This window comes from Cherax quadricarinatus, chromosome 54 (assembly GCF_038502225.1).
Source record: "Cherax quadricarinatus isolate ZL_2023a chromosome 54, ASM3850222v1, whole genome shotgun sequence".
NCBI classification, from domain to species: domain Eukaryota; kingdom Metazoa; phylum Arthropoda; class Malacostraca; order Decapoda; family Parastacidae; genus Cherax; species Cherax quadricarinatus.
Window position 1 is genome coordinate 4208957 of NC_091345.1, and position 72089 is coordinate 4281045.

Here is a 72089-nt window from a genome sequence, read left to right on the forward strand (position 1 = left end):
CTTGTGTGATACCAGAGTGAGGTAGCACCTGTCTTGTGTGATACCAGAGTGAAGTAGCACCTGTCTTGTGTGATACCAGAGTGAGGTAGCACCTCGCTTGTGTGATATCAGAGTGAGGTAGCACCTGTCTTGTGTGATACCAGAGTGAGGTAGCACCTCGCTTGTGTGATACCAGAGTGAGGTAGCACCTGTCTTGTGTGATACCAGAGTGAGGTAGCACCTGTCTTGTGTGATACCAGAGTGAGGTAGCACCTCACTTGTGTGATACCAGAGTGAGGTAGCACCTGTCTTGTGTGATACCAGAGTGAGGTAGCACCTGTCTTGTGTGATACCAGAGTGAGGTAGCACCTGTCTTGTGTGATACCAGAGTGAGGTAGCACCTGTCTTGTGTGATACCAGAGTGAGGTAGCACATCACTTGTGTGGTACCAGAGTGAGGTAGCACCTCACTTGTGAGATACCAGAGTGAGGTAGCACCTCACTTGTGAGATACCAGAGTGAGGTAGCACCTCACTTGTGAGATACCAGAGTGAGGTAACACCTCACTTGTGAGATACCAGAGTGAGGTAGCACCTCACTTGTGAGATACCAGAGTGAGGTAGCACCTCACTTGTGAGATACCAGAGTGAGGTAGCACCTCACTTGTGAGATACCAGAGTGAGGTAGCACCTCACTTGTGAGATACCAGAGTGAGGTAGCACATCACTTGTGAGATACCAGAGTGAGGTAGCACCTCACTTGTGAGATACCAGAGTGAGGTAGCACCTCACTTGTGAGATACCAGAGTGAGGTAGCACCTCACTTGTGAGATACCAGAGTGAGGTAGCACCTCACTTGTGAGATACCAGAGTGAGGTAGCACCTCACTTGTGAGATACCAGAGTGAGGTAGCACCTCACTTGTGAGATACCAGAGTGAGGTAGCACCTCACTTGTGAGATACCAGAGTGAGGTAGCACCTCACTTGTGAGATACCAGAGTGAGGTAGCACCTCACTTGTGAGATACCAGAGTGAGGTAGCACCTCACTTGTGAGATACCAGAGTGAGGTAGCACCTCACTTGTGAGATACCAGAGTGAGGTAGCACCTCACTTGTGAGATACCAGAGTGAGGTAGCACCTCACTTGTGAGATACCAGAGTGAGGTAGCACCTCACTTGTGAGATACCAGAGTGAGGTAGCACCTCACTTGTGAGATACCAGAGTGAGGTAGCACCTCACTTGTGAGATACCAGAGTGAGGTAGCACCTCACTTGTGAGATACCAGAGTGAGGTAGCACCTCACTTGTGAGATACCAGAGTGAGGTAGCACCTCACTTGTGAGATACCAGAGTGAGGTAGCACCTCACTTGTGAGATACCAGAGTGAGGTAGCACCTCACTTGTGAGATACCAGAGTGAGGTAGCACCTCACTTGTGAGATACCAGAGTGAGGTAGCACCTCACTTGTGAGATACCAGAGTGAGGTAGCACCTCACTTGTGAGATACCAGAGTGAGGTAGCACCTCACTTGTGAGATACCAGAGTGAGGTAGCACCTCACTTGTGAGATACCAGAGTGAGGTAGCACCTCACTTGTGAGATACCAGAGTGAGGTAGCACCTCACTTATCACAATATCAATGTGCTTCTCTTGCCTCTCCTTCCTATTCCTCAGAATATTTATACAAGTACATGAAGGTGTTCATGCTTTCAACCTACTTTTTCACTGTGGTTTTTTTTTATATATATTTGCTGTCACCCGTTTCATTGTGATTTTATGAAAGTTTGGTACTTTGCTGACAGGGAACAGTGTCCAAATATCTTTTATTTTCAACTCTCTTAAGTCTGCAGGGAAAAATAAAAGGATATTTGTGACTTTTTTTTATTAATAGCAAATAACAACATTAACTTTATAATAATAACAATAACAAATAAATAACCTATTGCAAGCTTAACAAAGCTAATAAAAACTGAATAAAGTTCAAATAAATAACAGTGTATCAGGAATAAGTTGTTTAACAGACAATATTATGAAGTTGGTTCAATAGTTAAGAAAGCCACTGCGGCATCAGCCTGCACAAGCACCAGGTGGCAGGAGTCAGGTAACTCAAACAACGAACACCGAAGGATACTTAACACCTTAAAAAGTAACTTGTTCCATATATTGTAAGTTTTTAATGTAACAGTGCAGCGAACACCAGATATAATGAACTTTAGCTGAAAGTACTTTAATGTAATAGGAATTTGTCGAGATTACTTAATTAAAATGCTGAGTACTGATGTATCTAAAATAAAGAGTACTTAATGTAATGTAATTATTTATATTAATATAATTAAAATATTTGCAAAGTACTCAATGTAACTGATGCTTAAATAACACCTAATCATTGTATTATTATTTTAGATAAGATATAAAATGTATATATTGTGGAGGAGCCATTTAAACCACTTGCTGTTGCTGCTGAACCAAACAGCCCAGCTGCTGCTTAAAGAACCAGATCAAATACTAATAAAACCATTCAGACCAACTGTTGTTGAAACCAATTACACCAGCTGTTGTTGAAGACAACAATACCAGCTGCTAGTGCAACCAACCAGAACAGATGCAAGTGAAACCAAGGGGACCAGCTGCAAGTGAAATCAAGGGGACCATCTGCTGATGAAACGAAGGAGACCAGATGCTGGTGAAATCAAAGGAACCAGCTGCAAGTAAAACACTGTTTCCTTAACTGTATCTGGCAAAATGTACTATATGCACTGAAAAGCTATAAAATTAATGTATATGCACTGAAAAGCTATATTCATTTTTTTACGTACTTGACATCAGGAAAACAAATGCTGCCTTAAATATTTTGAACCCAGAATAAATCACTGGTGATAGATATATACCACAGGATGGATCACTCGTCACTAATTATCTGTCACAGAACAGGTAATTAGTGACCCACAGCTGTCATACAAAAGATCACAGTCTACAGATATCTATCACAGATTAGATCGCAAGTCACTGATATCTATGACGTATGAAAAGAGAAATGTTTCTTGTAAAGACAGTACTAATATTAAGTGTCAGAATGCTGATATCTTCGAAACAGCGTGCTAGTGAAAGGCCAAGATCCCAGGATCTGCACGCTTCTGGAGGATCCAGATCCGGACTCCCAAACTAGAGCCCAGATCTGAATACCGTTGTGTAACCCAGATCTGAATACCCCTGTGGAACCCAGATCTGAATACCCCTGTGGAACCCAGATCTGAATACCCCTGTGGAACCCAGATCTGAATACCCATGTGGAACCCAGATCTGAATACCCCTGTGGAACCCAGATCTGAATACTCCTGTGGAACCCACATCTGAATACCTCTGTGGAACCCAGATCTGGATAATAATCAATAGCTTCAGTGAAGTGGTCAAGAAGTCAAGTCAGAAACTCTAACTGTAGTACCAAGTGGGTACACATTCATCGTATAAATTATATTAAAATTCTTAATAGTGTACGTGCAAACCTGTGTCTATTATGGCCCCGGTCATGTCTTTTTGTTTGCTTGAAAGCTAAAGCAGTTATTTCATCAGGCAGAGTTCATAACTACCTTCATATTCTCGATAATCGTGGCTTCTTTACAATAACAAATCAGAAATACATTTTTTTTTTCTTATTCTTTGCTTTTATATTACGTTAATAAATAGGTAAAAAAAAATTTTTTAAATTTTCATCGCATTTTTCTGCTAGGCTGGAACCAATTACCACACATTACATATAATTATAACTTCGAATAATGCGACTACTTCACAGGATTTGCACTAATCGAGACCAAGCTGTATTTCATCTTATGAATAGCTTACCTATGACAGTGATGAGAAAGACTTGTTACGGTTGATAAATTAGACACATGTCCAACACCTGGGTATCTTTATTGAGGAAACGTTTCGCCCCACAGTGGCTTCATCAGTCCTATACAAAAAAAAAATGGCGAAGATCAGAAGTTTGTTTAGGACTGATGAAGTCACTGTGTGGTGAAACGTTTCCTCAATAAATATACCCATGTTTCTAATTTATCAACTTGTCAGTTCTCTGAGTCATTTATCTATATGCTTGTTCCAACGCCTAGTGAATTAATATATAAGGAAAGTTGTAATGTCTTGATGTTTGGGCAATGTTTGGGTACATCATGTCTTAGAATCAGTAGTCGGGAAAGTGCCTTTTGAATTTCTTAATAAAAATGCATTGCGTTTAGTAAAAAAAAAAGGAAAAGATTCTTATTAAAAATTGTACAGATTTATAGAACATGAATTTAAGAACGTTGAACGTTGTATGGTATGTGTGTGGGTGAGCACTGAGGAGACTTGCTGGCGGGCGGGTAGAGGTGAGTAGATCTAGAGACACTCGCACATGTCTGAAGGGCAAAATGATGGATGACCAAGACAGTTCTGGTGGCAGAACACGTCTGCATCCTTTTTTTCGGCCAGTCTTCCAACTGCTTTACACTCAGACCTGTAAGAAAGGCGTAAGGTTTAATTTATACTTAATTAAGATTTGCATACGCCAAGAGAAGGGTTTACGCAATAAAAATTAAACCAATACTGCTGGAACGACCCTTTACCCTCAGGAAGGGGAAATCCTGCGTCATAAACTACTGGAGTTTTACGACAAGGTGACAGAAGTAAGACAGGAGAGAGAGGGGTGGGTATAGACTGCATTTTCTTGGACTGCAAGAAGGCTTTTGACAAAGTTTTGCACAAGAGATTAGAGCAAAAGCTAGAGGAGCAGGCAGGACTAACAGGAAAGGCATTGTATTGTTTCAGAGAATATCTGACAACAAGGAAACAACGAGTGAAGGTACGTGACGAGGTGTCAGAGTGGGCACCTGTGACGAGCAGAGTTCCAAAAGGGTTAGTCCTAGGGCCGGTGCTGTTTTTGGTCTATGTGAATGACCTGAGGGAAGGGATAGATTCAGAAATGTCCCTGTTTGCAGATGATGTGAAGCTAATGCGAAGAATTTTAGTTGATGACGATCACGTGGGACTACAAAGGGATCTGGACAGGCTGCCAGCCTGGTCCAACAACTGGCTCATGGAGATTAACCCCACCAAATGCAACGTCATGAAGATTTGGGGAAGTAAAAGAAGACCACAGACAGAGTATAGGCTAAGGGGGCAAAGACTGAAAACCTCACTCAAGGAAAATGATCTTGAGGTGAGTATAATGCCGAGCACATCTCCTGAGGCCCACATCAACCAAATAACTGCTGCAACATACAGGCGCCTGGCAAACCTAAGAATAGCGTTTCAACACTTGAGTAAGGAATCATTTAAAACTCTGTACAGCGTGTATGTCAGGCCCATATTGGAGTATGCAGCACTAGTATGGAACCCACACCCAAGTGCAAAGGTTTGCAACAAGACAAGTCCCGGAGCTAAGGGGTATGTTCTATGAGGAAAGATTAAGGGAAATCAATCTGACGAGACTGCAGGACAGGAGAGATAGGGGAAATATGATAACGACATATAAAATACTGAGAGGCATTGACAGGGTGGATAGGGACAGGATGTTTCAGAGATGAGATACAGCAACATGAAACTGCAACTGAAAGTTAAAAACTCAGATGAATCATAGGGATGTTAGGAAGTACTTCTTCGGTCACAGAGTTGTCAGGAAGTGGAATAATCTAGAGATTGATGTAGTGGAGTCAGGATGCATACATAGCTTTAAGACTAGATACAACAAAGCTCATGGATCAGGAATGACTATACAAGGATAATAAGAGAAACAGAACGTCAGTTGGAGACTGGCATATCCGCAAAGGCCAATCAGAGCCTAAAATATAACACAGTCACATAAGAAAGAAGGTATCTGTAAAAGACCAAGTAATAATTTTGAAGAGGGAGGGAATATTTTCTACATACTGGCATTTATTGGGCGGAAATCATGGACCAAAAAAGTAATGAAACTATAAAAGTTACACATCAAAATCCATGTGGCCTGAAGGCATATTTCCATGGATAATGAAAGGAGTGAAAAACTGTAAATTGTATAAACCTAATTACATACAGCATGTTCCAGGAGAGATAAATCAACTGGAGAACTCAAAAACTGCAAACGTAATTCTGGTATACAAACACGCGGACAGACAAGAAGAACTGAATAATAGGCCAGTAGCACAAAAAATATATTAACCAAAGTACTGGAAAAGACAATCAGATAAATAATGACTGAGTGTTATAGGTCTTTTTTTTTTTTTAAAGAAAATCAGCATAGATTTAGGAAATTTAAATCACCCTGATCACCCTGAAATGTGTACCTCTTCAGTACAGGAAAGACTGTGCTATAACTTAAATTGCCAGGCATACCATCTAAAGGGGACAAAAAGATACAAAACATCCAGGCCATGGGAAAACCTGGGTAGCCACAGCCACTCAAGAGGGAGAGGTTTTTTAGTGCCAGGAAGGAAAAAAAACTGGCAGGAAATGGCAGAAATCGTACACCAAATCCAGTCATTCCTGGAGTGGAACCACAGTCGATGGCCTCCACTCCAAACCAACAGATACAGATACTAATGCCGGAAAAAAAATCCCCCCCCAGTACCAACAATACCACCAGTCCGATAACATTCTTCTTTGCAAATATACAGGGTCTAAAGCCAGCAACAAACAACAAAATACCTTTCATCCGTGGACTGCTTGCAGAGGCAAAGGCAATGTTCGCGGCTTTCACTGAGACCCACATAAAGGATCACTTGGACAACGAAATATGGATCCCAGGTTACAACCTATACAGATGTGACAGAGTGAACAGGCAAAAGGGGGGGGGTTGGCCTGTACATTGCAGAGTCACTTGTTTGCACAGAACTGCTTAATGCCTCAAATGACGTAGTGGAAGTTTTAGCAGTAAAGGTCGAGAACCAAAACCTAGTCATTGTGGTAGTCTACAAGCCTCCGGATGCAACATCCCAGCAATTCCAGGAACAGCTGTTAAAAATTGACCACTGTCTGGAAAATCTTCCAGCTCCTGCACCCAACATCTTGCTCCTGGGGGATTTCAACTTAAGGCACCTAAAATGGAGGAATATAGCAAATAATATTGTTGCAGTAATAACACCAGGAGGCAGCTCTGATGAAAACTCACATTCACACGAGCTTTTAAATCTCTGCACAAAATTCAATTTAAACCAGCAAATAATAGAGCCTACTAGACTGGAGAATACACTAGACCTCATCTTCACTAACAATGATGATCTGATAAGAAATGTCACCATATCAAAAACAATATACTCAGATCACAACATAATTGAGGTTCAGACATGTATGCGTGGAGCCCCAGACCGACAAAATGAGACTAGTCACGAGGGAGCATTCACCAAATTCAACTTCAATAACAAAAACATAAAGTGGGACCAAGTAAACCAAGTCCTAACCGATATAAGCTGGGAAGATATACTAAGCAACACAGACCCAAACTTATGCCTAGAACAGATTAACTCGGTGGCACTCGATGTATGCACAAGGCTTATTCCTCTAAGAAAAAGGAGGAGTAGATGTAAAATAGAAAGAGACAGGCGCTCCCTTTACAGGCGACGGAAAAGAATAACAGAGCGGCTAAAAGAGGTCAATATATCTGAAATGCGCAGGGTGACACTGGTCAGAGAAATAGCAAGCATCGAACTTAAGCTAAAAGAATCCTTTAGGAGTCAGGAATCGCGGGAAGAACTAAAAGCCATAAATGAAATCGAAAGAAACCCAAAGTATTTCTTCTCCTATGCCAAATCAAAATCGAGAACAACGTCCAGTATTGGGCCCCTACTTAAACAAGATGGGTCCTACACAGATGACAGCAAGGAAATGAGTGAGCTACTCAAGTCCCAATATGACTCAGTTTTTAGCAAGCCGCTAACCAGACTGAGAGTCGAAGATCAAAATGAATTTTTTATGAGAGAGCCACAAAATTTGATTAACACAAGCCTATCCGATGTTATCCTGACGCCAAATGACTTCGAACAGGCGATAAATGACATGCCCATGCACTCTGCCCCAGGGCCAGACTCATGGAACTCTGTGTTCATCAAGAACTGCAAGAAGCCCCTATCACGAGCCTTTTCCATCCTATGGAGAGGGAGCATGGACACGGGGGTCGTCCCTCAGTTACTAAAAACAACAGACATAGCCCCACTCCACAAAGGGGGCAGTAAAGCAACAGCAAAGAACTACAGACCAATAGCACTAACATCCCATATCATAAAAATCTTTGAAAGGGTCCTAAGAAGCAAGATCACCACCCATCTAGAAACCCATCAGTTACACAACCCAGGGCAACATGGGTTTAGAACAGGTCGCTCCTGTCTGTATCAACTACTGGATCACTACGACAAGGTCCTAAATGCACTAGAAGACAAAAAGAATGCAGATGTAATATATACAGACTTTGCAAAAGCTTTCGACAAGTGTGACCATGGCGTAATAGCGCACAAAATGCGCGCTAAAGGAATAACAGGAAAAGTCGGTCGATGGATCTATAATTTCCTCACTAACAGAACACAGAGAGTAGTCGTCAACAGAGTAAAGTCCGAGGCAGCTACGGTGAAAAGCTCTGTTCCACAAGGCACAGTACTAGCTCCCATCTTGTTCCTCATCCTCATATCCGACATAGACAAGGATGTCAGCCACAGCACCGTGTCTACCTTTGCAGATGACACCCGAATCTGCATGACAGTGTCTTCCATTGCAGACACTGCAAGGCTCCAGGCGGACATCAACCAAATCTTTCAGTGGGCTGCAGAAAACAATATGAAGTTCAACGATGAGAAATTTCAATTACTCAGATATGGTAAACATGAGGAAATTAAATCTTCATCAGAGTACAAAACAAATTCTGGCCACAAAATAGAGCGAAACACCAACGTCAAAGACCTGGGAGTGATTATGTCGGAGGATCTCAACTTCAAGGACCATAACATTGTATCAATCGCATCTGCTAGAAAAATGACAGGATGGATAATGAGAACCTTCAAAACTAGGGAGGCCAAGCCCATGATGACACTCTTCAGGTCACTTGTTCTATCTAGGCTGGAATATTGCTGCACTCTAACAGCACCTTTCAAGGCAGGTGAAATTGCCGACCTAGAAAATGTACAGAGAACTTTCACGGCGCGCATAACGGAGATAAAACACCTCAATTACTGGGAGCGCTTGAGGTTTCTAAACCTGTATTCCCTGGAACGCAGGAGGGAGAGATACATGATTATATACACCTGGAAAATCCTAGAGGGACTAGTACCGAACTTGCACACGAAAATCACTCACTACGAAAGCAAAAGACTTGGCAGACGATGCACCATCCCCCCAATGAAAAGCAGGGGTGTCACTAGCACGTTAAGAGACCATACAATAAGTGTCAGGGGCCCGAGACTGTTCAACTGCCTCCCAGCACACATAAGGGGGATTACCAACAGACCCCTGGCAGTCTTCAAGCTGGCACTGGACAAGCACCTAAAGTCAGTTCCTGATCAGCCGGGCTGTGGCTCGTACGTTGGTTTGCGTGCAGCCAGCAGCAACAGCCTGGTTGATCAGGCGCTGATCCACCAGGAGGCCTGGTCACAGACCGGGCCGCGGGGGCGTTGACCCCCGAAACTCTCTCCAGGTAAACTCCAGGTAATACCCAAGGTAAATCATGCCTAACTAACTTACTAGAGTTCTGGAAATAAATGGTATAAAATACCGACACAATGGAAATATAAACACATATGCAGTATAATGTGATCCTTTATTGACTACGTTTCGCCCACACAGTGGGCTTTTTCAAGTCACAAACAGATCTGTTTGTGACTTGAAAAAGCCCACTGTGTGGGCGAAACGTAGTCAATAAAGGATCACATTATACTGCATATGTGTTTATATTTCCTTTTACTAGAGTTCTAAAACACAATAAGGGAAATGAAACCAGAAAGACAAGTATGGATTCATTGCATATTCTTAAACGGTAAGAAAGCATTTAACAATGGTCCCTTCAAGACACTGATTCACAAATTAGATGAACAAGCAGTTCTACAATGGATCATGAATCAAGAAATACTTAACAGACTACATAGAGGGTGATGGTAAGGACATATTTTTCAGGGTGGCAAAGTGTTGCGAGTACTGTAGCGTTCAGTTTAAGAACTTTTACTAATTTTAACTATATGAAAATAACCTAGCAGAGCAGAGAGAACGCAACATAAAAATATTGGTCAACTGAAGCTGTTTCACTAAAAAAATAATTCTTCACTTAATTTTTTTAATTCTGAAATAATTTTAGTTTACCCCATCGATGGTGAGGCTAATTTTCAGTTTTCTCACATTATATTTTGTATTTATATCTCAGTAATAGCTGACACATGAACACCCATCTAATTTACCATTGCTTATTGGCACAAGCAATGGTTAGTCATGGTGCCAGGGGCCAGTAGACCCCTAGGATAGGCCTACTGGCACATCCTATCAGGTCCAACCCACACCCACTCAAATACTTGTTTAACCTATTTTCCAAGCAACAAAAAGGTTTAGCTTCAGGGACGCTACTCGGGAGTTTGTTCCACTCATCCACAACTCTGTTACCTAACCCATATCCTCTCTAAATCTAAGTTTTTCCAACTTGAACCTACTGCTGCGAGTCCCGTCTTGGTTAGATATTTTTAACACGTTATTTACACCCCCCTTTATGCATTCCTGTTTTCCACTTATACAGCACAATTATATCTCCCCCTAAGGAGTAATGATTCAGCTGGAAACTTTGCCTACAACTGGGCACATAACCAGGTAATCCGGACAGATATATAATTTCCTGTGTTGGCTCAGTTGCCTACAAATTATTCAGATGGCTAGTAGGTATATTGAGCCCTGCTCGGTGGGAGATAAACATTGTGCTTTCAGTCCACAGCAGGATTCGAACCTGCAAACTCAGCATCAGAGTACGCAGTACTCCCGATAAGTATGGGCGCCTGGCCCAAGTTAGAGGTCACTTCCCCATACCCCGGAGCACCAGGCTTGTTAGATAGAAGTGAGTGGAGGCAAATGGTTTTTATGACTTGATATGATGTTGGAGTGTGAGCAAAGTAACATTCATGAAGGGATTCAGGGAAACCGGGTAACAGGACTTAAGTCCTGGAAGGAAGAGGATTTGTTGCAGTTTTTTAACTCTAGTCTCGGCACGTCTCTGGCAAAACAGTGATGGAGTGAGTGATGATGAATATGCTTCTTCTTTTTTCGTGTCACCTTGGCTCGGTGGGAGAGGGCAGATGTGTTTGTAAAAAATACATTAAAATTAACGAAAATTGAACTTACACGCAGTAACAAAAGTCGTAATTGCACCTGGGTGGGTAGTGAAGGCAGGTTTGCATACACCACGTATCAAAGCCAGCTATATTCTTGTATTTCTTACGTGGAAGACACAGCTGAGCCCTGCGAACACAGTGTAAGTTAGCAAAGAAAACACACATACAAAAAAAAAATAAATAAATAAATAAAAATGAAAACTTATGAAAGACAAAAGCTGGATTTTTTTGTCGTCATATATATATATATATATATATATATATATATATATATATATATATATATATATATATATATATATATATATATATATATATAATGCAAAACAACTACGGGGGGAGTTGAATGATAGCTCAAGGCCTTTCGTGTTGCAGTCAACAGATCATCAGGAGGTTGCAGTATTGCAGAAAAGAGGAGGAGATCAAAGCAAATACGATCAAAGGTATATGTGTGTGGGAATATTATTTTTGTGATGTGTGTTAAGGGTATAGTAACGCAGTTTTGTGATGCATAATACAGGTTGTTAAAATTTTTATTTTCTTAGAATCAAGTTTATTTAACCTTCCTTGAGGATCAAACATTGTGTTTATTAAACTCAGAATTGGCCACCAGTTGAACTTTTTTTTTCTAGTTTACGAGAGATTCTGGCCCTAGGTTGGGTTTATTTCAATATTTTTTTTTATTAAGGCCAATGTGTTGCCTCTAGACCAGTTTACCCCAAGAGGTCACACCACTTTATATTTCTCTCCTTTAAGTTAATTTAGAATTGCAGATAACTTTTGAAAAAAATAATCTCCAGTTGGAGTGGAAGACATTGTCAATTTCTCCACGAGCGGTGGACAATATAAAAAAAATATATGTTGAATAGCAATGACCTAAACTATTAGCCTCGCCTCACCTGATAACAAGAGGAGTGAGACCATTTTTATCAGGCTTAGCATTCACGTCTCTGTTCATTCCTGGGAAGCTTCCCCTGAAATAGAGCGCCCAGGGGTTGTCTACCACGTTGTTGTTGGCTGGTGCACCAATGGGGGTATTTGAGTGTATGTACACATCAGCACAGTTGATGAAGGTTTCTTGTGGTCCCTTGCCCTGAGCCGCTTCACCAGTTGCATTGTCAAAGCCCCAAGTATTTCCTGAAAGATGTAATGAAATGGAAAATCTCGTAGTTTGCAATGTGATAATGTTCAGATTAACACAGGCAAGTATTTCATTAACTTATATTTAAAAAAAGAAAATGCATGAAGTTTAGAAAAATTCCCTTTTGTTTGAAATTAAACATTCTGATTGGTATAGAAAAATGTGAAAACAAAATCATCTATAGGACAAAGAACACCTATTAGAAAGTTTATCTCTCGTGAGAAGCAAAACTACGATATCGCAGAAATATTTACCTTTTCGACAAGTACCACATTGCAAAAAAAAAGTTAAATTAAAAGTTAAGTAGTTGCATGTTAATCAACTTTTCCCTTTGTATTCAAGTAAGAGAGGAAGCTGAGACGTAAGTAACCAGGGTATTTTATTTATGCTCCAAATAAAACACGGTATAATTAAAAAAATCTCAGATGTCAGTAAGTCTGGAAAAGTTTCCCTTTTCAAAGCCATGGAGTAAAGACTAACATAGCTTGTAAAATTTATATTGTATTTTAAAGCAAAATCAGATACGTATGGCAATATGTAAAACATAAAACTGGCATGTAACAGGACATCCATATTCGCAATACACAAAAAGGCAGTGAAAATACATCGTTATTAAATCAAAAAAAAAAAAAAAATCCGTACAACCCACACTCTTCAGCCAAATAAAATTTATCAATTTCTCCATTATTGCGAACTTTGGGATAAACGAACAAAATACGAGGGGTCGGGATTTGATAATACTTTTTTTCACTAAAGATACATAGTGGTATAGAAACTATAAGTGATAAATGAACCAAGCCATATTACCTGCTTGAAACAATTGGCAACAATACAAGCAAAGATATTTTGTTGTTCGACAGCTTATAATAATTCAGGACCGATCGACACTTTGTCAAACTTTTATTTACAATCTCTGGATTTGTTGTGAATTATTCCAGCCAATGTACTGTGACTTATTAGTCATATTCAGTATTATTATTCTCTCTTTAAAGTTTACAATGTTTTTTTGTCATAGTTGAATCTTTTTTAGCCGTGAAATCTTCAATATATTCTCGTCTGTTCGTGGATGTGTCTCCATATTTAACGATTCTTGGGAATATTTTAGTTTTATTTAATTCTTTCGACTATTGGCAGTGATATTTTAGTGATTGGTAAATTCTTAAACCATGCAAATTGTTTAGTCTCTATATCTCACATCCTGGGTCCTACATCTATTTCAAATAACATTAGCTAGTCTTTAGGCCTCTTAGTACGTCGAATAGGCAATTCTGGCAGAAAGGTTATAGCTACTTTATTTGTCATTCTTTCAGAAAATTTTTGTGTTGTCCAATAAAATAATGGGATTTGTAATGTTTTTGACAACGCTATTATTGATTACAGACATGGTAGGCTCTAGAACATTTACTTGTGGGATTCTGTTCAAATCATTCAAATTATGGTTCTAATAAGTTTCTACCCAATTTAAGATGACTCTTTTCCTGTTCTTCAGCCATTCTTTAATATCCATTATTTTGCCTGTATCTCCATACACTTGGAATATCTGGGAAAATCTTCTACACGTGTGGCACTGGAGTGCCTTCATGTGTATTGTTGGACACATTTTATAGAAATGTTAAGTAAATTTGTTAGATAATATTTGCTTCTTATAGATCCATTTCGTGATGTCATGAGGAGACTGTTGACTGTGAACTGGGTGATTACAGCTTCCATTAAATTTCTTGGTAATCTTGGAGATATATGTAAGATGATCGAACAGTGATTTTTTTTTTCTTTTTTTTTTTGCCTTGAAAATTAAAAGAAAGTGTGCAGTTTTACGGTTTTAAAACACTTTTTATAATGCGGCGATTTATTGGAAAGTATTTTAATGGCTTGAATAATTTATTTACTACTTACTACACAACTGTATATTGTACCGGCAGTGTTACACTATATTACAAACAGCAGTAAACTAATCTTCTTAAATAATTGGATTTTATCACTAGTAAGCCAGCGGTGGCATAAAAGCCACCGCTGGCTTGTATGCCACCGCTGAAAGGGACGACTGATGACAAAGATCCGTGTCATATATTCCTTAATGAATAAACCCCCAAAAAACATAAGCTAACCTGCAAAGTAGGTCCATTGAATAACACAGGCGCTGCAGGTGACGCCGTCAGGAAGCTTAACTTTCCAGGTGAACACACCAGCCTTGGGACTGTCTTCTGGAATGATGAACCTGAAGTCTGAAGTGCCTTCCAGGGGCAAGGGATACCTGAACAAGGGAAATATTACATCATAAAGAGAAAAAACATGACAAACATTTATCTGTGTTTATATTACAACTGGAAATGAACTTCCATGGGAAGGTTTACTTCTGAAGGTGACAACTTTTAAGGGAAACAATTAAGATGATTAATCTTAAAAAAACTTCGAGGAAACACCTTGATACCTGTGGAGAACTCTTGATAGAAAGGAATTGGAACTGTCTTCCTCCGGATCAAACATGATTACCTTCCCTGTCCCCCTGTACTGTATGAACTCATATGGTTGAGAGCTTCCCCAAAATAATAATAATAATAATAATAATAATAATCATAATAATAATTATTATTATGATTATGATTATTATTATGATTATTATTATGATTATTATTATGATTATTATTATTATTATTATTATTATTATTATGATTATTATTATTATTATTATTATTATTATTATTATTATTATTATTATAACTGGAAATTTTATTATTCCCATTTTACAGTTATTTTATTTAGGTTATTTTTTATTATTATTAACTACTTATCATTTTATAACTGTAAAGTAGTAGTCAACGAGATATAGCGAAGTTCATCCTGAATACATAAAAATTAACTATTATGTCAGTTGTCTTAGAGAAGAAAGGTTGCCGTAAGGAATGTTTTTCTTATCTTCCAATACCAATTTTTTTGGTTGTTTTTTACGTGACGATTTGCATGTTTCATAATACGATATTTATTTTGTTATAATTATCCTTAGATAAAGTTCCTAAAAGAGTAGCTTCCTGTTACATGATAATTATAATTTGTAAATTCCCGTAGCTACTCGGAGAGATGTCGACAGAAGGGCGTGCCTCAAGGAGGTACAGTGTTACTTATGTTGTGACCCAGGCAGTCACTATTTTACTTGCGTCCATTTAACGATGTAACAATATATTCACTGTCTCTGGCATCAGTGTTAAGAAGACGTAGAATTACCTTACATACTGTGGTCCGGAGTTCAAATCTCCGGTGCGTCTGGATAACATTAGGACGTGTTTCCTTAAGACACCTGCTGTCCATGTTCACCCATCAGTATAAAATGGGTACTTGGTGTGGGTCGCATCCTGGGATAAAACTGACCTAATTTGCCCGAAATGCTCTGCATAACAAGCTGCTTTCTATATAGTAGTATGTCATTGGTGTTAGCTAGGCCTGTATATTTTGTACATGTACTTGTAGAAATAAAGATATACTATTATTATTATTACTACTATTATTATTATTATTATTATTATTATTATTATTATTATTATTATTATTATTATTATAAGTGAGCCAGGGAGAGGGAGTGTCTACAAGCGTCAGACATCAAGAAAGAGGGTAATTTCCCTACTCCCCTACAGCAGAAACACTGTTTAAGCTTCAAGTTGTTCTATTCCTTACAATGCCCCTCTGTTGGGGAATCTGGGAATCAACAGGTTGTTAGGTAAGACACATATGTAACAGTTAGGTATCTTTATTTCGAAACGTTTCGCCTACACAGTAGGCTTCTTCAGTCGAGTACAGAAAAGTTGATAGAAGCAGAAGATACTTGAAGACGATGTAATCAGTCCATCACCCTTAAAGTTTTGAGGTGGTCAGTCCCTCAGTCTGGAGAAGAGCATTGTTCCGTTGACTGAAACAATATGAAGTTGAAGTGACAGGATGGAGCCTTTATATAGTGCCAGGAGGTGAGACGTAGGTTGCTTTGGGAGGGGAGGTCCCTCTCAAACCCAGCCGTTCTCACTAGTAGAGGTCGAAGTTGATGGTCTGTACCAAGATACCCTTGTGTTGTCTTACCTAACAATCTGTCGGTATTTTATACCATTTTAATGTTCAATCAACAGGTTGTAGAACATCATACATCTATAATGGTAGTTGTATTCTAGGCATTAAACAATTTATTAAACAGGTCATTAAACAATTCAGTATTATATTATCCATTCTGTGTAACAATATAATGCAACCCCCCCCCCAGCCTGCCCGTTCTTCCATAATTCTCTTACACAGTTCACACTTAATTGCTCTAATTGATATTTGCCTATTCCTTATCACGCCTATAACGGTGATCTTTTGTTTTAATTTAGAGGCCCCAAGTGGAGTTAATATTCCTCCAGGAAGGAAGAATTTGCTGATTAGTTGAGTGATATTGTGTGAAGAGCAAATGTATATTGTACACTAGGTTTATACCCTTGGTTTATACACTAGGCTTATACACAGCGTTTATACAGTAGGGCTATACACTAGTTTATATATTGCATTTATTCATTATGTTTATACAATAGTTGTCATCTGAATATTACTAGATAATGCTCTGTTCAGAGAGAAATATAGTCCATGTATAGAGAATGTTCTGTACTTAATGACTTTCTTCAGTAATTGTGGTGGAATTTGATTCCACCAGTTTCTCTACCATTCCACTGGGGGTGAGTGCTTAATCCCAGTATCATAATGACCGTTAGCACCCCTCACTTGGGATAATGTGGAGGCTGCCTGAACGACTCTCCCTCTCTAGAGAGGCCGTGAGAAACATCACGTTCCTTTACATATCTAAGTCGTCAGTGACTTGATAAAGCTGTGAGATCTTGACCACTCTGGTCTAGGACCTCGAAAGTCACAATGACTGACACTCTCACGTCTCTAGAGCACTCGAAGGGTGTTCATTTTTTTTCCGTCTCTGGTAATTTAGGGCTGACGCCAGGCATACGATCCGAAAAGTCAGGGGCGGGATTTCAGTCTCCGTTCGACCAGAGAGCTTGTAAGTGTTCAAGACGCCTGGCGAGGATGGTCCATGACGCTGAGATTACCCTTTAAATGTAATAGTGCGTCAGTGCCTAGTTTGCCGGATCATCGCATGGAGAAGACCCGGACCAGGGCCCGTCCTGGTGTACCTGTTGCTCCTAGTTAAGGTCGGCGGTGTTAGAGTATTGAAGGCTCATATCTAAGTGATTCTGTGGACCTTTGGACTTACACCGGATTCACACTCGAGAGTAGTGAAAGAGACCTTGTGACCTTATTCGTGCATGGTCTTGCCTGACTTTTTTAGAACCGCCACTGGCTGGTCAATTTTACAACCTTGTACAGCATAGATTGCAATCTATAAGCTCGTTCAAGCTAGGTAGGAAATAGTAGGTAGAGTGGCATGGGTTCCAGTTATTAGAAATCAGTCACAGAGTTAGTCTTGGAGCAAACGCGAGGCCTGCGCTTCACTTTAGACAGCGTACTGGATATTACAGCCTGGATAATGAACCAGGTGTCAGGTGTCATCGGATACATCAGATTGGTAAGTAACCAGTATGCTTAGCTGTAATACAGCCCTGTTGATGGGAAGAGTTCATATGTTTTAGAACTGGATAGCTGGGGTCTAAGTGAACTCGACTGACATGTGATTAATTAGTGTCAATTAAAGTAGAAATCCCTAATTATTTAAAACAATAATAATAAAAATGAATAATAATGCCAAACTCTTCCAATATTCTGTATGTCATTTAATTTGGGTTTCAAATTATTTTCCATGAAGGTGAAACGTCTCTTAATTCCCTATATAGTTGTTAATGTAACTCACTGGTCGAAACATTCCTGGGTGATGGCGGTAGAGGGATCATTGTGTGGACACAGCCGCACCTCCATACGTCCTTTGTGGTTTGTAGTCAACTCAACTTCTATGTTGATTACCTGCAACACATAGCTTTGTTAGGATGGCACAAACACACAAAATTAGGGAAGTACACACATGTGAATGACATGACAGAAGGGATAGATTCATAAATGTCCATATTTGCAGATGATATGAAGCTAATGAGAATTCAAGTGGATGAGGATCAGGTAGGACAACAAAGGGATCTAGACAGTGTGCAAGCCTGGTCCAACAACTGACTCCTGGAGTTTAACCCCGCCAAATGCAAAGTTATGAAGATCGGGGAAGGGCAAAGAAGACCGCAGACAGAGTATAGGCTAGGTGGCCAAAGACTGCAAACCTCACTCAAGGAAAAGGATGTTGGAGTGAGTATAACACCGAGCACATCCCCTGAGGCGCACATCAACCAAATAAAAGCAGCAACATATCGGCGCCTGGCAAACCTAAGAATAGCGTTTCGACGCCTGTACACCGTGTATGTCAGGCCCATACTAGAGTTTGCAGCACCAGTACGGAACCCACACCTGCAACCCCTCTACACATATGCTGCTATGTATGATAATCTATGTAACTGTATTTGTGTATACCTGAATAAACTATCTTACTTACTAACCTGGTCGAGCATGTCAAAAAATTAGATAAAGTACAAAGGTTTGAAACAATACTAGTCCCGGAGCTAAGGGATATGTCCTACGAGGAGAGGTTAAAAGAAATCAACCTGACAACACTGGAGGACAGGAGAGCTCGGGAGGACATGATAACGAAATATAAAACACTGAGAGGAATTGACAGGGTGGATAGGGTCAGTATGTTTCAGAGATGGGACACAGCAACAAGGAGACACAACTTAAAGTTGAAAACTCAGATGAGTCACAGGGATGTTAGGAAATATTTCTTCAGCTATAGAGTTGTCAGGAAGTGGAACAATCTGTAGAGTGATGTAGTGGAAGTAGGATTCATGCATAGTTTTAAGAAGAGGCACGATAAAGCTCATGGAGCAGGGAGAGAGTGGACCTAGTAGCGACCAGCGATGAGGCAGAACCAGGAGCTGTTACTCGAGCCCTGCAACCACAAATAGGTGAGTGCAAATGTATGAGTACACACACACAAACACAATCTTACCTGGCCAGACACGTAGTTCTTGGTATTGATACCATTACCGAAGATACCACGGTTCTCATGCGACCTGGGTGTCTTCTCCTGGTAGTTGTCGCCACATACACCACACCTGCCTCCGTTCTTATTGTAATGAACTGTGGTGGAGATTGTGAATTAGTTGTACTTATAATGCTGTCATTAGATAGTATTTAATTACACTTATAATGCTGTCATTAGATGGTATTTAATTACACTTATAATGCTGTCATTAGATAGTATTAATTACACTTATAATGCTGTCATTAGATCGTATTTAATTACACTTATAATGCTGTCATTAGATGGTATTTAATTACACTTATAATGCTGTCATTAGATGGTATTTAATTACACTTATAATGCTGTCATTTAATACTGTAACACAAATGTCTTCAACATCCACGTGACTCACAGGAACCATTGTAAATTATATTGTTTTAAAATCTTTGCGAAATTTCTTTTAATAATACATTAGAAACAGAGAGAATGAATTTGAGTTTGTGTGTGAACTCACCTATATGTGGTTTCAGGGGGTTGAATTTCAGCTCCTAGCCCCGCCTCTCTCCTGGCTGTGTGAGTCTTATCATACTAAAAAGCTATGGATTCTGCCTTTTCCATTTCGCTGTCTAGGTCTTTAAACTTTGTGATCACTAAAGCTAAAGAAGAATTTCCTAACATCTATGTGCCTCATCCGTGTCTTAACTTCCGGCTCTGCCCTTGTGTACCTGAGCTCCGTTTCCAACACACTCGCCCTTTCCACTCCGTCAATTCCTCTAAGTATTTCGTACGTCGTAGCTAAGTCACCTCTATTCCTTTCTGTCCTTTGGTATTGTCAAGTTTAACTCCTCTGATTTCTCATCATAACACGGCCTCTAGGTTTTTTTTTTCAGTCCTTTGCACTTTTTGTAGCTTCTTGAAGTATTTTATCAGATGTGGGTTCCATATTATCACTGCTTACTTCAAGCCATGCCTTATATATGCTCTCTACCTGGGGGTCGTTCCTGGGGTCAACGCCCCCGCGGCCCAGTCATTCACCAGGCCTCCCTGTGGATCAGGGCCTGATCAACCAGGCTGTTACTGTTGGCCGCACGCATCCAGCGCATTCATAAATTTGTCAGGTTCGCGTTTGTTTCCTTCCTTATAAGCATTCTTTGATCCATTACATTTAGTGTTTTCCCTGTTATTCTTGAATAATTCTCTATTTTTACCCCAGCCTCTTGAGGTACTGTATAGAACGCCTTACAGAGCAAAAAATGAACAGTCGGCTCAGCCCTCTCTCTCTCCTGCCTGTCTTTCGATAGCAGATTTCCGAGATAAGATTTCCCATCTCTAAAACCAAGTTGGTTGATGCTGATGAATCCACTCCTTGGTAGGTGTTCCACTGTTCTTTAGATAATGTTAACCGTAACCTTTATATTGTGTATATCAGTGCCACTGGCCTCTGATGTGTGTGTGTGTGTGTGTGTTTGAAGATATTTCCACATATATAGGCCGATGCCTCACACACACACATATTCACAACTAGTTTCGTTTTAAAGAGTATTGTTGTGTTAAGGTGAGTGCCAGACCAACACGCTAGCATCATCATTTACTAACACTTGTGGACTAGTGGAAACAGATACAATATCACATATGTTTCGTCTGTACTTCAGGATATGAAGCGCTTTTACATTTTTCCTTCGCGTAAAGAGCTGACGTTGTGTTACAACCGGTGAACGAATGACGGACAACAAAATACTGGCGCACCTGCCCGAAATTTGTTTGTTGTTTGCTAATAGTATAAATCTTGTTGAGACTGAAATTTACCAGATTTCATAAAGATTATTTTGGTGAATGGCTTTTAAATGGATATAAAAAGTACAAATCCGTGTCATCACTCACTTCTGCAATTCTTTGTCCTTTATTGTGTAGTTTTCATGTTTTTTAATTTATGTATCAGCATCATTAATAGTCTGGTGAACCACGAGACAGGATGTGTATCTTCAGTTTAGTGAACATTTGTCGTGTTTGATATATTACTATGAGAATCTGCCTTTGTTATAGTTATGGCTACAGTTTCTAGAACTGCAACTTCAACAGAGACATGCTTCGAAGGTGATGACTTCACTCTTGAGTTTCAAATGTCAATGTTTCTGGAAAGCCTCCAAAAGACTACTAATTCTCTATTGTCATAATGCTTGCCGACATAATTTGTGAAGATTTTTAGGACATGCTGGTTCATTGTAGGTTGAGGCCACACTACTGTAGTACAAAGAGAGCGACACTGTCAGCCACAATATACTGGTAGTCTTTTGAATCTGCTTTCCCAATGTCCTCATGTGTCGAGTTAAGAGTGATGTCTGGCACAGACCATAACATGACAATACTCTCTAAAATGAAACTGATTGTGAAAATGTGTGTGTGAGGCATCGGTCTATCTATGTGCAAACATCTGAACCTCAATGAGGAAAGGGGACAAACTCATGGATGATATAACTGACCAGAATAAGAGATAATTAGGTTCAACCAGAAGGAAAGAAAATCACTCGCTCAGTCTTACTGACTTACCGACGTAGCCTCCACAATAGAGTTCGTTGTCGTTGTAGTTCACGGGGTTCGGGTATCCGAACCTCCACATGGAGTTTCTGGCCGGAGGATCCATCAGACGCCCGTGGCCATACACGCCCACCTATGGTAAAACATTACTAGATGAATACATGCGTTGACTCATGCCACCAGCTGTATAAATATGTTCATGCAAGGCAACAGCTGTATAAGGTATTAGCATACAGGACCACTTGTACTAATATGTTAACACACAGGACCACTTGTACTGATGTGTTAACACACAGGACCACTTGTACTGATGTGTTAACACACAGGACCACTTGTACTGATGTGTTAACACACAGGACCACTTGTACTGATGTTAACACACAGGACCACTTGTGCTGATGTGTTAACACACAGGACCACTTGTGTTGATGTGTTAACACAAAGGACCACCTGTACTGGTGTGTTAACACACAGGACCACTTGTACTGATGTGTTAACACACAGGACCACCTGTACTGGTGTGTTAACACACAGGACCACCTGTACTGGTGTTAACACACAGGATCACCTGTACTGGTGTGTTAACACACAGGACCACTTGTGTTGATGTGTTAACACACAGGACCACCTGTACTGGTGTGTTAGTGCTTCTGTCTTTTCATGGATCAGCTTCTTGTGGGAATGAAAAAGCAGAGAAATGCATATACCAGACTGAATGGCCGATTCAGTTTCCATGTAGACAGATCACTGTCGCAGGTCAGTGAATTGGTTGTTGTATATGCAGCAGATCTTGCAACAGCAATCGCAAATGAATTCCACTTGTTCCCCATTTATATACAGAGAAAAGAAAACAGTTGCAAATATGCTCAAAGCCTAAATATATAACACTGTGACCAGGATCTTTCCGAATGTTTACATTGCTCCAAGGTTGTGTTTAGACATCTTGAAAATGAGCTAGTCATTAACACTTGTGTAATATTCTCCAAATAAGATACATTCGAAGACCCATAACTGAAATAAGAGATTCACAAACTAGACATCAACGTAAACTAAACAATTACTACATAAAACTGCAAAAACTGACGAGATCCTTTAACCACGTGAGGTCATTATATGAGTATAGTCGTACCCACTACGAAAGAAAATTGGATATTGGCGGTACTTACCACAAGAGCAGCGAGGCACAGCAAGGCTGTGGAGCGGACGTGAATCTTCATCCTAGTAGGGAAGAAAATGTTTTAATTTCAGTCGATATATATATATATATATATATATATATATATATATATATATATATATATATATATATATATATATATATATATATATATATATATATATATATATATATGCAATAAGATCACAGTAAACAGGTGATTTCAGAATATGCAAAACAACCACTCTGAAAGAATAGAGAAATTCCAAGCGCTTTCGTGACTACTCACATTATGCTTGATAATGTGAGTAGTCACGAAAGCGCTTGGAATTTCTCTATTCTTTCAGAGTGGTTGTTTTGCATATATATATATATATATATATATATATATATATATATATATATATATATATATATATATATATATATATATATGTATATGTATAATTATATATATACGTATATGTATAATTATATATATACGTATATGTATAATTATATATATACGTATATGTATAATTATATATATACGTATATGTATAATTATATATATACGTATATGTATAATTATATATATATATATATATATATGTATAATTATATATATATGTATATGTATAATTATATATATATGTATATGTATATATATATATGTATATGTATAATTTTATATATATATGTATATATATATATATATATATATATATATATATATATACATTTTTTTTAACAAGTCGACCGTCTCCCACCGAGGCAGGGTGACCCAAAAAAGAAAGAAAATCCCCAAAAAGAAAATACTTTCATCATCATTCAACACTTTCACCTCACTCACACATAATCACTGTTTTTGCAGAGGTGCTCAGAACACAATAGCTTATAAACATATACATATAAAGATACCGAATCTTATTTCGTGAGAAACCCGTCGTGTAGCTGTGTTCCTGGCCGTGTAACAACAGCAATACTGATAATCCCATATCAGCTCTATAAATATTGGAACGTTAAGCAGTCGCCAAAGGCATCAATGATACCCTTTTATTGAGATTATCCTGACACGAACACACATACAAATTTTATTCCATTTAATTAATTAATAGGTTAGTCGAGGTTAAGTTAGAGTTTCGTTTGTGTTGTCTTAGGTTACATACACCTGTACATATTTATATTTAACTAGAGATAAGAAATTACGATATGACTGAAAAACGCCTGCCAACGAAATGGCAGAGTAACCAAAAAGCCTTAAAATCTACACGGCATTCAATGGTGAAGCAAGAACGAATTGCTTCACGAGAAACCTCAGTGGTACAAGGTACTGGGTACTATACCTAACCCTTTATAAATTATTCTTTTGCATTCCTGTGAAATCTTCATTAAGTCTTAGTCCATTTGTGTGGAATGTATTGTAATAACCAACACAGTGTAACATCCACCCAACACTTAACACACTGTAATACCCAACACTGCAACACTCGTACTGCAACACAACTAGCCGCTGAAACAGCCAGACTTAACTGGCTAATGGAGCAGGAAGTTTAGGAAGGTTAAGGGTTTAATCTGGAATTTCTCTTTGACGTCGCAACACAGAAACTTGTTCACTCTGACTAGGGTAGTGTGTCACTATGTTAGTGCTTGCCGGAGCAGTAACTTGCCGGAGCAGTAACTTGCAGGAGCAGTAAATTGCAGGAGCGGTAACTTGGAGGTGTAGCAAAATGGAGGGGTAGTAACATGGAGAGGTAGTAATTTGGAGGGGTAGTAACATGAAGTTGTAACTTGGAAGGGGTAGTAACTTGGAGAGGTAGCAACTTGGAGGGGTGGTACTTGGAGGGGTAGTAACTTGGAGAGGCAATAACTTGAAGGAATAGTAGCTTGGAGAGGTAGTAACTTGGAGAGGTAGTAACTTGTAGAGGTAGTAACATGGAAGGGGTTGTAACTTGGAGAAGTAGCAACTTGGAGAGGTAGTAACTTGGAATGGGTATTAACTTGGACGGGTAGTAACTTGGAGAGGCAGTAACTTGGAGAGGTAGTAACTTGGAGGGGTAGTAACTTGGAGAGGTAGTAACTTGGAGGGGTAGTAACTTGGAGAGGTAGTAACTTGGAGAGGTAGTAATTTGGAGGGGTAGTAACTTGGAGGGGTAGTAACTTGGAGAGGTAGTAATTTGGAGGGGTAGTAACTTGGAAGGGGTAGTAATTGGAGAGGTAGTAAATAAACTGACTAGAGGTAGTAGCTAGACTGACTAGACTACGCCTCTATATTTCTCCTGCTAGACTGACTAGACTACGCCTCTATATTTCTCCTGCTAGACTGACTAGACTACGCCTCTATATTTCTCCTGCTAGACTGACTAGACTACGCTCTATATTTCTCTATACTTTCTCCTGCTAGACTGACTAGACTGCGCCTCTATATTTCTCCTGCTAGACTGACTAGACTGCTCCTCTATATTTCTCCTGCTAGACTGACTAGACTGCTCCTCTATATTTCTCCTGCTAGACTGACTAGACTGCTCCTCTATATTTCTCCTGCTAGACTGACTAGACTGCTCCTCTATATTTCTCCTGCTAGACTGACTAGACTGCTCCTCTATATTTCTCCTGCTAGACTGACTAGACTGCTCCTCTATATTTCTCCTGCTAGACTGACTAGACTGCTCCTCTATATTTCTCCTGCTAGACTGACTAGACTGCTCCTCTATATTTCTCCTGCTAGACTGACTAGACTGCTCCTCTATATTTCTCCTGCTAGACTGACTAGACTGCTCCTCTATATTTCTCCTGCTAGACTGACTAGACTACGCCTCTATATTTCTCCTGCTAGACTGACTAGACTGCTCTTCTATATTTCTCCTGCTAGACTGACTAGTCTACGTCCCTATTTCTCCTGCTAGACTGACTAGACTACGCCTCTATATTTCCCCTGCTAGACTGACTAGACTACGCCTCTATATTTCTCCTGCAAGACTGACTAGACTGCGTCTCTATTTCTCCTGCTAGACTGACTAGACTGCTCCTCTATATTTCTCCTGCCAGACTGACTAGACTGCTCCTCTATATTTCTCCTGCTAGACTGACTAGACTACGTCTCTATTTCTCCTGCTAGACTGACTAGACTACACCTCTATATTTCTCCTGCTAGGCTGACTAGACTACACCTCTATATTTCTCCTGCTAGACTGACTAGACTACGCCTCTATATTTCTCCTGCTAGACTGACTAGACTACGTCTCTATTTCTCCTGCCAGACTGACTAGACTACGCCTGTATATTTCTCTGTTAGACTGACTAGACTACCCCTCTATATTTCTCCTGCTAGACTGACTAGACTACGTCTCTATTTCTCCTGCTAGACTGACTAGACTACGCCTCTATATTTCTCCTGCTAGACTGACTAGACTACGTCTCTATTTCTCCTGCTAGACTGACTAGACTACGTCTTTATTTCTCCTGCTAGACTGACTAGACTACGCCTCTATATTTCTCCTGCTAGACTGACTAGACTACGCCTCTATATTTCTCCTGTCAGACTGACTAGACTACGCCTCTATATTTCTCCTGCCAGACTGACTAGACTACGCCTCTATATTTCTCCTGTCAGACTGACTAGACTACGCCTCTATATTTCTCCTGCTAGACTGACTAGACTACGCCTCTATATTTCTCCTGCTAGACTGACTAGACTACACCTCTATATTTCTCCTGCTAGACTGACTAGACTGCGTCTTTATTTCTCCTGCTAGACTGACTAGACTGCTCCTCTATATTTCTCCTGCCAGACTGACTAGACTGCTCCTCTATATTTCTCCTGCTAGACTGACTAGACTACGTCTCTATTTCTCCTGCTAGACTGACTAGACTACACCTCTATATTTCTCCTGCTAGGCTGACTAGACTACACCTCTATATTTCTCCTGCTAGACTGACTAGACTACGCCTCTATATTTCTCCTGCTAGACTGACTAGACTACGTCTCTATTTCTCCTGCCAGACTGACTAGACTACGCCTGTATATTTCTCTGTTAGACTGACTAGACTACGCCTCTATATTTCTCCTGCTAGACTGACTAGACTACGTCTCTATTTCTCCTGCTAGACTGACTAGACTACGCCTCTATATTTCTCCTGCTAGACTGACTAGACTACGTCTCTATTTCTCCTGCTAGACTGACTAGACTACGTCTTTATTTCTCCTGCTAGACTGACTAGACTACGCCTCTATATTTCTCCTGCTAGACTGACTAGACTACGCCTCTATATTTCTCCTGTCAGACTGACTAGACTACGCCTCTATATTTCTCCTGCCAGACTGACTAGACTACGCCTCTATATTTCTCCTGTCAGACTGACTAGACTACGCCTCTATATTTCTCCTGCTAGACTGACTAGACTACGCCTCTATATTTCTCCTGCTAGACTGACTAGACTACACCTCTATATTTCTCCTGCTAGACTGACTAGACTACGTCTCTATTTCTCCTGCTAGACTGACTAGACTACGCTCCTCTATATTTCTCCTGCAAGACTGACTAGACTGCTCCTCTATATTTCTCCTGCTAGACTGACTAGACTACGTCTCTATTTCTCCTGCTAGACTGACTAGACTACACCTCTATATTTCTCCTGCTAGGCTGACTAGACTACACCTCTATATATCTCCTGCTAGACTGACTAGACTACGCCTCTATATTTCTCCTGCTAGACTGACTAGACTACGTCTCTATTTCTCCTGCCAGACTGACTAGACTACGCCTGTATATTTCTCTGTTAGACTGACTAGACTACGCCTCTATATTTCTCCTGCTAGACTGACTAGACTACGTCTCTATTTCTCCTGCTAGACTGACTAGACTACGCCTCTATATTTCTCCTGCTAGACTGACTAGACTACGTCTCTATTTCTCCTGCTAGACTGACTAGACTACGTCTTTATTTCTCCTGCTAGACTGACTAGACTACGCCTCTATATTTCTCCTGCTAGACTGACTAGACTACGCCTCTATATTTCTCCTGTCAGACTGACTAGACTACGCCTCTATATTTCTCCTGCCAGACTGACTAGACTACGCCTCTATATTTCTCCTGTCAGACTGACTAGACTACGCCTCTATATTTCTCCTGCTAGACTGACTAGACTACGCCTCTATATTTCTCCTGCTAGACTGACTAGACTACACCTCTATATTTCTCCTGCTATGCTGACTAGACTACGCCTCTATATTTCTCCTGCTAGACTGACTAGACTACGCCTATATATTTTTTCTGCATCACAAATTTATACCAACTTTATCCCAGAATCCGCTTTTATCACCTTTCCCAACGTTCTCTGTCCCTGAGCCGCCTAACCCACTCGCCTAACCCACCCGAACCCATTCTCCATTCCAGCCACACCTTCCCAGGTATTGGTTGAACACTGGTGTGAGTAACCTGCCGGTCCAGTGCAGGGTAAATAACGTGCGGTGGGAGTCATGACCTCTACCAACCAGTCTGACTACTCCACTCCATGTCTAAAAATAACTTTTAATTTTTTTCTTACTTTACAGTCATCTGTCACTCAGTGTCCTATATAAAACATGTTATAATTCATTGATAATATATTTAACGACACAAGCATTCAAGGATATTTGTATATAGTAATTTTTAGAGGTAATTAAATGTATGTAACTGAGTGGTGTGCATCTGTCAGAATAATCCTAGTCGGCCAAATATGATGCTCAACTTACTTAAAAAATACATTTTCTAGGTAAGAAAGTTATCTTCTCGTACACTGATATACTCACATGAATGACCACTGTATGAAATGTTTCATTTTCAGTATTTTGTAACAGATTTTACATGTAATAATGCCGAGATGTTCAGACATTTTCAAGGTATGGAAGTAATCACAATAAAACTCGTGACTGCAAATATCTAAAACTATCACAGTGTAAATATGAAAAAAAAAACGAGAGCTCTGTCATGTACTTACATATCCTCAGAAAATATGTGAGTTTTATTTCCTATTTTCGCTGAGTTATTTTTTACATGTTCAAGGTACAAATTTCAAGTTGTATAAATTAATTGCAACCTTAAATGACACTCGTGCAGTCGATAAGCTTTATACCAAAATATCTTCCTCATATATCTTGCCACTGGATAAATTTCCACTACCAGTCCCTTGTTATACATTCCACGCTAATCTGTTTTCCCTCAATATACGACGATATTGGTTTAAAATAATTTAGCTCCTAATTCAAACAAGATTTTATTTACCATGGTATGTAAACAAATACCTGAAGAATGTTAGCCTATCAGCCTGTTATCCTAAAGTTACCTTAATGCAGATTTTTAATGCATTTGATTAAGACAATCTTGTACTTGTGTAATTCAAGCTAATTAGGTTAGGATAAGTTAGGATAGCTTAGGTTAGGTTACATTAAGTTTGGTTAGGTAGGTCCTCATAATGTCACTGTATATTTTTACGTTTTTTTTTTTTTAGCTAATTTATCAATAGGTGTTATTTAGATTAGGTTAAGTCAGACATTACTTAGCCAATTACAGAATCCAGTAATACCAATAAATCCTCTCTCTCAATCCCAAACATCATTAAACTGTTGTAAGGACAGTCAAATGGCAGACTAATGAAGGAACTTTAAACAGTAAAACTCTGACATAGTTGTCTGCCTCTCTCAGTGGATGCCCGTTTTTTATTCTTTTCTATTCGCTTTTATTTTATATTTGATTTTTTCTGTTGTTGTATTATAATTGGCTATTTTTTATGGAAAGAGGACAGTCTAACTTAACCTAACCTAACTTAACAAAACAAACTTAACCTACATGTTGGCTAACCTAACCAAATCTAACCTACCTGTAGCCTAGCCTAACCTACCTGTAACCTAACCTAAGCTAACCTAATCAAGAAATTTGTTGCAAACCGTGAGAAATCCACATAAGTGCTTATGGGAGTTAATAGAAAGGACTGCGAAAGAAAACAGCAGAAATTGTCATATTACGTCTCCCAGCGAACTAATACATCAGCAGCACCGCCACTCTAATACACCAGCATGACCCGAACCTCAGGTCCCAACGGTGTAGTGAACCTCACTGAAGGCTCAGCGGTTCCAGATGACAAGGGTACAGCAGCTGGAGCTCATCATAATAGATAATCCAGGGGATGGAGACTCCCTGTTCTATACGGCAGTCTGAGTGGCAATCCAACAAACTCTAACCCATGTTTTAGAACCGAAATTATGTGTGTGTGTTTCATGCCAGGAGTGGCCGGAGGAAGACGGGATAGGGAGAATCTTTTTTTTTACTATTCTTTCCTTAATTATCTGATAAACGTAGATAGTCCACCATAGCCTCAGTGCGGATTGAAATTTTTCTGCTATGGCCTTCCCATGTACTACTGCTACTACTATTACTACTACCATCATTAGGTGTTGTTTAGATGAACACCTGCTCTGCTTACACCTTCCAGTATTGGTGGAGTATATTCGGCGACGACCAACTCTGTGACCATATCGACAAGTTCAGCTGTAGTCCATAAGTTTCTCTGTATGATACGGCATAAATTGTTGGCAGCACTGAGAACTAAACAAGCCCTACTCTCTCCCTTCCCCTCCCCCATTACATCCCTCGACAACCCCTACTCTCCCTTCCCATCCCTCCTTCCATCAACAAGTACCACTCTCTCTACCCCTTCCCTTCCTCCCTTACTTCCCTAGACAAGCCCTACTCTCTCCCTTTCCCCCTTCTCTCGACAAGACCTACTCTCTCCCTTACTCCCCTCAACAAGCCCTACTCTCCCTTCCCTTTTCCCCCATATTTCCCTCGACAAGGGTCACTCTCTCCCTTCCCCTCCCCTTTACTTCCCTCTTCGATCCGTTGAATTATTCCCGCAATTCCTTGGTTCATTCGCCTCTTTCTTCCTACATTCCAGCTTGGCCACTTTTTATATATTCAAATGGCCCTCTCTCCTTGCCTTATCTCCCTTTTTCTTTATTGAAAGTGTTGAAGCAGCTAGAAGCTAAGAGTGGACATCTTTCCTCAGCTCTTTTAAAGTCCAGTATTATTTAAAGTATACTATCCCCTACAGCAGTAGGCTAACACTCAGGTGCCTATTTATTATTATGAAAACAGTGGCATTCCTTCCTTATACTCACACAACATTTTTCATTTTCCTCCGAGCTTCACTACCTCTCTCCACCTCACATCTGGACACCAGCTGGGGAAGATGCCCCTCCTTCCTCCTCGCTATACTAATCTTTCAACCCACCTATCTTGTTAAGAAGCATAGGAGACTAAAGTTGGCGTGTCCCCAACTCACAGCTGACGGTGTTCCTTGTGTGTGGGGCGTGTTAGAGAGGAGAGCTGAAATAGGTACCGCATATTGGGCGGCTAGCCGCCCTGCTCACTCTGTTGGTAGGATAGGATTAGGAAAAGTTGTTTAAGATTAAGCAGACAAAGTAGAGAGACGGAGTACCAGTGCACGCCAGATATACCGTAGCATCCTCGGGAAGTGTAACCACAGCAAGGCGGAGCAAGAACTTGCCCACCTCATTACTGGTCGTTCACCTTGTTCCTCAAGTACCTCCACAACCTCTCCTTCCCCACTACCATCTTCTTGTCTGACAGTCTACAACCTCTCCTCGTCACACTACCACCTTGTTGCCTGACAGTCTATAACCTCTCCTTCTCTCACGGCTAGTTAGACTCCACAACCTCGCTGTCAGTTTGTTTCAGTCTATTCAAGTTCTATGATCGGATGACGAGAATTAGACAGGAAAAGTGTTAGTAGACAGACTGCATGTTAACACGTCCAAAAGGCCGTAATTTCCGCGACTAATTCGCAAACCTAAAAAAATTATATATTAGAAAGGTAATTCATTGGATATAGCATTAACTGACGAAATGCAGACCACTAAGTCCGGCTAGTAAATTAACGGTCACTGCTGCCCTGGGGGCGACAGCTGCTCTAACCTTGTGTTACTAGACACCTCTGATTTGTTGCCCCCTGTTATAGAGCCGGCACCACTGATGGGATCATCTCAAGTCATACAACAGTACCTGGTGATTTTTTCCTGACTTAGAAAACGACAGCAATAATGGAAACACCAGGACTGGAAAAAGAAAGTAGTGGAGATCCTCAATGATGTTTTGGTATTGACATCAACGAAATCAAGTCAGTTGACCAAAAGAAATCGCTGGCCCACAGATAATTCCAACTTCACCCTGTTCCCTATTTGTATGTCTCATAATAAGAAAAAGACTTTAAAATGAGCTGATGCAGGTAACAGCTACCTTCATCAACCTTGGCCTAACCTTGTAAAATCCTGTGTAAAGAGAGAGAGAGAGAGATGTTTAACAGAAGCTAACATTGGTGATGTTTACACTAGGGTCACTCTGCTGTCTGGTACCTCCAGTGTTTTACCAGAGTAACTTCTGTGACCTGCCAATCCCTCCTTCCCACTGTACCTGAGAGGCGATGGATCAGTGTGAGATGACTAACCAGTGGGAGAGATGAACCAGTGTGAGATGATCCAGTGTGAGAGATTAGGAACTACATGTATGTCTGAGTATACTTTCTGAACACTCTGTAGCTTACAATTTTTTTTTTTTTGAGTGGGGAGGGGGGGGGGAGAAAGAAACATATCATGTGATGGCCGGTTAAGACAGACTCATCCACTCAAGAGTCTGTATTGACGTGAGAGTGCTTGGGAAAAATAGATAGCAGAGGAATTGCAAGTCTACAACGAAACTATCTGTTGAGAAGAACTGTTCACTTCTATCTAGTTTAAGGAGTAACATGTATTATTTATGTGTGTGTGTGGGGGGCGGGGACGTAGGTGAGAGGTTTGTAGGTGCTGGGAGAATTCAAGTTGTCTGGATGACTGAGTTGAATTTTCACCATTTTACTGCAAGAATATATACATTCCAAAACACACACACACACACACACACACACACACACACACACACACACACACACACACACACACACACACACACACACACACACACACACACACACACATACACACATACACACACACATATATACACACACACACACACACACACACACACACACACACACACACACACACACACACACACACACACACACACACACACACACACACACACACACACACACACACACACACGTACTCATATACAACAGGCCTAGTGTCTAATCGACATGTGCCTAGGACAAAATGGTAACTAACTAACACACAATTGGAAGTTGAAGACTCAGATGAATCAAAGGGATGTTAGGAAGTATTTCTTCAGTCATAGAGTAGTCAGGCCATGGAATAGCCTAGAAAGTGATGTGGTGGAGGCAGGAACCATACATAGTTTTAAGGCGAGGTATGATAGAGCTCATGGGGCAGGGAGAGAGAGGACCTAGTAGCAATCAGCGAAGAGGCGGGGCCAGGAGCTGTGAATCGACCCCTGCAACCACAAATAGGTGAGTACAAATAGGTGAGTACACACACACAAACAAACACACGTACACAACACTGACTGTACACTACGTAAAAATACAGTACAAGTGGTAGGAAATAAAAGAAAAGAGTATAAATGTTGACAACTCACTGTTGTACACTACCTGGAAGAGAGAGAGAGAGAGTAATATAACAAGAGAAATTAAAGGCTGCATGAATTACTAAGTCAACTCTTACCAAAAGGCGGCCATGGTACAGCAAAAAAAAAATACCTTTGTAACAGAGAAATTTTTATACAGCCTATTTAACTTGGTATGGTAAACATATGGTTAACCAACGTCAACACAAACTCCACCTGGTATTTACTACAATAAGAATAAATCACCAAGTTAAATCTTATAACACTTGATAAAAACAATCATGGTATGATGGAAATACTGCGTATCATTATTTGTCTTTAAAAAGAAAATATGTATTTTCAATACTTTACATAACCTATAATATGAAGAATGAGATACTTATGCAACATATGGGAATCTTCATTGACTAAACATTTCTCCACTTCTTGGTTTTTTCTAAACGATTTATCACAACCTACAATATTAAAATACCTGAGATTGAGAGATATATATAACATATTAACTGAGAGACTACGAACACTCCGGAAATAATTCACGGAAAATGCAGATTAAGAAAATATTAAATACCGGTGGTCGGACAGCCTGTGAAGCTGGAAACAAAGAATGTTTTCCTGCGAAGAAATATTGGAGTTGGTCAGGACTTTCTTTTTAATTATTAATAGAAAGTAGATCAGGAAAGAACCGGAGGCGATGACTGCGCTTACTGTGATTGTAAAAAATTTTTGATAAAGTTATTTTTAAAAGGTTCACCTGGAATTTTCCATGAAGTAAGAATATATATATATATATATATATATATATATATATATATATATATATATATATATATATATATATATATATATATATGTATGTATGTATTTATGTATGTATGTATAGAATCTCTAGTAGTTTAAATTCTGATGATGATACTGCCAAGAATAAACGCTTAAATATCGACACCTGTAAATCGAGACCAAAGAACCAATACCAAGAAATTGTCCCCAGAGAATCTACACCCGTGAATGAACGCTCGTATATCATCTCCCGTGAATCAACGCTCGTGTATCATCTCCCGTGAATCAACGCTCGTGTATCATCTCCCGTGAATCAACGCTCGTGTATCATCTCCCGTGAGTCAACACTCGTGTATCATCTCCCGTGAATCAACGCTCGTGTATCATCTCCCGTGAGTCAACACTCGTGTATCATCTCCCGTGAATCAACGCTCGTGTATCATCTCTCGTGAATCAACGCTCGTGTATCATCTCTCGTGAATCAACGCTCGTGTATCATCACCCGTGAGTCAACACTCGTGTATCATCTCTCGTGAATCAACTCTCGTGTATCATCTCCCGTGAGTCAACTCTCGTGTATCATCTCTCGTGAATCAACACTCGTGTATCATCTCCCGTGAGTCAACGCTCGTGTATCATCTCTCGTGAATCAACGCTCGTGTATCATCTCCCGTGAGTCAACACTCGTGTATCATCTCTCGTGAATCAACACTCGTGTATCATCTCCCGTGAATCAACGCTCGTGTATCATCTCTCGTGAATCAACGCTCGTGTATCATCACCCGTGAGTCAACACTCGTGTATCATCTCTCGTGAATCAACGCTCGTGTATCATCTCCCGTGAATCAACGCTCGTGTATCATCTCCCGTGAGTCAACGCTCGTGTATCATCTCTCGTGAATCAACGCTCGTGTATCATCACCCGTGAGTCAACACTCGTGTATCATCTCCCGTGAATCAACGCTCGTGTATCATCTCCCGTGAGTCAACGCTCGTGTATCATCTCTCGTGAATCAACGCTCGTGTATCATCTCCCGTGAGTCAACACTCGTGTATCATCTCCCGTGAATCAACACTCGTGTATCATCTCCCGTGAATCAACGCTCGTGTATCATCTCCCGTGAGTCAACACTCGTGTATCATCTCTCGTGAATCAACGCTCGTGTATCATCACCCGTGAGTCAACACTCGTGTATCATCTCTCGTGAATCAACGCTCGTGTATCATCTCTCGTGAGTCAACACTCGTGTATCATCTCCCGTGAATCAACACTCGTGTATCATCTCCCGTGAATCAACGCTCGTGTATCATCTCCCGTGAATCAACGCTCGTGTATCATCTCCCGTGAGTCAACACTCGTGTATCATCTCCCGTGAATCAACACTCGTGTATCATCTCCCGTGAGTCAACGCTCGTGTATCATCTCCCGTGAATCAACGCTCGTGTATCATCTCCCGTGAATCAACGCTCGTGTATCATCTCTCGTGAATCAACGCTCGTGTATCATCACCCGTGAATCAACACTCGTGTATCATCTCCCGTGAGTCAACGCTCGTGTATCATCTCCCGTGAATCAACGCTCGTGTATCATCTCCCGTGAATCAACGCTCGTGTATCATCTCCCGTGAATCAACGCTCGTGTATCATCTCCCGTGAATCAACGCTCGTGTATCATCTCCCGTGAATCAACGCTTGTGTATCATCTCCCGTGAATCAAAGCTCGTGTATCATCTCCCGTGAATCAACGCTCGTGTATCATCTCCCGTGAATCAACGTTCGTGTATCATCTCCCGTGAATCAACGTTCGTGTATCATCTCCCGTGAATCAACGTTCGTGTATCATCTCCCGTGAATCAACGTTCGTGTATCATCTCCCGTGAATCAACACTCGTGTATCATCTCCCGTGAGTCAACGCTCGTGTATCATCACCCGTGAGTCAACGCTCGTGTATCATCTCCCGTGAATCAACGCTCGTGTATCATCTCCCGTGAATCAACGCTCGTGTATCATCTCCCGTGAATCAACGCTCGTGTATCATCTCCCGTGAATCAACGCTCGTGTATCATCTCCCGTGAATCAACGCTCGTGTATCATCTCCAGTGAATCAACGCTCGTGTATCATCTCCCGTGAATCAACGCTCGTGTATCATCTCCCGTGAATCAAAGCTCGTGTATCATCTCCCGTGAATCAACGCTCGTGTATCATCTCCCGTGAATCAACGCCACTGGGGAAACTGGGGCAATTGAATTTTGTGCAGTTTTTTCCTAACTTACCACCTTACAGCTGGTGGACTATGTGGGTCGTGTTCCTCTGACCCTGATACCTGCCTGTTTCTGATGCCAGTCATCTTCACAGTCTCTAGATATTGTTGAGTACCGCGCGTGTCTGTGTTCTACTTGGTGAATACAAAATTGTTGAACAGAACAGGGTTCAGAAATCTGAACACGAGCCTCCTGCAAGACAATGTAGAATACCTGTACCACGTGAGCTAAGACGGCTGTACTAAAGACTCTGAATCCACGTCACTGACAGATTCGGCATTAGCAATACTAGCTTGGCGCTTCCACTCGAATAAAATGCTAAAATTATTGTAACACTAAGAACAGTCATAACCTGTAACATAATGAGGAGGCATCATCGAGGTGAGAATTGATATATTGTTTGATAAGACTGGCAACAAGGAAAGGACACAGATGGTAACAAAAGAGAAAAATCTTCTTGATATAGAGGCGTAATGACGATAGTTATTCATAAAGACAAAATACAGATCAAGCTTTTTAAAAAAATCTGGAAAATTTCGCTCTGGATAGAGGTTTGTCAAGCTTTATCCTTAGCGAAACGTTGACCCAATAAAAGCTTGTTATGCATAATGTATTTTCAGATTTCTAACACAATAATAAGCCTTGAAGGTCTCCGAAGGAAGTTCTTCAGCTGGCGGGTAATGAGCAAGTGGAATGGTCTGTTAGAGGCGGTGGGGACAAACTCTACAGTAATGAAAAAAAAAAAACACAAATACAACAATATCTAGAAAAGGGAAATCTTTCACACCGGTCGAATGATAATTAAGAAGTGAGACGTAGGAAATGGAAGCTCGACACCAGCAAACAGAAACAGAAATACAATCCTTATGTATCACCTTTAACGGATGACGTAAAGCGTATAAGAAAAATTTGATCGGAGGAGTATTGACATTGTCTTCACTGTAGACTGTCACTGTAGACTATGTGACTGCAGACTATGTCACTGTAGACTCAACAGGAAGAGTCAAGCAAGTTGCGAGTGTGGGTGAAAAGGTGGCAATGGGAATTTAACCACAACATGTGCAAGGTTATAAAATGAGAGAGGGTGAACGAAGACCTGTGACAGACTACAGACTGGGAAGGAAGTCCAAATATTGGACAAGGAAAGAGAACTGAAAGTGAATATAAAATCTACCCTCTTTCTCGAAGCGCTCCTAAACTGCATCTTCCTAAGCATATGCAAGCTGCCAAATTTATGAACTGTTATCTGGATACTAAACATGAATGGTTTTAAATTACTATACACATGTCACCCCCTCCCACCCTTCGAGTCTACTGGATCAGCATAGAATCCACACCTGGTCAGTCATACACAAAACCTCAAGATAATCGAGATTTTCGTAAACATCACTAATCCTTTACTATAGCTAAAGGAACTATGCAGGGTAGATAAGGAGAGATTCTTTAATACGACGGAAACTGCTACATTGGGACATAGATGGAAGCTAAAAGTTCAGCTGAGTTACAGGGATGTTAGGAAACACTTCTTAAGTATTAAATTGGCAAAAGTAGCGGAAGCAAATTTATACACACTTTTAAAAGTAACTGTGAAATAGACAAAAAGACTACAATCCCCGTTGGTCAGTTGAAAGTTGAGAGGCGGGGTTAGTGGCTAAGAGTAGACCCCAGCAGCCACAAGTTTAGAGAGACAGCGGTCAGTGAACCGGTGTAGGAGACGATGCTGTCAACCAAGTTGCAGGTGGGTCGCACCAGGTCACTCACCCTGCCTCTCCTCTCTCCTCATACCTGGCCCCACACTCTTCCTCCTTCTGTCTCCATTCTTCTCTTCCTCTTTCCTCTCTTCTCTTATCCACTCATCTTCCTCCTCCTACTTCTTCTTTTTCTTCTTCTCGCCCTCCTTTTATATATATCTCTCTCCTTCCTTATTTTTACCGCCTCACACTTCCTCTTCCCCTTCTCCTTTCCTTCTCTACCTGTTTCTTTTTCCAACTTTCTCCTTCCTCTATCTTCCCTTTCTCATCCTCCTCATCCTCATTTTGCGCTAAATTCTCCACTTCCTCGCACCATGTTTCTCACAATTCTTTTATACATCTATTTTTGGAATCCGTGTCTTCCTTTTTCTTCTCTGTTTCTCACAAATTCTTACATATTATACGTTTCTTTCTTTACTCATTCTCTCTCCTGTAAGTTCCTCATTTTGCCAGTAACCTTCTAGTTAAGTACCCTCTCATGAATCTCCTAGTCAAAGCACCTTGCGGATATCTTCTAGTTAAATACCCTGCCATGTATCTGCTAGTTAAGTACCCTGCCAAATTCTTACTAGTTACGAATCCTGCCATGTATATGCTAGTTAAATTTCGGGGCGTTATCTCCTAGCGAAGTATCCCTCTAATGCTGTACTCTGTCAGTTTGGTACTCTGCTACAGTGTGTCTATCATGGTGTGTCTACCACAGTGTTTATCACAGTGTCTACCATAGTGTATCTGCCAGTGTCTATCATGGTGAGTCTACCATGGTATGTCTACCACAATATCTACCAAAGTGTGTCTACCGCAGTATGATTACCACAGTGTCTACCACATTGTATGTCTTACAAGATTACATCATTGCACAACATTATTCTTTAAAGTGACATCTAAATAGCAACGTAGTTGACAGAGACTAAATTTAGGCTTCCTGTTTTATTGTTCATATTCTTAAAATAGTTATCCACCTTCCTGGAAATCTAAATTTCTTTTTAAAGCTTCTCGTTGATTTTTTTTTCCTCAGAACCCACCAAACCTGTCTTGAAACAGTTATCATTCATTTTTTTTCAACAATCTTCCAGGAACACATGATGAATGTCTCTCAGGGTGCTCGTGGCTTGGTTGGTAGCGTCCTCAGCTCAAACACTGAGGGTCTGGGGATCGATCCCGACACGGGTGAAACGTTGGGCATATTTCTTTACACCTGCTGCTCCTGTTAATCTAGCAGTAAGTAGGTACCTGGATGTAAAACGACTGGTGCGAGTGGCATCCTGGGGGATAAGATTAACCTAAGTTGGCCGAAATGCTCTGCATAACCAGGGACTTTCTATATAGTATACCAATGCATCAAAGTGCACAGACTGAGAAATACTGTTTGTAAATAATTTCACTGGTTTGTATAGTATACCAACCATGTCAGCTTGGTCTGTAATAGTTTTATTATATGCTTGTAGAAATAAAGATTATTATTCTTACAATATCATTATTAGTTTAGCACGTGTAGATAAGAGGCAGCTGCTGTCGTGATCCGTTATAAAACCATCGTACTCCACCTTCACCTGTGTTCAATGTTAGTCTGGCCTGGACATGCCGAGGTGTCGGTACAACTGGTCAGGTCATCTTATAACAAAACTCATTTCTGGTTTTTATGCTGACGTATAAACTAATAACAGATTTAAAGTTTAAACTTTAGCTTCTAATGTCTAGAGTCAATTTGATATATCGATTAAATCCTTTGGTATATATCTTGAAAGTGTTCTGAAATTTTAATATCGGTCACTGTACACCTAAGGGAACACCTCAGACCAGTTTTGGAGCCTTCCTGATACATCTAAATGTTGCTTAAGCAAGCTGTCTTCAAAATAAGACGCACATATATGTCCGAACTCCTAACAGTTCATTGATAGCATATATATGCTAAGATATTACGTTAATCTCTGTTTTAGAGATTAAAGTATTCTTGTGTAGTGGTGAACAAGTCGCATGCATCCTTTTTGACCCTCGTGTAGTCGGCAGGCTTTATACCTCAATAACCAGGTTAATTGATTTGTACCTCATCTAAACCTAGACAAAAATTAAATATTTGTTATGGGTTTAATATATCAACAGTATACAGTATCAGCAAGATGAATTAGACACACATAAAACATCTGAGTATCTATGTTTTGTAGACGTTTCGCCATCCAATGGCTATATCAGTACAATACATGGACATAAACAAAAGACTGTAGGGAAAAGAGTATCAGTCCCTCAACTCAGGAACCTGCGCTTCAGAGTCATTAAGACTGTGGTGCTCAACATCTCTTCCTTGGCTGAGGGACTGATTACGTTCTCTTCTACAGTCTTACGTTTATGTTCCTGCATTGATAAAGCCACTGAACAGAGAAATGTCTACAAGATAAAGATAACCAAATCCAGCATATATATCTAATTCATCATTTTGTCAGACACAGCGACATCATCTAACCTTAGTACAGAGGATATCTCAACAACATAATTACTAACCTCTGGCCCAACTCTTGGACATGACCTACTTCCACTGGTGGGTCCCGCCCGAAAGTGACAATGCCTTCATCTGCTGCACCTCATTTGACTCCAGTATATAAAACAACCATCTCCCTGCCTGTGCTTCAGATTCATAAGGACCATGGTACTCAACACCTGCTCCAGACGGGTCATAGCAAGATTGAGACCCGTGCCAGGACTACGGTCTTGGCGAACATTATACATGCAACACTTGCTCCTAGGATGAGGGATTATCTTATCTTGAACTCACTTTTGTATATATTTGTATGAGGATGAGGGACTGATTACCCCCTCTTTTACAGTCTTCCGTTTACTCTGTACTGTAATTGTAAAGTCATTGGATGGTGAAATATCTACAAAATAAAGATACCCAGATGTTACAAATGGGAGGGTATGGTTATGGTAGGTTAGCACAGAATTAACTGTATTTAAATATAGGTAACCGACCATAACAAAATAAGATAATGGCGTGGTTTATGTCTGGCAGGGTGAGATATCGCAGTCCCTGGAAGAGTTCAGCATGCTGGCTGTACCAGGCCCAGACGTGGGAAAGAATCACGCTGCAATCTTCTTACATTATATTCTAAAAAGAGTCCAAACCTGTTTTAGTCCCTTGTGACTGACTCTTGACCACCACTAACTCTCTCACACGACGACTGATCATCTGACAACGACATTTTCAGCACTGTTGGAAGACCAAACAACACTCTAGTGTGAAAAATTTGTGACCTGCTGACTTCCCTAGGCCTACTGATCTCCTTAGGCATAATGATGTCCCTAAGACTACTGATCCTTTTAGGCATAATGACCTTAGGCCTACTGATCTTAATCATGCTGACAGCCATAGACCTACTGACATATTTAGGCTTACTAACTTTCCTACCTACTTGGCCTCGTTCACTCATTCTTTTCTTACCTTCCATTTCCACTATTCTATTTATTTTAATAATTTTTTCATTCCTACTTTTTTTTTACTTTTATTATTTTTCCCTAATATTTCTTTCTGCATTATTTGACATTCGTTAAAATTAGGATCTCTCTTTCTTCTTCTTCTTCTTCTTCTTCTTATCATTATTATTATTATTATTATTATTATTATTATTATTATTATTATTATTTCATTTCATAATTAGTAATGAACCCAGCCCATCCTGTGGAAGGAAGTTACCCCTACCCATCCTGTGGAGGGTAGTTAACATACCCATCCTGTGGAGGGTAGTTAACATACCCATCCTGTGGAGGGTAGTTAACATACCCATCCTGTGGAGGGTAGTTCACATACCCATCCTGTGGAGGGTAGTTAACATACCCATCCTGTGGAGGGTCTACATGGAGAGTATTCTGGGGATCAACGCCCCCGCGGCCCGGTTTACGACAAGGCCTCCCGGTGGATCACAGCCTGATCAACCAGGTTTTTACTGCTGGCCGTTTGCAGTTCAAAATACGAACCACAACCCGGCTGATCCGATATCGACTTTAAGTATCTGTCCAACTACCTCTTGAAGGCTGCCAGGGGTCTGTTGGTAATTTCCCTTGTCCCTGGTGGGAGGCTGTTGAACAGTCTTGGGCCCCAGACTCTTACTGTGTTTTCTCTTAGTGTACCAATGGCGCCCCTACTTTTCATTGGTGTGAGTACTAAAGCAGTGCTAGAGAAAAACACTGGAGGAAGCTGAAAGCAGAGTAAAAATACTGACGGCCAGAACAGGAACCCTGAGAGTACTGGTCACCAGAATGTGACAGATCCAGTCAAGTGGAGTTATTCTTCGAATGAGTCTCCTTGCGTGACTTCGGCCATGTACAAAAGTCGGTGAAAAGAAAGGAAAAAGACAGATCATCCAAAAGAATGGTATATCAAACTTCTGAACTTTAACCTAACATTCCGATAGAAGGCGGAAGAAACTATAATCCTCGGAAAATGAAAAATCTTTCTAATCAGCATATTGCCAAGTATATCACTGGAATCCCAAATGAGTCTAATAACAAGAGCGGAATGAGGATCTCTGGCAAACTTAAGGTACTCCAACAGAGGGTCTTTCAAGATCCTGCACTTGACAGATATAGTCCTGAGGTGCGCTTTGAGAGTAATCCCGGAGCTTAAAGAAGTGAACTGAAAAGAAAAACTAAGGACACTAAATTTTGCAACACTACTGGAAAGAAGAACCAGGAGGAATATGAGAACGAACTACAAGATTTTCAGAGGAATCGATAGGACAGAGAAAGACTGACCGCTAGAAAGACAGGAGAGAGGACCAAAGGGCGTAGACGCTTGAAAGTATTTCATCCTAAGGTAGGATGATGCCCATTAGGTAAGGAATTTAGAGTAACTGTTGTAACTGATGGTGCTACGAGCCAAGATTGGCCCCCGTAATTATAACTAGGTGTGGACAGGCATAAACACAAAGATACACAAGGTCAGTCCGCTCTTTTATGTGCAGCCTTGACCAACACAACAAAAACTTGTCAGTTGGTGGTGGTGTAAGGCGTAGTAAGGACATGTTTGGCTGGCTAGTGGTGGTGAATGACCCAGTGTTGGCCTCCGCCGCGCTTCTCTCACCCCTTCCCCATTTCATCCCCCAACACAACACTCCACTGCACACCCGTAGTGGTGGTGGTGAATGACCGTGTTTGCCCCCACCTCCAACATTTGTCTCCCCCAGCCACTAATACAACACTCCACTGTAGGCCAGTGGAGGTGAATCACCTAGAGTTGAGCCCCTACCCCCCCCCCCCCACACACACTGTTGTATGCCAGCATACTGTAACTATTCTAACTGCATAGGACTTAATTACACCCCTTTTATTGTTCATGTTGTTGTTATTTTGTCTAGTGTAAACATTAAACAGGCGTAAATTAGTGACAATCAATAGTTTAATTGTTTAAAAAACAATAATATTTAAGTCAGTTTTATTACAACCTTGTACAAACCTAACCTTAACATTTTGTGTTAAACAAATTGTAGCACTTTTCTACACATATATGATTTGTGATGAATTAATACTGAATTTATATACATGTTTGTGGTGGGGAGGGAAGGTTTGGTACGGACCATGACCACCAGAGTGACAAGTTTACGTAAGAGTTAATCAGACAGTTGTGGCAGTAACATGTTTACCTGGAAACATAAACACATGCAGTTTAATGTGATCCTTTATTGACAACGTTTCTCCCACACAGTGGGCTTTTTCAGGTCACAAACAGATCTACCTGGGGTGGAAGGTACGGGAGTATTTATAGTCAGGTTCAGAATGTTGAGGTCGAGTGGAGAATGCTGCATCTGATGATCCACCGGGTGGGGTTACAGAGTCTTGGGTAGCTTGGCAGGGGTATTGGACAAGTTGTGAGTAGACCTTCTGTAGTGTTCTATGTTCTTATGTGGGATAGCGATGAAGAAGTTTCTTGGCAAGTGGTTCAGCTATGTTATAGAAGCCATTGTTCTGGTTGAAATTGTTGGTTATAGAGATAAGCGATGATTCCAGGATTCTTCGGTATTGAGTGTTGTCTTCTGTGGCGATAAGTCTTGAGTTTCTGTAGTTAATTAAATGGTTGTGTGAATTGCGATGTTGTACACAGGCATTCCTTATATCGTCAGTCCTGCTTGCGTATTGGTGTTCTGAAACGCATTTCAGAACACCAGTACGATAAGTCTTGAGTTTCTGTAGTTAATTAAATGGTTGTGTGAATTGCGATGTTGTACACAGGCATTCCTTGTATCGTCAGTCCTGCTTGTGTATTGGTGTTCTGAAACGCATTTCAGAACACCAATACGCAAGCAGGACTGACGATATAAGGAATGCCTGTGTACAACATCGCAATTCACACAACCATTTAATTAACTACAGAAACTCAAGACTTATCGCCACAGAAGACAACACTCAATACCGAAGAATCCTGGAATCATCGCTTATCTCTATAACCAACAATTTCAACCAGAACAATGGCTTCTATAACATAGCTGAACCACTTGCCAAGAAACTTCTTCATCGCTATCCCACATAAGAACATAGAACACTACAGAGGGTCTACTCACAACTTGTCCAATACCCCTGCCAAGCTACCCAAGACTCTGTAACCCCACCCGGTGGATCATCAGATGCAGCATTCTCCACCTGACCTCAACATTCTGAACCTGACTATAAATACTCCCGTACCTTCCACCCCAGGTAGATCTGTTTGTTGTTGAATTAGACACGTGCAACTCTTGGGTATCTTTATTGAGGAAACGCTTCGCCACACAGTGGCTTCATCAGTCTAGACAAAGGAGAAGAACTGGAGGAGAATGAGGTAATCAGTCCCTCAGCCTTGAGTCGATGTGGTCAGTCCATCAATCTTGAATAGAATACGGTATATGAGCGGAGAAGCAGCTTATAAACCGTAGACAGGTGAGGGGCAGCAGTCGTAGGTGGTGTCACATTTGTCCAATGTGGAAGTAGGTCGTGCCCAAGGGTTAGGCAAGTGAAGAATTCCCATGTATTAAGATCCCAAGAAGTTTCAGTGTCTGACAGGATTGTAGAAACTTCTTGGGATCTTAATACTTGGGAATTCTTCACTTGCCTAACCCTTGGGCACGACCTACTTCCACATTGGACAAATGTGACACCACCTACGACTGCTGCCCCTCACCTGTCTACGGTTTATAAGCTGCTTCTCCGCTCATATACCGTATTCTATTCAAGATTGATGGACTGACCACATCGACTCAAGGCTGAGGGACTGATTACCTCATTCTCCTCCAGTTCTTCTCCTTTGTCTAGACTGATGAAGCCACTGTGTGGCGAAGCGTTTCCTCAATAAAGATACCCAAGAGTTGCACATGTGTCTAATTCAACAACATGTCGGTTCTCTGAACCATTCATCTACAGATCTGTTTGTGCCTTGAAAAAGCCCACTATGTGGGCGAAACGTTGTCAATAAAGGATCACATTAAACTGCATATGTGTTTATGTTTCCATAGTGTCGGTATTTTATACCATTTATTTTCAACATGTTTACCTGTTTGTTCCAGCCTGCCACTTTGTTGCTAAGCCAAGCACAGTATAGTTTACACTGAAATATAATATCAAAGTAAGCTATGATGTGAATTCTCATTAGATGTTTTATTATTAGAATCAATTATAGCTGACATTATTAGAAGTCACCTTGAAGAGCATAACTTGATAAATGAATCTCAGCATGGATTCACGAGAGGTCGTTCCTGCCTGACAAACTTACTGACGTTCTTCAATAGAACATTTGAGGCAGTTGACAGTGATAAGGAATATGATATTGTTTATTTGGATTTTAGTAAAGCCTTCGATAGAGTACCTCACAGGAGACTCATGAAAAAAGTGGCAGCTCATGGTATAGGAGGTAAAGTTCTAGCATGGATAGAGGCATGGCTTACCAATAGAAAGCAGAGTTACCATTAATGGAGTGAAATCTGAATGGGGATTAGTCACTAGTGGCGTTCCACTAGGCCCTCTCTTGTTCGTAATTTACATTAATGACCTTGATGAAGGGATTACGAGTGACATGAGTAAGTTTGCTGATGATACAAAGATAGGCCGTATAATTCACTCTGAGGAGGATAGCAATGTACTCCAGGAGGATTTGGACAAATTAATGTCCTGGTCTGAAAAATGGCAGATGAAGTTCAATGTGGATAAGTGTAAGGTACTTGCCCTTGGTAATGAAAATAACCATCGAAGCTATAATCTAGGTGAAGTAGAGCTTGATCATACAGAATGTGAAAAGGACTTGGGAGTCATGGTGAGCAGAAATCTAAAGCCAAAACAGCAGTGCCTTAGTGTGCGCAACAAGGCCAACAGATTACTTGGGTTTATCTCAAGAAGTATTAGTAACAGAAGTCCAAAAGTTATTTTACAGCTCTATACATCACTAGTGAGGCCTCATTTAGATTATGCTGCTCAGTTTTGGTCCCCTTACTACAGGATGGATATAGACTCATTAGAGAACATACAGAGAAGAATGACTAAAATGATTTACTGTGTAAGGAGCCTCCCGTATGAAGATAGACTTAAAGCCTTAAATCTGATTAAAATATAACTATTGTCAATGGCATCAATCTTCAATGGTTGATGTATCTTACGTAATGGCTGAACGTTTTATGTGTTGAGGCTGTGTAGCCACACATTTCGTTGAGTGTGTGTGCAATAACTGGAAAATGCTTCGTTTGGTCGGCTTTAAACTCTTAGTGATGATGAGTATCCTCACTGGAAACAATCTCTGGATGTTCGGTTGTATAAGTTATCATGTGCTAAATTGGTTTCTGTGAAATGACTGAAGAATTTCTCTTTTGATCAAAAATAAGTCACAGTGTTTGACGTTATTTAGTTATCCTGTGTTAAATCTACTTAATGTTCGTTTATGTGCCTATAACATCATCATGCTCTGAAGACCATTGATACAAATTTGCATATGTTACATACACTAAGCATAAAACTTTCTTTCATAGAAGGTAGTCTGTCTTGGAGAAAAGTTTGGACTGATTTTAGCCTGGCAAGTTGATAACTTACTAATGCAACTTCTGAGCGGCTTCAAGCTTAATGTTCTTGTATATTTCAGGATTTTTTTAAGACACTTTGAAAGATATGAATTAGACTTAGGCTGTTTATTATCCTAATTTACATTTTTTTTCTTTTTGAAGAAATTTCGATATTAGTTTTCTTATGACGACTTGTGAATGACCCTTCTAATTTTCTTCAGATCTTCAACAGTAATATTTAACTGCATTATCATTTCATGCCAAACTCTGCTTAATTCCAGACACACTGAGGCCCGGGGGATCTAAACACACTGAGGCCCAGGGGATCCAGACATACTGAGGCCCGGGGGATCCAAACACACTGAGGCCCGGGGGATCCAGACACACTGAGGCCCAGAGGATCCAGACACACTGAGGCCCAGGGGATCCAGACACACTGAGGCCCAGGGGATCCAGACACACTGAGGCCCGAGGGATCCAGATACATTGAGGCCCGGGGGATCCAGACACACTGAGGCCCGGGGGACCCAGACACACTGAGGCCCGGGGAACTGGTGTAATAGAATACTGGGTTACCTTTATTGGCTCATCCAGTGACCTAAATTACATCTGGTTGTTTTAGTTATTTTTGTATTTCTCTTGACTCATTGTTGCTCCTCGCCCTTCCCTTTCCCTGATTTTCCCATCTCGCCTTTCGTATTCTGTACCATTTTCTTTTCTACTCAGGCCACTGACTTGTGTTTTCTTTCGTTGTTGTGTCCCATGCTCGGTGGACGGTTGTCTCCCACTTCCTCTTAATTGGTGTGTCAACTTCGTCTCTCGGTCCCGCCTGCTCCTCGCGTTTTTGTTCCATTCCCTGTGGCTCCTTCCTCTCCTGTGGGAGTTGCTTTTCCATTTTTTGTTCCTTTTTCCCCGTGTTTCTTGCGGTGTCCTCCATAGTCTCCCTGCTTTATTTTTCCTCTTGTTTCTACCTAGTTCCTTTCATTCTTAGTGTTCCATTATGTTTTTGTTGTCTGGTAGTGTGTCTGTATGGACAGGGGGGGGCAGCTGTTTGTCTTTGTGTTTACCGGGGAAGGCCAACTGAGGGGGGCGTGGGGGAGAAGGTTTCAAAGGGGGTGTACTGTAGATGGATGAATTTTAGATTCCTATTCCCTAGACCGTTGAAGTCTCCAGACACTTTGGCCTCCCCAGGCCATGAGATCCCCGGAAGGAGTGCTGCCAAGTTCGGTTGGTTGCGAACAATTTCCTGATTATGAATCATTAATTGGAGCATTTTGGGTGATTGGCCGTAACCAACCAATCATTTTCAACCAACCAAACTTGGCACAGCTTCCTAGGGCATCTTTTAGTTTCTCAGCTTGTCATTGCAGTTCATATATTTTAACTCTGTAGAATCATTTTATAATTTTTTGGACTCTGTCTTATCCACATTTATTTTTTGATATTCCCACCACACGCACATACGGTGTCGTTGCGATTTTTTTGTGCAATAGAAGGGAAGCTTTAAAAGAAACTACAGTGTGCGAAATTCTTTTTCAGGGTCTGTAAAACGGCTAACGATACTCACAAAATGCTTCAGGAAACATTTGGTGAAGAGCAATGGGTCGAATGCAATGTTCTGAAAAGTTTTCTCGATTCAATGCAGGACGAACTTCAGTTGAGGATGATGATCCCTCTGGTCGTCCATCAATGTCCATCATTCACTAAAATCGTTGTCACGGTATCCAGACAGTGCAAGAGCTGTAGGAATTTCTTACGGGTCATATCACAGCATTTCGACTGAAAATTTGAACATGAGGTGAGTGGCTGCAAAGTTTGTGTCCTTGTTGACTCAACACCAGAAAAAAAACATTGTTTTATGACCAAAGACAACATGGCAGTCTTCCTTTATCCTCCCTACTCCCCTGATCTAGCCCCCCTGTGGCTTGTTTCTTTTCCAGATAATAAAAATGGTTCTCAAGGGGCGGCGTTTTAACGATGTTGAGGAGATTCGAGCAGAATCATAGACCGCACCAGACGTTGTTAAGAAGAGTTCCAGAAATGTTTCGAGAAGTGTCAGAGACGCTGAGATCAGTGTATAGCTTCCAAACGGAGAATACTTCGAGGGACACAACTTCAACCAGGTAAACTGACAGTCTGAAGCTCTACCGTCTAGGCTAACCCAGGCCTCTAATAGGAAGGACTCGGAGGTAATACTTAATGTATTACATACCATCAGATACACCAACTTTAACCCAGCTGAACTCCTTCCCTCGGCCCAGGAGCTTTAAGAGCAGATCCATTTTATATATTCCATATATATATATATATATATATATATATATATATATATATATATATATATATATATATATATACAAACCAATCTCAGACAGACGATCTCAATAATGCAACACAAGTTACATGGGGATAGAAAACACTATCTCTAGGTCTTTCGCACATCCGCGCTGCACCAAGAGTTACGCAATGTTGCAAGAGATGCAATAGGAAGGTTGAGGGGGAAAAAATTCCTTGAGAGGTAGAGTTGTGTCTTGCACATTGCCCGTCCCAGTGTCAAGGTGAACCGCAGTTCACTTTGACACTGTAAGAGTCCTTGCTTAAATTTATTTCGATCATCTGAATTTTCAACATATTTCTATGAGACATTACCCCTTATTCTGTCTTCCTTCTCTCTGATAACGTCTCTGCTCACCTCTTCTCTGTAATACTGTCTTACTTTATCATTATCACCTCTTATGGCGTTGGCTTCAGGTCTTGTAGTTTCTCCTCGTATTATGTTAACTCCAGGACAAGGCTGATGACAGAGTTTATCTTTATCGAAGTTCGTTTTATGACTATGTGCGGACTCCATGGTGGTCTGAGTTATCGAGGTTATATTCGCTAGAAGTGGGTTGAATCACCTCTTGTACCACCACACCTCCCCTAGCCACGGAGGGTAGATACCCGCCCAGCATGTTGATGAGGTACGCCGGAGACGCTAGTGTAGTAAGTAGGGACTGCAGTGACCCCTAGGAGCAAACTCTACCTACCCAGCCTTACCTATCACAGTCAGCTTACCCACCTCTTACTCCCCATTCTTCACTATTATCAGCCAACCACCATCAACACCACTACCACCACCATTTATACCACAACGGCATAAATGGTAGTGGTAGTGGGGTTGGACAAGAAAATTATCACACCATAAGGGATGCACGTCACTCATTCTCGCACCAAGAGGGACACATGTCAATCATTCTCACACTAAGAGGGATACACGTCACTAGATGCCAGACGTCTCAAGAAGGTTTTTTTTTTTTTTTGTAATAGGCTCATGCACAAATAACCCGCACATAAAGAGACTTACGACGACTTTTGGGTCTGACTTGTAACATTAACTAGCGACACAGTGTGTGTATTGTACCAGTCACAACATTGTACCTTTTTTAATAGCCTTATGATCTAACATAACCCAGCCTTACTTAACATAATCTAAATTAATTTAATTTAAAATAAAGAAAATACAATTAGAAAAAAACTAGGAAACGAGGGATGGTTGACCTTTAAAAAAACGTCAGTCACTGACCATCCGACCTTCGCGAAGGTCTGGAGTTTTGAGACTCTCTGATCGCGGGTTCTATCCCCGTCCGTGGTATGGTTTGTTTGCAATCGTGTCATTACGATTTCGTGAGTCAGTCACTGACGTTTTAAATTGAGAATGAATTGTCATCAGGGTAAATTAATATAACTTGGCAGGCTAATAATGCTCTCCTGGCCTGGCCAACCATCACAAAGATGTATGTTACCCTGACAACACTGTTGTCACACCTGACAACACTGTTCTCACACCTGACAACACTGTTCTCACACCTGACAACACTGTTCTCACACCTGACAACTTCAAGATTCCCCATAAAATAGACGGTCAAGTACATAGTATTAGAATAAGTGATCAGAGACAACTGTACATTATATTAAATCATAGGGAAACCAAGGTTAAGCTGACCTCTTCTTACAAGGAATATATTTATATTTATTCATTATATCCACTATTCAAAGATACCTGCATCTTCGATTATGCAAATGTCATTCTGCTTGATTTATTTTGCGAGTTAAGTGAATTCAATAATAACAGACTCAGTGTTCATCATCAAGGTCAGCGTCCTATTGTAAGTTAACTGCAGCTCCGTTATGATGGTAAGTGTTAAATATTATACCCAGTAGTGATACAGATTTCAACAATATTGTAACTACTTCCTGACGTGGTTTGCATTTATTACGTTACTAAATTTCCTATGGAGCCTCTTTCTTCTTAGGTTAAACTTTTCTTGGTTGATTAACGGCGTGGAAGCCTATTGACTAGACCTAGGGTCATGAAGTCTGCTCGTAAGAATACTTAATCCCTGAAATAGAAATTAAAGAAAACTCTCAATATATATATATATATATATATATATATATATATATATATATATATATATATATATATATACTGAGAGGAATACACGCCAGTGAAGAGGCAGGGCCAGGAGCTATGACTCGACTCCTGCAACCACAATTAAATGAGTACAAGTTGATAAGTACATCTCGATGTATATATACTATTTCTCTCCCTTCATTATAACACTTCTAATTGAGCCCAGAAATTTAGGTAAGCGACTAATAAACCACAATTTATTAATAACTATGTATTAAAATTTGGGAACAAGAGCTTTCATTTTGTTCATCGATGAAATTACTCAACTAATTAAATAAATATTCAAATAAATAGTTGAAGGCCTGCTAATGTTTATTTTTGAGAACAAATGTTAGTGTCTTACCTTCAGGAGTCAAGTGCAGCCGACAGATCACAACAGCCTGAAGAGTTGATTCCTGTCACGCAAGTGTGAGAGTCTAGGGAAACTGGAGAGGAAAAGGCTGAAGATGATGAGAAGAATGGGACGTGAAGGAAATGATGCTCACTAGTGCAGGGCCTGAGCCTGACTGCCGGAGTAAGGCCGATGAACGGGAAGGTAACCCTGTGACTCTCCCACTTTAGATAACATTGTGTGTCAAAGCTCCGCCCAGTCCACGCCCTCAACAAGGAACCCCACGCCCACTACATATGAGCCACTCCCACCCTACATACTAATCCTGCCCTGACCACATAAACCCCACCCAGCCCTTTCCTAAAATCTGAGTGTATGTTGAGCAAAACAAGCCATTGACCTCATGGACTGCGTTGTTCTTGGCATTTCCTACAAAACCTGTCTGAGGGCCACCCATCAGCTGCTGCCTGAAGAGCTTGAGAGTTACACCTTTTTTAAAAATACGTGAAGGAGAAAGAGAGGGAGGGAATGAAGAGAAAATAAGTACAATGGGATGAAGAAAAAGATGGGGTAGGGAGGGGGTGAGTTAGAAAGCTGCTCGAGTGAGTATTTACACAGAGAAAGATTCATATACGTATTAGATTGTTTGCGCTAAGATTTACGAAAATCCGTATTTTAGTGATTAAGTATTCTTGAATGTTGATACACCGGTGAAATACAGTCTTGACTTACGTAAAGTTGATACGATGTAGACCTAACTAATGAGGAATCGCCGAAGCGGTACACTGAAGTAGTTACTTATTTTTTAATGCCTCAGAGATAAGGAATTATTCATATATGCAACATCTGCATATCTTTATTCTGTATACATTAGGCAAGTTACAATACCTTCGTTTGCTGCACGTCCCTCATCTGCCGCAAATACATCAGCGCTAATATTTTGCCTGTGATTCAGACTCTTAAAAACTAGGTTGCTCCTCTCCAGTTCCTGATTACCTCATCGTCTGTATATAGTTCCATAGTGTTCATTTTATGTCCTTGTCTTGCACTGATAAAGCCACTGGATGGCGAAACGTCTACAATAAAGATACCCTGATGTTGCACATGTGTCTAATATCTCATCTTGTCGGTAATGTATACCATTGATGTACATACCTCAGAGATTTTTGTCTCTGATATGTACCAGTATGCACCAGTATAAAGGCACCTCCCTCTAGGGAGGTGCCTTTATACTGGTGAGGAGCTCTTGATCCAAGGAAATGGACCTCTTCTTCCCTTCAAAATTGATCGAATACAATTGTGTCACACTGCCACGCGCTTCCCTCTAAGAATAATAATAATAAGAAGAAGAATAACACTATCAATAACAATAATAACAACTATGTTAAGTAAAAGAACACATGTGAAATTTTATGGCAACGTTTCGCTCTCCTAGAGAGCAAAAATAATAAAGGAACAAGTGGGTATACTGCAAGTTTTAGTGGCAGCCTGGCAAGTGGGTATTGGAGTAAGTGATGGTGAAAGTATTTCTTCTTTTTCTGGTCACCCTACTATTACTACTACTATTACTACTACTGCTACTACTACTACTACTGCTACTACTACTACTACTGCTACTACTACTACTACTACTAATAATAATAATAATAATAATAATAACAATAATAATAATAATAATAATAATAATAATATAATCCACATCTGATGAATATCATCAGTTATTCATAAGTATAAGTCTCCATATATGCCACACAGGGGTCTAGAGGTATGTTGAAAGAATGGAGCAAGTTGTAATAGTAGTGGCGGTTGGAAGCGGACGGATCAGGTCCATAAGAGGTGGAGTAATTACTCCATGTGGATTAGTAGTAGTAGTTCTATAGAGATGAGTGTAGGGCGGGGCTTAAGATGTCTGATATCTGGGGTACATTAGACAGTGCCTTTGTCATAGTGCTGTAAATGGTATTTCACTTGTACAAACACTGACTCTCCTTCAGGAGCCAGTGACGGGTCACCTTTTGGTAAAGACTCGTATCAGACTTCATCCCTGGTGAATATATTATCATCATAATCAACAGAGTCAATATGAATTGTACATCTGACACGGGTGGACCTCCAAAGAACTTCCTAAGTCACCCACTTGCTCGAGTTGCATCCCGGAGATGGCTCCAATGAAGCCGAGTTCTTGAGACTTTATAAACTCACCACCGAGGACACAAGTCTTCAGACAACAGAGATGCAACCCTGACTCATGCTACAGTAACAACTCGGCTACTGCCTACGAGCTGTGTGAGTTGAAAAGGCAGACGAGTTTGCTGATATAACTCACACCATCGTAAGTACAGAAGTGAAGCCACCACTTTGACGGAAGAAAATATGTGCTCTCACTAAAGGGTTTCTGCGACGGTTATAGCTAATTACTACACCACTTGTAATGAAGACATATTAATATGTGTAATGTTCGTGGAGACTGGTATTCCAAACGGAAGAAAAATGAAATTAGTCCTGTAGCTTCCATGGCCACTTATGTGCTCGAATCAGTAGTGAAATGTCCAGTGGTACTGGGCACCTGATGTTTGAAGCATTGATGGCCCAGTGAACCAAGGCGTCTCAGAATTTTGGTGGCCTTCTCAGCGTGCTAAAATATCGGGGATTCGATCCGGCCAGTCCTAGTATTAAAGCCCTTTGTTGGTGTATATATATATATATATATATATATATATATATATATATATATATATATATATATATATATATTGCGAGTAAGTGATACAGGATGCGAAACAACCACAGGGGGAGTTGAATGATATCTCTTAGCCTTTCGTGTTCATGAACAGACCTTCCTGATTTCCTACTCTCTGCAACATTGCAAGCTCCTGATGATGTGTTGAGCGCAACAAGAAAGGCCCAGAGCTATCATTCGACGTCCCCTGTAATTCATAAATAGAGAGTTCAACACTCTACCGTCTCTGCTACCCAGACTTCTAATAGGAAGGATCCGGAACTAATACTGTATTACATTCCGTCAGAGAGATCAAATGTAACCCAACTGAACTCCTTCCCTCGGCCCAGGAGCTTTAACAGTAGATCTGTTCCTACCTCTCTCAAGGTCACATCGTCTGTGAGCTTAAATTAAGCTGTAATAAACAAATGTCAATGAATAAACCGAAGGGTGGACGAGGGGCTCGAAACGCGGTCCTTAAATTCGCAGTCCAGGAAAGGGAGGCAGTCTGAATGTTTTTGAGGACATCTTAAGTGTTTTTGAGGGCAGTTTGAATACTTTGGAGGGAAATTTTAAAATGTTACATTAAATTAGTATTGATAATAAAATTTCAATTGCATATAATTTTTATTCTCAACATCTGTAAATAATAACTATTCAATATATTACTTCCAAACTTATATTTTATATTTTGCTTAACCGAATCTAAAAATACTTAATTGAAAACTCTTTTGGGCAGCCATATTGAGTATAGTCTCTACCCGAAAGATGGTATTCACAGCTTCTCTCTGATAAAAAAAAAAAGTTAGGGAATAAGGATACAAATCGAGTTTTAGATGATAAGTGTTTGATTCATAATTTAGTGATGAAGAGAAATGAATTGTCAATTTCTTCAAGTGATTCAAATAGTGAAAATAAAATTGAAATGAAAATAAAAATTCTGACCCTCAAATTGTGCTTCAAAATACTGAGCTTTGGTAAAATATAAAGTAGTGTGTAAAATTAATTGGGACTGGAACAAATTTTGTGATAATCTTATGATGTCTTAGTCTCTGGCTTAATTAAGTTAATTTGAGTTATTTTCTTTTTCATAAGAGTTTGTTTCCGACTTCTGGTAACCATCCATATGTGGTGTTACCCTGCGACTATCGTCAGTGCTACAACAGCTGTTGTTCTGTAAGGATATTCCTGCAAGCTTGCTCCGTAAGTGTAAGTGGTTTTGCCAAATTCTCCCTTTCAGTCATGATTATTGCTGAAATTCTTGATGGATGTTACACCTAGGAAGTGTGCAAGTATTGTAGCTCTTGATAAACATGCTGATATGAGTACCAGACAGATTGCCGACAATTTGAGCCTAGCAAAGTCAATTGATGGTAGGATTCTGAAGAGAGCTGACGACACTGGTGACTGTGGAGCGTTACATCGAGGAAGATGTGGCAGTAAACACAAGACACCACCTCACGATGACAAGGTTATCATAAGAAATAGTGTGAAGGGTCTCAAGAAAACCAGCAAAGATCTACAGAGATTTGGCTTCAGCTGCGTAAATGTTGATTCTTCAACTGTTCGAAATTGGCACAATTGCCAGAAAGCCAGTAAAGAAACAATTATTGACTGCTGCTATGAAGAAAACACGGCTGCAGAGGGCACTCGATCATGAGGGATGGACGACAGATGGATGGAGAAAAGTTATATTTTCAGATGTGGCGCATTTTGAAGTACATAGGTACAGATCAGTGGTAGTGAGACGGAACAAATGAGAAACTTTCCGGAATGGACACATTTAACAAGCTGCAAAACACCCACCTAAGAAAATGTTTTGGGGTAATTTTGATAGAGGCAATGGACGGCTTATTATTGTTGAGAGAACGGTGAACAATGACAATCCTGGCAGCTCATTTGCTTCCCATTGTGGATAGAGACTTTCTTGATAGAGAAGGCATTTCCAGCAGGATCTTGCTCAGTGCCATACTTCCAGAAAAATGCTGACATTCTTCGAGGAGAGTGAGCTAAGCTCTCTCAACTGGCCTGGAACCTCTCCTGACCTCAACCTAATGGAGAATCTATTGGCAATGACCAAACGTAAGATTGCGAAACAGGATTGTTCAACTGTAGAGAAACTAATTGCTGCTATTATTAGGACCAGGTAGCTCGACGAAGACCTTGCAAAAATATGTTCAACATTGGTTGATTCTGTGCCAGTGTGTAGTAATGCTTATAAAAGCTAAGGGTAGCCATATTTCTTATTAAATCAATTATCTATCATATCATTGCCGTGTATTTTTCAAATAACATTAAATTTCCGAATTAATGTCTCATTTCATCACTGTCCCAGTTAATATGCATACTACTGTATTTGTTCATTTTAATTTTTCCTTTCGCTACTTGTATCATTTGAATAAAATGGCAACTTACTCTCTTCTTCATATATATGTCGTGCCGAATATGTAAAACTGGTCAATTAGCAAGAACTCATTTAAAATTAAGTCCTTTCTAAAATTTTCTCTTATACGTTTAAAGATATATTTTTTTCATTAATGTTCATGAAAAAATTTTTAATTTTGCACCAAAAAAATCTTAGAAAACTTACCTAACCTTATTATAATAAGAGGAATTTATTTTAGCCTAACCCAATTAAATATATTTTAAATACGTTTACAGTAATTTAGTACTAAACAAACACAATCAAATATATTTTTTTCGTTAGATTCAGAATGATTTTGGCGAAATTATTGCATACACAAATTTTCACTTGTCCTATATGGCAAGATGAACGTTGCTATTTAAGCCAAGATGGCAAGTTCTGCCTATTCGGCACGACATATATATATATATATATATATATATATATATATATATATATATATATATATATATATATATATATATATGCAAAACAACCACTCTGAAAGAATAGAGAAATTCCAAGCGCTTTCGTGACTACTCACATTATCAAGGAACTATGAAAGTAAAGCATCCAAGGAAGCTATATAAGGGGTCTGGCCAGCACCTCACTATCAGATCCCATAACGGTTATCAATGCAGAAGAAAACTGTGAAACAAAAGATATATGATTAGAAAAGCTTATCGAGAACATTCTGATCTTATTGCATTAATGGATACTACACGACTCTTCAGAATGTTCTCGATAAGCTTTCCTAATCATATATCATTTGTTTCACAGTTTTCTTCTGCACTGATAACCGTTGTGGGATCTGATAGTGAGGTGCTGGCCAGACCCCTTATATAGCTTCCTTGGATGCTTTACTTTCATAGTTCCTTGATAATGTGAGTAGTCACGAAAGCGCTTGGAATTTCTCTATTCTTTCAGAGTGGTTGTTTTGCATATTCTGAAATCACCTGTTTACTGTGATCTTATTGCATATATATATATATATATATATATATATATATATATATATATATATATATATATATATATATATATATATATATATTCAGATATTTACCCTGTGCATAAAATAAGTAATGCAAACAAAAGAAAAGTTGGACAGTATTCAGAGGAGTATTTGCAGTATAGTTTTATACCTGTAGTGTATGATGAGGTGGGGGAGCGCCTTGCTGTTTATTATGACAACGGTGATTAACCACTGAATCAATGAAACTTGTCCGTCTTGAAGCATATTTGAAAACAAAACATAGCAGTCATGCAAATTCAAGTTTGGAATATAACTAAAAGAGAACTTTGAAAATAGAACAATAATCATTTCATAATTCTCTGTACAAACTGCAGTCATTAACAGTAATCTTGAAGCTCTTTATAAATTCTTTCTACTTATAGAAAAACAGGAAAGAATCATAATGCTGGTGAGGATTTTATTAATCCAGCAACATCAGTTTTTCTCAAAACATTTCTGAAAAAGGATGCCATTAAATAGCAGTACTGTTTGTAGGAGAATAGATGAGTAGAGATGTTGAAACAGCTTATACAAAAGTTAAAATTAAGTAACTTCACAATACAGATGCATGATGGGGATGCCCGGGTGTTGTGCATGTGTCTTAATTTCATCTTGTCGGTATTATATACAACTCTTGTACTACTACTACTACTACTACTACTACCATCACCTCTTCCTGCCTATATATAGCCGTCCTGCTCCACCTCTGGTTAGTGTGATCTTGTCAATGGTCCAAGTTGGACCGAAACGTCGTCGTAAGCTTCTCTCTTTTATGTGCGGGTTATTTGTGTACAGATGCATGAATGTACTGCTAGAGACAGCCAGGTCCTATTATTACCATATGTCAGATATATTGATAATAAAAAAATATCTTCATAAAAATTGTGTTTCTCTTGTGCATTGGAGTCTTCCAGTTCAGACATGCAGATTTCAACACCTTGTATGAGACCTGTCCTGTGTGATGGATTATAACAGGAACATAGATAGCTTTTGTTCCCAGTACGTTACTATCAAATAGAATTGGGCACCAACACACTGCTGATGTATCCAACTGTCCTAAAAAAAACTTTCTTCACCCATCTATAATATTATCAACCCACAACTAATCACTTTTCTGATATTCTGATGATACCTTTTCACCAATCTTAAATACCCTCCCTTACCCACCTATACTACACTCTCTCCCTCACTGCTAATACCCTCCCTCACTCACCAATACTACACTCCCTCACTGCTAATACCTTGCCTTGCCCACAATAATCACTGCGCCCCTTGTCCTAGAGGCATCAAATTCTACCCCACCCACTTCCAGGAAAGAAAATGGCTGAAAGCATTTCCTGGAGATTAAATTAATATGGAGGCATTTTAATGTGACTTACTTTACTACTCTCACATGGAACATAATATACAGAACTAGTAATTTACGTCACTGATATATAACTCTCACTGATATATATATATATATATATATATATATATATATATATATATATATATATATATATATATATATATATATATATATATAAGAACATAAGAACATAAGAATGTAGGAACACTGCAGAAGGCCTACTGGCCCATACGAGGCAAGTCCTTATTTTCTAATGCTATGTATTAATTTAGTCATCCTACGCTGAATGTTTTCTAACGAATTTATGTCCATTCTGTAATATGGAGACCAGAATTGAGCTGCATAATCTAGGTGAGGCCTTACTAATGATATATATATATATATATATATATATATATATATATATATATATATATATATATATATATATATATATATATATATATTTATAATATATATATATATATATATATATATATATATATATATATATATATATATATATATATATATATATATATATATATAAACAAGTCAGCCGTCTCCCACCGAGGCAGGGTGACCCAAAAAAGAAAGAAAATCCAGAAAAAGAAAATACTTTCATCATCATTCAACTCTTTCACCTCACTCACACATAATCACTGTTTTTGCAGAGGTGCTCAGAAACACAACAGCTTAGAAGCATATACGTATGAAGATACACAAACATATCCATCCAAACTGCCAATATCTCGAACCCCTCCTTTTGAGTGCAGGCATTGTACTTCCCATTTCCAGGACTCAAGTCCGGCTATATAAAAATAAACGGTTTCCCTGAATCCCTTCACTAAATATTACCCTGCTCACACTCCAACAGATCGTCAGGTCCCATATACCATTCGTCTCCATTCACTCCTATCGAACACGCTCATGCACGCCTGCTGGAAGTCCAAGCCCTTCGCCCACAAAACCTCCCTTACCCCTTCCTTCCAACCTTTTCGAGGACGACCCCTACCCAGCCTTCCTTCCCCTACAGATTTAAATGCTCTCCATGTCATTCTACTTTGATCCATTATCTCTAAATGACCAAACCACCTCAACAACCCCTCTTCAGCCCTCTGACTAATACTTTTATTAACTCCACACCTTCTCCTAATTTCCACACTCCGAATTTTCTGCATAATATTTACACCACACATTGCCCTTAGACAGGACATCTCCACTGCCTCCAACCGCATCCTCGCTGCTGCATTTACCACCCAAGCTTCACACCCATATAAGAGTGTTGGTACTACTATACTTTCATACAATCCCTTCTTTGCCTCCATAGATAACGTTTTTTGACTCCACATATACCTCAATGCACCACTCACCTTTTTTCCTTCATCAGTTCTATGATTAACCTCATTCTTCATAAATTCATCCGCCGACACGTCAACTCCCAAGTATCTGAAAACATTCACTTCTTCCATACTCCTCCTCCCCAATTTGATATCCATTTTTTCTTTATCTAAATCATTTGATACCCTCATCACCTTACTCTTTTCTATGTTCACTTTCAACTTTCTAACTTTACACACCCTCCCAAACTTGTCCACGTCCACTAACCTTTGCAATTTTTCTTTAGAATCTCAAATGAGCACAGTATCATCAGCAAAAAGCAACTGTGTCAATTCCCATTTTGAATTTGGTTTCCCAAAATTTAATCCCATCCCTCTCCCGAACACCCTAGCATTTACTTCTTTTACAGCCCCATCTATAAATATATTAAACAACCATGGTGACATTACACATCCCTGTCTAAGACCTACTTTTACCGGGAAGTAGTCTCCCTCTCTTCTACACACCCTAACCTGAGCCTCACTATCCTCATAAAAACTCTTTACAGCATTTAGTAACTTACCACCTATACCATATACTTGCAACATCTGCCACATTGCTTCCCTATCCACTCTATCATATGCCTTTTCTAAATCCATAAATGCAATAAAAACTTCCCTACCTTTATCTAAATACTGTTCACATATATGCTTTAATGTAAACACTTGATCTACACATCCTCTACCCACTCTAAAACCTCCTTTCTCATCCGCAATCCTACATTCTGTCTTACCTCTAATTCTTTCAATTATAATCCTACCGTACACTTTTCCTGGTATACTCAGTAAACTTATTCCTCTATAATTTTTACAGTCTCTTATGTCCCCCTTCCCTTTATATAAAGGGACTATACATGCTCTCCGCCAATCCCTAGGTACCTTCCCCTCTTTCATACATTCATTAAACAAAAATACCAACCACTCCAACACAATATCCCCCCCTGCTTTTAACATTTCTGTCATGATCCCATCAGTTTCAGCTGCTTTACCCCCTTTCATTCTACGTAATGCCTCACGCACCTCCCCCATGCTCACATCCTGTTCTTCTTCACTCCTAAAAGATGGTATACCTTCCTGGCCAGTGCATGAAATTACCGCCTCTCTTTCTTCGTCGACATTTAAAAGTTCCTCAAAATATTCTCGCCATCTATCCAAAACGTCCTTCTCCCCATCTACTAACTGCCCTACTCTGATTTTAACTGACAAATCCATTTGTTTCCTAGGCTTTCTTAACTTGTTTAACTCACTCTAATTTTTTTTCTTATTTTCATTAAAATTTCTTGACAGTGCCTCTCCCACTCTATCATCTGCTCTCCTTTTGCACCTCTCACCACTCTCTTCACCTTTCTTTTACCCTCCATTTACTCTACTCTTCTTATAACACTTCTGCTTTGTAAAAACCTCTCATAAGCTAACTTTTTCTCTTTTATCACACCCTTTACTTCATCATTCCACCAATCACTCCTCTTTCCTCCTGCACCCACCCTCTTATAACCACAAACTTCTGCCCCACATTCTAATACTGCATTTTTAAAACTATTCCAACCCTCTTCAACCCCCCCACTACTCATACTTGTACCAGTCCACCTTTCTGCCAATAGTTGCTTATATCTCACCCGAACTTCCTCCTCCCTTAGTTTATACACCTTTACCTCCCTCTTACTTGTTGTTGCCATTGTCCTCTTTTCCCATCTACCTCTAACTCTAACTGTAGCTACAACTAGATAATGATCCGATATATCAGTTGCCCCTCTATAAATGTGTACATCCTGGAACCTACCCATCAAGCTTATATCCGCCAATACATAATCTAACAAACTACTTTCATTACGTGCTATATCATACTTTGTATATTTATTTATCCTCTTCTTCATAAAATATGTATTACTTATTACCAAACCTCTTTCTACACATAGCTCAATTAAAGGCTCCCATTTTCATTTACCCCTGGCACCCCAAATTTACCTACTATTCCCTCCACAACATTTTTGCCCGCTTTAGCACTGAAATCCCCAACCACCATTACTCTCACACTTGGTTCAAAACTCCCCACCCATTCACTCAACATTTCCCAAAATCTCTCTCTCCTCTACACTTCTCTCTTCTCCAGGTGCATATACACTTACTATAACCCACTTTTCACATCCAACCTTTATTTTACTCCATATAATCCTTGAATTAATACATTTATAGTCCCTCTTTTCCTGCCATAACTTATCCTTCAACATTATTGCTACTCCTTCTTTAGCTCTAACTCTATTTGAAACCCCTGACCTAATCCCATTTATTCCTCTCCACTGAAACTCCTATCCCCTTCAGCTTTGTTTCACTTAAAGCCAGGCCATCCAGCTTCTCATTCATAACTTCCACAATCCTCTCTTTCTTATCATTTGCACAACATCCACGCACATTCAGACTTCCCACCTTGACAATTTTCTTATTATTCTTTTTAGCAATTATTACAGGAAAAGGGGTTACTAGCCCATTGTTCCCAGCACTATGTGTACCACTAACAACACTCTTCAGTAAATCTATCGAAACAGGGCGACTGCCTGAGGTGTGGAAGACAGCAAATGTAATCCCAGTTTTTAAGAAAGGAGACAGATAGGTAGCATTAAACTATAGACTAGTGTCACTGATATGTATAGTACGTATCAGGAGTGATTGTTATTAGAAGAGTGATGGAGCACCTAGAAAGGAATGGGCTCATGCATGACAACCAATACGGATTCAGTGGTGGGAAATTCTGTATCACAAACCTATTGGAGTTCTACGACAAGGTAACAGAAGTAAGACAGGAGAAGGAGGGATGGGAAGACCGCATTTTCTTGGAATGCAAAAAGGCTTTCGACACAGTACCACACAAGAGACTGATTCAAATGCTCAAGGAGCAGACAGGAATACCAGGGACAACACTGCAATGCATCAGGGAATACCTGACAGTCCGGTGCTGTTTCTTGTATGTGTAAATGTCATTATGAAAGGGATTGATTCAGGTGTCCCTGTTCACAGACGATGTGAAACTAATGAGGAGAATACAAGCAGACGAGGATCAGGTAAGACTACAAGGGACCTGGACAGGCTGCAAGTCTGGTCCAACAAATGGCTCCTGGAGCTTAACCCCCCAAATGCATGGTTATGAAGCTTGGGAAAGGACAAAGAAGACTGCAGACGGAGTATAGGCCAGAGGGTCAAACGCTGCAAACCTCGCTCAAGGAAAAGGATCTTAGGGTGAGCATCAAACCGAGCACAAGGGGACACAATTGGAAGTTAAAAACTCATCTGAGTCAGTGATGTTAAAAAGTATTTCTTCAGCCTTACAGTTGTCAGGACGTGGAACAATCTGGAGAGTAAAGCAGAGGAGGCAGGATCCATACATAGCTTTAAGAAGAGATACTATAAGTCTCTTGGAGCAGGGATTGACCCTATTAGCGACTAGCGAAGAGGCGAGGCCAGGAGTTATGAATCGACCCCTGCAACCACAATTAGGTGAGCACACACACACACACACACACACACACAAGGGCACTGACCTTCCACCACAACCTGCATGGCCAGGCTTGAACTCTTCAACGGGAAAGTCCGGGAAGGAGGCCACAGGTCGACGACTCAGGCGAGTGCTGGGGCAAGCAAAGTCGGTAAATAATCCAGACAGGTCAAATGCGCATTATTACCTACCCCCTACCACAGGTAAATACTATATTCTCAGCCTTCCTCCTCTCTCTCTCTCTCTCTCTCTCTCTCTCTCTCTCTCTCTCTCTCTCTCTCTCTCTCTCTCTCTCTCTCTCTCTCTCTCTCTCTCTCTCTCTCTCTTTCCTTTGATTATTCAGATTGATCTGATTGGATTCACGCTATGATCGGAGACTGAAGATGAGTCTCAGTGTTGACAAGAGGAAAGTACTGCATTCTGAGTACAGTATGAAAGTCTAAAAGATGATCACCTAATGTAAAAAAACAATCCTTTTGAAACAAGAATAAAAGAACCTTGAAGGAATCATATAACACGACCTTAAAAGCACCAAGCAGCAGGCTAGAACAATGTTGCTATTCATGGCTTGAAACTTCGAGTACATAACACTATATTGCCTCTCCCAAGCTGGACAGTAAAAAAAAAATCTTATGAAGAAAGACGTAAAGAACTCAATAATCATTTTTCTCCCTCTCTCTCGGGAAAAGGAGACAACTGTTTGAAATATTAATTGAGTCCATAACTCAAAACATTGGAGGGAAACTGCTAGAGAGAAGATGCGACAGGAACATATGCAAATATGTCTGCTGACATAATTTAAAAAGAAGTTAATCAACTTTCTTCTAATGTTGGATGCATGATGACAATACAGTGGTTCAATTGCCAGCTGACAAATGATTTATAAATATAAGATTCAACTAGATACCTCATGCATTAATAGGTGCCAGAGTAACGTACATTAGCACGTTACTCACTCATTAAAAATCCACCGTAACCCGGGTGGACCATCAAATTCATACAACAAATGAGCCAATTTGAAGTTAACAGATTCCTAGCGTTTGTTCAGCATCTGACCAGGATGATCAGTTGGGAACAACTCCGAACAAGGTAAGATAAGATTTTCTTCGGATATTTAACCCCGGAGGGTTAGCCAACCAAGATACCCAAAGAAAGTCAGTACGTCATCAAAGACTGTCTAACTTATTTCCATTGGGGTCCTTAATCTTGTCCCCCAGGATGCGACCCACACCAGTCGACTAACACTCAGGTACCTACTTGCTGCTAGGTGAACAGGACAACAGGTGTAAGGAAACGCGTCGAAATGTTTCCACCCGCCGGGAATGGAACCCGGGCCCTCCGTGTGTGAAGCGGGAGCTTCAGTAGAGGGTTGAGAAAGAGCAGGACTGGTGGTAACCATAAGTAGAACAAGTGGTATACACAACTCTGGGAGTGGCAGTAGACTAACACGAATAGTTAAGATAACAACAGTACTAATTAAGCACAGGTATTTGTCACCCACATCTTCTGTCCATTTCCATCTATCCAATTAATTCCATGTCATTTTTTCCATAAGGTATTGTATATACTTTTCCATGTTCTTAAGCCGGCAGTGGCCGATGGGAGTGGAGAGTGGGGAGAGTATTTTCTGCTTTTCTATCCTTGACACATACACACACACACACACAGTGGGCGCCTGTGACGAGCGGGGTCCCACAGGGGTCAGTCCTGGGACCAGTTCTATTCTTGGTTTATGTGAATGACATGGCGGAAGGGATAGACTCAGAAGCGTCCCTGTTTGCAGATGACGTGAAGTTAATAAGGAGAATTAAATCAGACGCGGACCAGACAGGTCTACAAAGAGACCTCAGCAGGCTGGACGCGTGGTCCAGCAACTGGCTCCTAGAATTTAACCCCGCCAAATGCAAACTCATGAAGATCGGAGAAGGGCAAAGAAGACCGCAGATAGAGTATAAGCTAGGCTGCCAAAGACTGCAAACCTTACTCAAAGAGAAAGATCTAGGAGTGAGTATAATACCGAGTACGTCGCCAGAAGCACACATTATCCAGATAACTGCTGCGGCATATGGGTGCCTGGCAAACTTGAGAATAGCGTTCCGGTACCTCAGTAAGGAATCGTTCAAGACTCTGTACACTGTGTACGTCAGGAACCCACACCTGGTCAAACACGTCAAGAAATTAGAGAAAGTGCAAAGGTTTGCAACAAGGCTGGTTCCAGAGCTAAGGGAAATGTCCTACGAAGAAAGGTTAAACGACACTGGAAGACAGGAGGGTCAGGGAAGATATGATAACGACATACAAAATACTGCGTGGAATAGACAAGGCGGACAGAGACAGGATGTTCCAGAGATGGGACACAGAAACAAGGGGTCACAGTTGGAAGCCGAAGACTCAGATAAGTCAAAGGGATGTTATGAAGTATTTCTTCAGCCACAGAGTTGTTAGGAAGTGGAATAGTCTGGCAAGCGATGTAGTGGGAGGCAGGAACCATACATTGTTTTAATTAAGACGAGGTATGATAAAGCTCGTGGAGCAGGGAGAGAGAGGACCCAGTAGCACTCGGTGAAGAGGCGGGTCAACTACAATTAGGTGAGTACTCTAACTCTCTCTCTCTCTCTCTCTCTCTCTCTCTCTCTCTCTCTCTCTCTCTCTCTCTCTATTTCCCACTCTCACTCTTTCATTAAACAGCATACATACTGGAACATGATGAAGTTAGAGGCAGCTATGAGACGTAGTTGTCATTCGGTCAGTTGATTATTACATTAATTTTATGTCAGAATAACCTGTTCCAGGAAAGAATGTTCGCTGATGGAGCAGTACTCTAGAGAAAGCTACAGCAAGAGTGAACTGCTAATATCTGCCCACCTACTAGTACAAAGTTTTTTTATTTTTTTTATTTTTTTTTGCTGAAGAAGAAGCAAGACGAGGTGAAGGACCTACAGAACATTGACCTCGTATATAACAGTGAGGTCACCTAAGATTCTCTAGTGTCCAACCAGACCCGACTGAAGAGAGATGACTTGTCTTGCAAGTTCCATAACTTTGTCCAGAGGTTAGAGAGAGGATCCTGCAAGCACATTTAATGAGTGCACCTGTGCTTCACGGAGTGTTGCACACTGTATACAGTGTCAACACTCATACAACAAGCAAGTAGAATTATATATATATATATATATATATATATATATATATATATATATATATATATATATATATATATATATATATATGAGTGTCAACACTCATACAACAAGCAAGTAGAATTATATATATATATATATATATATATATATATATATATATATATATATATATATATATATATATATATATATATCATTAACAGAACTGCGGCTTGGTGAGGACTCGTGGTCGTGGAGCCTCGATGACTAATTTCAATCTCATCCTGTTTGGTGTCCCAGCCTCACAATGAAATCACGAAACAAGTGGATAGAGACATGTGTACTTTGTTGAGTTCACACAGGGCTGGGCATTGGAACGCTGTATCGAGTCCTGGCCAAGCCGCAATTCTGTTAATGATACACTCACACACACACACATACACACACACACACACACACACACACACACACACACACACACACACACACACACACACACACACACACACACACACATGGGGGTCCCGAAACATGGAGAGCCAAGATGATGGATGTGGTACTTGAAAACCTCATGCATCAACATGTCAGGGACACAACAAGAGAGAGAGGGGAGGATGAGCCAGCAAGACTGGATCTTGTGTTCACCCTGAGCAGTTCAGACATTGAGGACATCACTTATGAGAGGCCCCTTGGAGCTAGCGATCATGTGGTTCTGAGTTTTGACTATATAGTAGAGTTACAAGTGGAGAAGGTAACAGGAACTGAAGGGGACAGGCCAAACTATAAAAGGGGGGACTACACAGGTATGAGAAACTTCCTGCAGGAGGTTCAGTGGGACAGAGAAATGGTAGGAAAATCAGTAAACGAGATGATGGAATATGTGGCAACAAAGTGCAAGGAGGCAGAGGAAAGTTTAGTTCCCAAGGGAAACGGAAATAATAGGAAGACCAAAACGAGTCCTTGGTTTACCCGAAGGTGTAGGGAGGCAAAAACTAAGTGCAACAGAGAATGGAAAAGGTACAGGAGGCATAGGACCCAGGAAAACAAGGAGATTAGTAGAAGAGCCAGAAACGAGTATGCACAGATAAGGAGGGAGGCCCAGCGACAGTATGAAAACGACATAGCATCGAAAGTCAAATCTGACCCGAAACTGCTGTATAGCCACATTAGGAGGAAGACAACAGTCAAGGACCAGGTGATAAGGCTGGGGAAAGAAGGTGGAGAACTCACAAGAAACGATCAAGAGGTATGTGAGGAGCTAAACAAGAGATTTAAGGAAGTATTTACAGTAGAGACAGGAAGGACTCTGGGGGGACAGACCAGACGGGGACACCAGCAAGGAATACACCAACAAGTGTTGGACGACATACATACAGATGAGGAGGAGGTGAAGAAACTGCTAAGGGACATCGATACCTCAAAGGCAATGGGACCAGACAACATCTCCCCGTGGGTCCTTAGAGAGGGAGCAGATATGTTGTGCGTGCCACTTACCACAATCTTCAACACATCCCTGGAAACTGGGCAACTACCTGAGGTATGGAAGACGGCAAATGTAGTTCCCATTTTTAAAAAAGGAGACAGAAAAGAGGCACTAAACTATAGACCTGTGTCATTGACGTGTATAGTATGCAAAATTATGGAGAAGATTATCAGGAGGAGAGTGGTGGAGCACCTGGAACGGAACAGGAGTATAAATGCCAACCAGCACGGATTCACGGAAGGCAAATCCTGTGTCACAAACCTTCTGGAGTTTTATGATAAAATAACAGAAGTAAGACAAGAGAGAGAGGGGTGGGTTGATTGCATCTTCTTGGACTGCAAGAAGGCCTTTGACACAGTTCCTCACAAGAGATTAGTGCAGAAGCTAGAGCATCAGGCGCATATAACAGGAAGGGCACTGCAATGGATCAGAGAATACCTGACAGGGAGGCAACAACGAGTCATGGTACGTAATGATGTATCACAGTGGGCACCTGTGACGAGCGGGGTCCCACAGGGGTCGGTCCTAGGACCAGTGCTATTTTTGGTATATGTGAACGACATGACGGAAGGGTTAGACTCAGAAGTGTCCCTGTTTGCAGATGATGTGAAGTTAATGAGGAGAATTAAATCTGATGAGGACCAGACAGGACTTCAAAGAGACCTGGACAGACTGGACACCTGGTCCAGCAAATGGCTTCTCGAATTTAATCCTGCCAAATGCAAAGTCATGAAGATGGGGGAGGGGCACAGAAGACCACAGACATAGTATAGGCTAGGTGGCCAAAGACTGCAAACCTCACTCAAGGAGAAAGATCTTGGGGTGAGTATAACACCGAGCATGTCTCCGGAAGCACACATCAATCAGATAACTGCTGCAGCATATGGGCGCCTGGCAAACCTGAGAACAGCATTCCGATACCTTAGTAAGGAATCATTCAAGACACTGTACATCGTGTATGTCAGGCCCATACTGGAGTATGCAGCACCTGTTTGGAACCCGCACTTGATAAAGCACGTCAAGAAACTAGAGAAAGTACAAAGGTTTGCGACAAGGTTAGTTCCAGAGCTAAGGGGAATGTCCTATGAAGAAAGATTAAGGGAAATCGGCCTGACCACACTGGAGGACAGGAGGGTCAGGGGAGACATGATAACGACATATAAAATACTGCGTGGAATAGACAAGGTGGACAAAGACAGGATGTTCCAGGGAGGGGACACAGAAACAAGAGGCCACAATTGGAAGTTGAAGACACAAATGAGTCAGAGAGATAGTAGGAAGTATTTCTTCAGTCATAGAGTTGTAAGGCAGTGGAATAGCCTAGAAAATGACGTAGTGGAGGCAGGAACCATACACAGTTTTAAGACGAGGTTTGATAAAGCTCATGGAGCGGGGAGAGAGAGGGCCTAGTAGCAACCGGTGAAGAGGCGGGGCCAGGAGCTAGGACTCGACCCCTGCAACCACAAATAGGTGAGTACAAATAGGTGAGTACACACACAGGGATATGCAGTGGAAGAATGAAAGGGTGAGGTCAGTCTTTGTGTATGGGCTCCAGGAAGTTGAAGGGGAAACATATGAAGCAAGAAAACAAGGGGAAAAAAAAAGCAATTGAAAGCATCATGAAAGCAATAGGAGAAGACGACATGACCCAGCTGGAAAATTTTCGGAGAATAGGGGGGTTTGTAAAAAAAAAGAACCCGGCCAGTGAAAGTGACCTTCAAGGCAGAAGCGACTCGGACTAGGATCCTGCAGGAGAAAGCACAATTAAGGGACATGCCGGCATACAGGAAGGTGCATCTCGACTGCGACAGAACACAAGAAGAAAGGCAGAAACTGAGAGAGATGGTACAAAGGCGAAAGGAGGAAAGAGAGGGGATGGAGAAGACAGACAGGAGATCCCAGACCCAGGAAGAAGATCAAATACAGCCTCCCTCACAACTTCCTATAGAAGCCTCCCAACCAGGTCAACCCCAGTGCAACCAAACACTCTAAATCAAAACACCCATGCCACATCCAATGCCCCCACCCACTACATTACAAACTCCACCCCCACAGCAACAACCCATAGTTCCTTACCAGGTCTCCCACTTCCCCAACCCCAATATACCTCCCAGACCACAGTCATAGAAAAGAAGTTGAAGGTGTGGTATACAAATGCAGATGGAATAACAAACAAGTATGAGGAGTGGCACGAAAGAATCAAAGAGACATCCCCAGACATAATAGCACTCACAGAAACAAAATTCACCAGAATAATAACAGATTCAATCTTTCCATCCGGATACCAAATCCTCAGGAAAGACAGAGGGAGGAGAGGGGGAGGAGGAGTTGCACTGCTCATTAAAAACCAGTGGGGTTTTGAGAAAATGGAAGGAATGGATGGCACGGGCGAAAGGGACTACTTAGTAGGAACAATCCAGTCTGAGGGACATAAGGTGATAATTGCAGTAATGTACAACCCACCACAGAACTGCAGGAGGCCAAGAGAAGAATACGATGAGAGCAACAGAGCAATGATCGACACACTAGCCGAGGTGGCCAGGAGAGCACACATGGGGGGAGCAAAGTTACTAGTTATGGGTGATTTCAATCACAAGGAGATTGACTGGGAAAACCTGGAGCCCCATGGGGGTCCCGAAACATGGAGAGCCAAGATGATGGATGTGGTACTGGAAAACCTCATGCATCAACATGTTAGAGACACTACCAGAGAGAAAGGAGAGGATGAACCAGCAAGGCTGGACCTTGTATTCACCATGAGTAGTTCGGACATCGAGGGTATCATGTATGAAAGGCCCCTGGGAGCTAGTGATCATGTGGTTCTGTGCTTCGACTACATAGTTGAGCTCCAAGTGGAGAGAGTAGCAGG

General features: G+C 40.6%; 1 protein-coding gene across 1 annotated transcript; it reads right to left on the bottom strand.

The window, feature by feature from the left end:
- Positions 1 to 1843: 1843 nt before the first annotated feature.
- On the bottom strand, positions 1844 to 52479 carry LOC128699121 (uncharacterized). The gene is made up of 9 exons (XM_053791646.2): positions 52294 to 52479; positions 23152 to 23203; positions 21998 to 22118; positions 19436 to 19566; positions 18242 to 18351; positions 14520 to 14665; positions 12173 to 12410; positions 11284 to 11400; positions 1844 to 4465 (listed from the first exon to the last, which is right to left on the bottom strand). Exons 2-9 carry the CDS (start codon positions 23200 to 23202, stop codon positions 4348 to 4350), a joined length of 1032 nt encoding a protein of 343 aa, XP_053647621.2. The 5' UTR covers position 23203; positions 52294 to 52479; the 3' UTR covers positions 1844 to 4347.
- Positions 52480 to 72089: the final 19610 nt, after the last annotated feature.

Excerpts from the sequence above, each read along its gene's own strand:
- LOC128699121 (XM_053791646.2), bottom strand. The coding sequence starts at position 23,202 with ATGAAGATTCACGTCCGCTCCACAGCCTTGCTGTGCCTCGCTGCTCTT. Across the intron at positions 18,352-19,435 it reads AGAACTACGTGTCTGGCCAG|GTAATCAACATAGAAGTTGA; the intron begins GTAAGATTGTGT and ends TATGTGTTGCAG. Across the intron at positions 14,666-18,241 it reads ACCCAGGAATGTTTCGACCA|GTATCCCTTGCCCCTGGAAG; the intron begins GTGAGTTACATT and ends TCCCTTGTTCAG.